Below are 72089 nucleotides of genomic sequence, written 5' to 3'. Positions count from 1 at the left end.
CGTTCAGTTCATTTATAAAAAAACCTATCATGATTCAATGCTGTATTCATTCAGTATAAGGTACCGAAAAAAATAAAACTAAAGCGTTGCTCGTGCTAACTTGCATAAGAAACAGACAAACTGATTCCCAGTAGAACAAAGAATACGGCAGGAAACAGATAATTTCTTCTTTGTTGGCATCAGCTCCAATCTTTTCGACCTCCAACAGAGCATATATTTGTTGACGGACTCTGGTGATGGTTCGATTGAAAAAATAAAATAATGAAACATTTGGTCTTCCGGTGACCTATCTGGTATGTCTTGGCATTCAACGGTAAAATTAAACATTCTCCAATTTCGGTTTGTCACGGTAACAGATCTGTACCACAAACATAAACAGATTGTGTATTAATGGTTTTCTTGTTAATGTCAACAGCTCGAAGGTGCTTGTTGCCTGCTGTCAGTGGACCCTGCCTCGCACTCTTTAGAAACTATTACTACGACAGATACCAGAGAGTGTGTATTGAATTTACTTATGGCGGCTGTGAAGGGAATGACAACAGATTTGATACTTATGATGAATGTCGACGAACATGCATGTTGAAATAATTGTTTTTAATTAAATGTCAAATATTGATAGGATCGCAGTTAATAAAATCATAACAGTTTGTTACTGAAGTATTCTACTGTTATTTATCTTTGAAATGTATTATTTAGAATTATACATGACATACACTGACGTTAATCATTGATACGATTAAGGTCCATTACTATTAAGGTCTATTACCATTAAGGTCTATTAATTTAAAGGTCTAATAATTTAAAGGTCTATTAATTTAAAGGTCTATTAATTTGATGGTCAGTTATTATTTAGGTCTGTTATTGAAGTGTATGATGAAGGTCTATCACTAAAGTTATTCACTATTTCTCCGTATGACGTCTATCATTGTGTTCGACTATTGACATTTTTCACCAAGGCATATCAAATAATGACGACTTGATAAACTTTCTAAGAATGTTATAGCTATGAGAATCGGTAGTCACATATAATGGTATATAATATATTAATCTAAATTTTGCAAAATATTTTTTAAGTGTATCTAGAATGCACATGAAGAAAAATAAATGAAATGTATTTGTGTTTCAACTTACACACGAGTTCCTCTTTGATTCTGACCATGTACGTTCTTGTAATACTTAATATTAATATTTTTTTTATGTACGCAAAATAATATAAACATTATTCTTGCTTTACCAGGCATTCAAATAAAATCGCTTCAATTTTTACATTTGATGTCCCTTGCTGTGTTTGTATAAAATATAAAGAAGACAATTTATGGACAGCATTCAGAGTCCTTGCAGAGGTTATATCTTTATTTCAATAGTGTAAAACTAAACTTATCTTTTTTTTTTATAATATTCTATTTTTATATTGTGAGACTGACGAGGAGTTCATTATGAGTAAACTAAATGTTTCCAATAACCTCCGTAATGATGACTTGTAATGCAAAGACAAACAAAGCTCAAGAGTCAATTTAATTTTAGTTGCATTCGGTCAACAATAGTTGGAAAATATTCACATGTTTATAAAGCAAAGTCATAGTTACAATGAAAAACAAATTGCTGTATGGCTTATTCTTTTTTCTAAATAAAATCGCCTTTCTTAATGTGATATGGATTTCATTAGAGGGCTTATTTTTTCAAAAATAACTAATAAATGATAGATTTAAAAAAAAGGAAAGCTTCTCAGCCAACCCCAAGTCCCTCCACAGTGCTACACTTAGGCGAATATATCAAACTACTCAGTGTACAATTTTAATAATACGACTTTTTCCTCAGACTGACAAGACGGTGTGCTAAATGTTCACATATCTAGGTAGTATAGTGTTTAATGACGCCTCGCTTTCAAGGGAAGTTGATAGCCGTCTGGCATGGGCCAGTAGCGCTTTTGGACGCCTTCAAGTGAGAGTTTGGCGGAACAGATCGCTCAGCCTGCCAACAAAAATCAATGTCTACCAGGCGGTGGTTCTCTCAACCCTTCTGTATGGCTCTGAGACATGCACACTATACAGGAAACATCTAAGACTTCTTGAGCGCTTCCACCAAAGATGCTTGCGCTCTATCATGGACCGAACTACAAACAGCGATGTCCTTGCGAACACCGGTATGGACATTATAGAGGGACTTCTTTTGGTCCGACAGTTACGCTGGGTAGGGCACGTATCCCGTATGGGAGACGAACGTATGCCAAAGGCAGTCTTTTTTGGTGGTCGACGTAACAGAGGCGCCCCACGGAAACGCTTCAAGACCAGCTTAGGCGTCAACTTTCCTTGGCTGATATAGAAAAGAGCACCTAGTTGCAAGCGGTCTCAGAACGAGACAGCAGGAGGTCACTCACGAAGGCCGTGGGATACACATTTGAGACCAAAAGAAAATCTGCTGCCAAGAACAAACGCAGACGGCGAAAAGAAAATCTAAATCGACCACCTGTGGACAATGGTTATGTTTGCCCCTGGGTGTGGCAAAATATGTATGTCTCAGCTGGGGCTGGGCAGCCACGGAAAATACTGCATTCCTCACTAATCTTCGGACTCTAAGACTAGCCTTATTATTATTACTAAGCATAAGTTTGCCATTAATTATAACAGTATAAAGATTGATTTAGATCTAGATTTATTTTTTAATTAAATATTTTTTTTGTAAGCCTTAAGTGTAGTATTTTTAGATCTATGTTATTAAAAATAAACAAAAAGAAACTTACTTTTTCTTTTCAAATCGCAGAAAGTAGAGTTTTATACCCATATTGAGCTGTAAATAAGTTGGATGGTTTGTAATTTCGCGGCTGTTCGTATGTGTTAAAGTTAATTTCTATTTAGTATTGCTAAAGAGCTAATTGTAGCGCATATCTTTCTTTCTTTTTTCTTTTGCTGCGTTATATCAATGTTTTCTAACGTAACCTCTCTCATCCCTCTTTTCGGTTAAATTTCTTTGGAACTATTAAAAGACGGGGGAGGGAAGGAGCAAAACAAAATGGCAGTGCCATCAATGGTCCATGCCAACCAGCAAAATGATTAGGCCAAATACAACTTCGAAGACATCAAAGCAGTCCATGCCGCTCGTGCATAGCAGAAAATGATAATACGTATAGTGTATAGTGTATTTTTTTTTATATTCTAGTTGAATTTCAAACAAAATTAATTGTAATAAGAATTTAAAAATATAAAACAACAACAAGAAAACGTTTCCGGTCCATTGTGCCTTGCTGCTGTCATTTTTTTTTTAAGTTGTCTGCATTGATTTTTTTTCTTTGGTCGCGAACAGACCGGCCCATTTGGTACCGGCCCACCGGGCATTTGCCCGTTTGCCCATATAGCCAGTCCGCCCCTGATTGACGATATATAGAGTCACCTTAAGTTTTCAAACAAGTGGCATAGCTAGGGTATTGGATGGCCAGTGCAGAAACTAATGCTGATGTTCTCAAAAAAAAAAAAAAACATGAAAAAAATAACAAAAAGATTTTTTTTTCACACATTGCTAAAGTATTTCTAATCGCAAAATAAATAATAAAAATAAATAATAAATAAAATAAATATATACAAGTTTAAAAAGATAGTTTCTGTAGAAACACAAACTGAAAATCGTACTCTCAAGTGGTCCACCCAGGCAGGTAAAAAGGCAGTTTTCAATATTTTCAGAAAAAATATTGCTATAACTTAGCAATTAACCTCAACGAATGTGATATAAAACATAACGTTTAATAATCAATTATAAACTACATCTAGAGCCAAACTTAGAATCACATCTCAGGCCTTCTTGTTTACATCTCTAATCATCGGCCATCTTCCTTCCTCTGTTCTCTATCATGTCCTCTGGTACACAATGTCGCGCCAAATGACAGTGCGCAATGTAGAGTCATAACACTGCCCCTTCCTTAGTTATGTTCGTCCCGAACATGACCAGATTTTCGACAGGGCTGAAGAATTGTCAGTGAAGATGAAGTTCTGGCAAAAAAAGTTATAGGCCCACTGGAGGCCAGGTTATAAACACACTGTCATTTTAAGCCATCTCCAGAAGGTAGGCCTGTCTACACATGTCCATTAACCACATTATCAGTGTCCAGTTTCCGCTGAAATCGATTCATCTTTTACTCTGCTTTGGGAAGGCAGACGTACACACGTTTGTCAAGTCCAGACCTGTTGATGGTTTTTCTGGTATTTGCATTGTTCATTCGAGGTGCCGCCCGTACAGTTCTTATTAAATTTCTGTCTGCAGTTAGTACTGGTAGCCAAACAGGAGTATTGAACGCAGACCCAACGTTGTCCGATTTGGTCATGCCCATTGAAGCACTCATATCAAGGACATCAAAAGCAATAGTTTCACTCTGCCTATAGGTCACTATTCTAGTTTTTTCATCTAGCGTTTTCTGTTCGGGTCCGCGCTTATCGTTGAAAAGGTTGCCACTTTCTTTATCTTGAAAGCTAGACGCATCTGATGTGTCATATGATCATCGACGGCGCTGCCACTACCAACACTTTTCTTGCAACTACCCGTATAGCCACAACAATGATTGGTTGATGTTTCAATTTCCGCTCTTCTAGGATGTAGCTGGCTTTCCAGTTTGATCCACTTCATTTTGTCCCTTTTATGATACCTGTTTACTGACAGATTAGACCATTTTTGTATGGTCGTATGTTCGATTCGTTTCACCTGAATGCCTTCCACACCATCATCAAGCAATGGGAACTCTATGTGTCCATATTGTAAAGTTCCACTTCCAATGTTTAGAGATAAACCGAATTCCTGCATAAAATCCAGACCCAGGATGCAATCGTCGACAACATTGGCGATCAGAAAATCATGACTAAATGGTTGACTTCCTATTTCAAAATTAAGCCGTACCTGTCCTAATATAGGTAACAGTTCGCCACCCGCCGTTTCAAGAGTGTAGCCATTCACTCGTATTATTTCCCGATCACCAATCAGACTGGTTCCAACTATCGACCGCGTGGCCCCTGTGTCCAAGAGGAACCTATAAGAACCAGCGCCAATCTTTCCCTGCACTCTCAAGGTTCTGCTTTGTTCTAACACTCTGAAAGGAGTCTTTATTCTCGGAGTTTCGATTTCCTTGGCTGCCAGTTCTTGCTCCCTAAGCCCGTAGAATTGTAGCGGTTGACGTTCCGATGCACAGCCTTGGCCTTGGAACAAAATGTTACAATTCCTCCGTAAATGACCTGGAGTGTTACAATTCCAACAACGAAAAGTCTTTTTGCTACGCCTTGAGATCTGATAATGTTCCCGTTCATTTAAAGCCTTTTCCACCATTCTTCGAATCCACCTCGGCAGATCATCCTCTTCCGCCACATTTAACGTCCGACAATAGTGTATGCTCCTCGCTAAAACTTCGGCCGCCTCGTAGGACAGGGCATAGATGAGGGCTTCGTTGATTTTCCGTTTTCCGATTATTCGGATGGCTTTCTTAAGTTCCGAATCGCGCACTCCATCTATGAAAGCATCTGTGATCAGAACATCCAGAAGTTCCTGTGTTACCGATGGGTAGGCAAGACGGGCGAGACGTTCTACGTCTGCTGCTAATTCCTGTAATGTCTCTCCGTTTTTCTGTTGTTGATTCTTTAATTGCATCCTGAAAACTTCCTGCAGGTGTTCATTGCCGTATCGTAGTTCCATTGTTTTGGCCATGGCATCGTAGTCTGTCCGATCCGTCATAGTCTGTAACAATTCGGCTGCCTTGCCTCTGAGTGCCAACTTGAGACCAGTTGCCCTATCTGCCTTGGTAACCCATCTGTTGACTTGCGCCGCCGCCTCGAATTGTAATCGATACGCCGACCAAGACACAGAGCCGTCAAACACCGGTGGTTTAATATTCCCCGTCATTTCAGTCACAGTGGCCCTCACATCTTGTTTCTTTTCCAGCTCCGCCTTCATTTCATTTCGTAATTGTTGAATTTTAGAATCAACATCTCCCACCATTTGGGACCTTAATTCAGCGACCTCATTTCTTAATTGTTGTTTGAAACTGTCTATGCCATTTTTCAATTCGGTCACAAATGATTTTATAGAGCCCAGTTCATTACACATATCTTTTTTAAGTTCATCCTTTAATGATTACATGTCTTCTTTCATCGAGTTCCCTATGTCAGTGTTGTTTTTGCTTTGTTCTTGTATCATGTTCCAAAGCTCCATCATAGTCGGTTCTATTTCAAACTCATAGGTCTCCGGGTCCTGTTCTTCCTCTATCATGTTTTGCCTAAGACGCTCCATAAGTGCCTCCCTGTTGCCGCTCACCTTCAGCTCTCTACCTCTGAGTTCATGTCTAAGTTCTTGTAATGACAGCTGACTAAGTGTTTTCTTAGACGCCATCCAGTATTCAAACGTTGATCAACTAAAACCGAAACTTATGTTGATTTACCCGAAAATGGAATCGTTCAATGTCTTGTACATAGATCTAGACATTCTTCTCCCCTTTCGTTGAGGATCCCACTTCTGACACCAATTGCTATAACTTAGCAATTAACCTCAACGAAAGTGATATAAAACAGAACGTTTAATAATCAATTATAAACTACAACTAGAGCCAAACTTAGAATCACAGCTCAGGCCTTCTTGTTTACATCGCTAATCATCGGCCATCTTCCTTCCTCTGTTCTCTATCGTGTCGTCTGGTACACAATGTCGCGCCAAATGACAGTGCGCAATGATGAGTCATAACAATATAATGAAATTCTAACAAAGGTTCACAGATGATGTATGGTACCCCAACGGTCCAGCAGACCAAGGGATAGGTAAAAGGGAAGGTTTCGACTCATGTCATATAATGATTATCTAATTGATTTAATTTTTTTTGTAAAGGATCAATCTCTTATTCAAAGTCTCAAGAAACAAGATTACAAAGGGAGTATGTGTTATCACACAAACTCAGTTGCGGCCCCAGTCGGAGTCGGATCTCTGTCAAATCCGCCTATTCGCAAGGAATATTCAAGACGTGATTTTGTTTTGATTGTCAAAAGTAATAATGTTTCAAAGAGTCATTAGACGTTGTAATAATATTGTTGCTTTTTTCTGTAAAATGTTTTACATGTTTTATATGTTCCTTCAAAGTTAAAGATAATTTACTTCCTTATCCAAATCTCCCACATCACAACGAGGGATGGCATCGAGCAGGGTATAAAACTTTACCCTCGAGATAATCTGTCTAGCATGCTAACCGCAAGATCAGGCATTGCTGTTAACTTAATAACAAACTAATACTCTATTATTGATAAAGGGATATATTACACATTACGGCATGACAACTATGTAAAGTATGTCAGACGAGCGATTTTAGATAGTCTTTTGGTATTGATTTGTAATTGAAACCAAAAAAGAAAAGAACAAGGCATCGAGCTTGTACTTCGGAAACGTCTGCTAGATGCTCCAGCACTGTTACCGACAGAGGTACTGGCATTTTCTTTTAAATGGAACTAGAATGAGGATATAGATATACCTAAATTAAACTTCTGATCTGCTAGATCTAGATCTAAAATATAAATTTAAAGTACATCTGTGGAAGCACTACAGTTGCTACATAAAAGAAATCAGTGGATTTGCTGGAATAAATTGGCTAGAATTCAGCTATTCAGAATCCAGGGGATGCATGTGCGCAACCCTGCTGGCGCCAATGACTCCAATTAGGCTACGTAATTGTTCAGAATTATGTCAAAGTTATTAGTCTAGTACTACAAATATAAACTTTAAAAAAAAGCAGAACTCACGGTGAATGCAAGTCAAGGGCGGAAAGCATATTAGTTGCAAATCCATTACAATAAGGTTTCGTGATTCAATTAGTTAAATAGTTTAAAAAAAAATAATAAAAATTACTTCACCATGGTGGAAAACACAAAAGCATATAGCAACTTATTCCACTTTTTGGAGACAGCTAAAAATAATTATGGGAATTTCTGTAGGAGTACTTTCGTAAAAAAAAATAAAATTTAAAATGTGGAATAAAATTATGGGCTATACATAAACTATTGCAAATATTCGGAAAATCCTGATGATAGCTTTTAAAAAGATGTAATTATTTTTATTTCATATACAATGATATTTATTTATAGTATTTTTTCAACATACAATGCTAACTATATCAACATTGTTGAAAATATAAAATTTAGATACTTATGTTTTTTGTTTCCTACCTTTTAACGAATACAAGGTTATAATATGTATCTGCGTTTAGTGATCCGAAAACATAATTTAACGGGGAAATAATAAACAACAAAATAATTTGGCAGCAAAATAATATGTAGTAGTGTTATGACTGTTAATATCTTGAAGATCATATATTCAACAACACATTTAGTGAACAAATAACAAAGAGTTATTTAATGGTAAAGCAATGAATTCCTGGCATTCGCCACATTGCAAGACATCATTGTAAGCATAAAAAAAAACATAAGGGAGACTACTCCAACAAATACATAACATGTTTTAACCACTAGAGTTAATGTTCTTAACATAATAACATCATCTTTTCTTTATCAACACAAAGATACAACTACTGTCCGTAGTTTTACTGCATGAGATAGTCCTTTTGCCATATAGGCTTCTTCCTTTTCTTCTTGATGCGGGTCTTCTATTGTATTTGCCATTGTTGATTGGTTCCGTGTGCGTATATAAAGGGTTGATAGGACTTTCCCTTTAGTATGTGGCTGAGTCAGGTTGAACATTTGATGGAAGGTTGTTTTCGCATACAGGAGGGGTCAATAGGACAGTGGTTTCGGTGTCTTACTCTGGGACTGGATCGACTGTTCTGAAGTCTCTCCACCAATCTTCGTCATCGTCGTAGATGTCTTGCCTTTCAATGTTTCTATATTCCATCTTTGTTGATTGCTGTGGTCTGATGTGTACTTTGTTTTTGTATGTTTGTTCCGCCCTCCTCACTTCTTATCTTATTAGATCTTGGAGTTTCTTGTCCAATATACTTTCTTGGACGCCAACTTATCTTCCCGGGGTCTTGGAAATATACCGATCGGTTTACTGTGTGTGTTGGTAAATCACGGGCTCTATCATTATAGCAACTTTTAACAGTTTGTTTATGTTTCCTTTTTTTTCAAGTATGCCCGGTGGGGCAAGATAAATGTCCTTTGTTCTTAGTATTAGGGTGCGAGGTATCCGGTTTAGCAGGAGTTGGGCTGGGCTCACTCCTGATTCCTGTCTAGGAGTGTTTCCTAGTTCCAAAAGGGCTTCATACTGATCCTCACCTTTTTGTTCGCCCTTTTCATCAGATTTTTGATGATTTAAATGAGATATTTGCCCTTGCCATTTGCACACGATTGTTCCATTTGTTTGATGTCACCAGCCATACCTGGCCAGAAAATGACATTTCTTGCTCTTCTCATCATGCTGTAGTCTCCCAGATGAGTGGCATGTAACTTCTTTTTCATTTCTTGACTCATGCTTTTAAGTATGAGATAATAAGTGAAATTTAAGAGTTTGTATTAGAAAATAAATTCGTCTATGCATTTTTTTCATTCTTTACTACGTACAGAAATACTTTACGAGCCTTGATTGTAGCTAAGTCATACAGTATATCATAATAATTCTGTTTCCCACATAGATCCCGCTCAATAGCAAGAAATACCAAATGTTTCAATCTGTCTTTGAGAATTGTTGACCTCAAGTAATTCTTCATTAGTTTGAGGCGCGAGAAGCCTCTTTCACCTGATTACACAATTACGGCTAATGCATAATGTTTCTATTTATCTCGCGTAGGTTTGGCGTTTTCCATATTGAATGACACCACAAAATGACAACTTTTGTCTATATATTTCCGTATATTTTGCGGACTTTTTTTTTATTTTGCAATGTAGGGAGATTTCCAGGTGCTCTTGGTAAATGGACAAGAGGACGCGGGAAATCTGTTTTAAGTTATAAAATGGTTTAATTTAATAATTTACACATCTTGAATTCCTATGAAAGTGCGGATCCTTTGAAAGTGGGGGCACACTGTGGTCGCATAGGTTGCAGTGGGCTAAAGCCGGCCTTGCAAAATAGCGGCGTATGGTACGCCGCCGGTCAACTAGTCTTATATAATAGAAACGTTGCTTCGAAAAAGAAGAAGATTATGTCCTACGCGTCAGGCATTTAGTCATGCTTCCGCGGTGTCTAGTACTTGAAATACAACCAAGCACAAATATAGGTAACACTGAACTCAATGCTGGAACATCAACACCGACGAAAGGCCAACAATCGATAAAAATGTTCGACGCTAGCGTTGTAACAACAAACACTTTAAATACTCAAAGAGGGAACCATCCAATGTCCTCTAGTACTAGCCGTCTATATAATTCTTCTTATTCCTACTGTGATACGCGGTGTTCAACCATTTCGTTAACAGAAAGGGAAACTTTTAGTATAGATATAGATCTGCGTTCTAAATCAGAACTTTAGTTAGGATAAATCTACACATAGATTCTATTTCCATAGGTAAACTTTGATGACATTTCTTGCAGACGTTGCGATAGTACGAGTTTTATTATTTTTTATTTATATTTGTTATTTTTTGTTATATTATATGTCATTATTTTTTTCTTATAGCAATATGGAAAGAAAATATTTACCTAAAACGTATAACAGTTTATTTATTGGGTGGCGTGTTTTCCGTGTACAAATGTGGTGGGCCTGATGGAAAACAAGGGCACAAGAATGTGCTGAACAACTAACAGAAACTTTCCTAGAGATTTTTTTGCATTTCATTACTGAATTCACGAGATCCCATCTGCGTAGATTTCGTCCATAATTGTACCTGTTTCAAAGGTTTCCGAAACAAGGAAATGAATGACTGAAGACCTGTTTCACTTACTTCCATGGTATCTAATTGCTAAAAAAGCTGGTTAAATTGTTTCTTTTGAATGGTCTTTGTAGTAAGTTGGACCCTTTAAATTTTGCTTACTAAAGGGGTAAACGTGTAGACGATGCCATCCTAAATATTTTAAATTGTGTCTACAATCATCTAAACTTACCGAATGTAACAACATTTTGATGTGACATGTGTTGTTATGCCGGGGATTTTACTTGAATTCAATAGTTAACAAAATTGACGATCTAGACTCACAAATCAACGATTCTTTGATAAAACAAAACTCTGGAACTTTATTTAAATACAACGTAAGTACAGTTATGTACAAATTAATGAGCAAGTAACACAGTACAAAGGCTTTTCAAACAGAGCTCTTAGAAAACGTAACTGTCTACAAGGACATTATTTTATCGACTGACTTTACCTTCTTACTACCGCCAATTCTCTGGCGCTAACTCTTTTCAAAAATGTCTTTGTTTAAATTCAAATCAACCAATAGATTTCAAACATACTAATTACGTCCCTTGGGTAAATCCTGACTTGAATGTCAAGTGTCTAAATTTGAGGATTAAATCCCGAGACTCATGTCGAGGGCTTATATTTCTTTCAAAAGTGAAATGTACAAACAATTCTATAATGTAATCTGTGACATATTACCCCCCCACTCCATTTAGCATTTGTATGGTAATAGAAATGCTCATATGTATTAAAAATATTTAAATATACACAAAATACCATACATGAAATTATAGAAAAATGGTTGAGGTAACATATGACAAAATAAAGTCAACTTGGAGATAATAACATTAATAAAAAAAAATGTAAATGCAGTGAATAAAATTATTGATGATTTTGAACACCTGTCTCACTATTCAAGTGGTTATGAAAATGAGACAATGCTTGTCATGAACAATATCAAAAATTGTACAAAGCATAATACTTGGATAAATTAAATCTTGAATTGAATGAGTTACTTCTCTTTATGGTGCTTCATGATAAAATTAAAATATGACATTATAACTCATTTGGGTAATAGTACTACTGAAAATGTGAACATGGAAAAATATACTGCATATGAAAAATTGACATAGAAAAAAATGATGTATACATGACAATCGTCTGAAAAAATAATACTCAATGTGAAATATATCTCAATATGTGTGAAGCAATGAAAAATTCCAATTATATGTCATGTATCTGTACTATTATAATAGGATATATGCAATAATATTATACCTGAAATAAAATACCTGAAATAAAATGCACAAGATTTAAAAATTAAAATGTCTGATGCATGTCATATGCGAAGATGCTGAAACATAATAAATAAAGTATCTTGAATGAGTGACCTTCTTCAGTGGGTTGCTTGGTGCTGAAAAAAAAATGCAACATATTCTGATATAGAACTCCTGTGAAAAATGAGTAGACAAATTAATTGATTAAGTAACAACTGAATACTGTTCTTCCTTGACGAGTATGAATGATAATGGATCAAGTGGCACTAAATATGCTATAGTACATATGTAGAGTAGAAATGTAAAGTTCGGAACCCTTCTGAATTGCCGACATGGATGTGCATGTGCGTTTTCTAAACTTGAAGAAAAGGTCTTTCAGTTTATGAAGCTGTTGTCTCCATGTCATAATGATCTCACAGATAATGTCTGATTGAACCGCGTTTGAGTTTGGTGAAAATAAGAACTGTCCGAAACCTAAACTCAATTATCTGGTTGATGAACTTTGACGCTGTAGAACAATGGTAGCAGAATGCTTTGCATTAGAATGTTCAATAGAGCAATGACTGAACATGTCTGAGTTCAATCGGTCGATACACCAATGTTGAAGAAGTTCATTTGTTCCTTTCTGAAGAAAAGTTGCCCTTTGAGTGTAGGGAGGATGAAACTTGGTGTTGTCAATGTTATTGCTTTCTGAGTTGCTTTCAAATTGCGGAACCGGAAATGTTTCAGAAACACCGGTAAAGAAATCTGCATGGTCTGTAAACGCTTTAATGTTCTTCACTGTTTGTAGTGCTATGTCATTCAGAGTGATGACCTTGGGAATGTCAATTTGATTTAATGCTGGTAATGAAACATCTATCTCAGGAATGGGTGTTGATGATGTTTCTTCTTCCTCCTCAGGAATAGTTGCTAAGCTTGTAAAATGTTCAACTTCTGCTTTGATGTCTTCATTATCTGTTTCATGGTAATGTTCAAACATATGAACATGAAATACTTTGGTTGACTTGTTGACATTGATTTCATAAAGCAGGTTGGAAATCTTTCTGGTGATGGTAAATGGACCTTGCCATTTGTAAAACAGTTTGTTACTGAAATCTGGTAACAGTAATTTGACTTGATCTCCTTGAGCAAAATGTCTTGATTTCATGTGTTCCTGTAATATTCTTTGACTTTCAATGTTCATGGTTGTAATGGCTTCGTTAGTTGACTCACATTCTTTCAAATGAGGAATACTAGTATGAGTTGTAGAGTCAGATTGAATAGTTTCACTTTTGTCTGGTATAGCCAAAGTTGATTGAATATAAGTATCTGCTTCTGGTTCATGAGACTTGTCTTGATGGACTTCAGTTTGACCAGTTAGAGTTCTTGTATCATTGTTAGAGACTCTGGGCATGTCGTCTTGTTCTTCAAAGTTCAACAATGGACATTCGGGAATTGGAGGTGGACTTATGACCGGTAGGGATGGGCTTGATGTAACTGGGGGTGTCCATGTTGAATGTTCTTGATTATTGCTGGCTACTGGACTAGTAACTGGTTCTGTTGCATTCTGCATAACTTGAGTAACTGAGGTAGCCATGTGATTATTTTGGCTAACTTGTTCAGGTGCCAAATGTTCTTGTTGTCTGGACATGGATCTTGTCATTACTGCCAAACATTTTTGACCTTGCTCTATGGCAGTTGTACATTCAGCAAGTTCTTGAGGAGTGCATTCTTTAACTCCTTCTATGTTTCCAATGATTAGGTCCACTGGTAGATTGGGTGTTACTAATGCTTTTGTTTGACCACTGAAAAATGGTGTAGTAACATAAATGATGGCTTCAGGTAACTTGCTGACAGTTCCGTTGAATGCAGTGACTTGGACGTGGTTGCCTGTGAAACGGTTTGCGTGTACGAAGCGTTCATGTACTAATGTGGACGTGCTTCCGGTGTCACGAAGAACTTCCACCTTCTTGTCTCCTACAAAGCCTGTATAAAATTTGAGACCATTGGACTTTGCAATGACTGTCATAGTTGAGTGCTCATTGTAATAGCTTCTGTTATATGAGCTTCTGTTTGGCATATATTGTGGTCTGGAGTCCTGTGAATGACTTCTGTAGCGAGGTTTGTTGTTATCTGGTTTATTGTTTCCAGGTGCTTTGTTGAGATTGTATTGCTCTCTATTGCTGTATCTTTGAGTTGGTGATGTGGGTCTATCAAAATTTTGATTTTTGGAGACTGCCTGTTTTTTCCAACATTCATGATTTTGGTGACCCTTTTTATGGCAAAATGAACATTCTGTGGTTCTGCTGCGGCATTGAGACGTGAAATGTCCTAGTTTATGACATTTGTTGCATTTGACTTTGTCATCTGACTTATATCTTGCATTTTTGTCTTGAGCAAAGCAGACAAAATTTTCTTCAACAGATGGTTTGACTGACTTGTTTGGATAGGCTGCCTTATATTGTCTGATGATCTTGGTTAATGTCTGTATATCAGTAGGATTTCTCTCTATAATGTAGGATTGAATATCTTCTGAGTGAGCATGGGTGATGTTGTCGATAATAATATGTTGACGAAGAGCTTGGTAACTTTCTTCTATTTTTGCCATGGATACCCATCTATCAAACCACATTGACATATTAGCTACAAAAATTTGAGGATCATCATTTTGCTGTGGCCTTTCATTATAGAATTTCTTTCTATAGTTGGCTGAAGTTGCTCCGTATTGGCGCAGTAGAGCTTCCTTGATATCAGAGTAAGTGCTGCGTTCATTGATGGACAGTTGTGAGCAAATGTTGACAGCTTTGCCAGTCAAAAGGGTAAGGAGTGAGCTCGACCAATGTGCTTCAGGTAGACCAGATGTTGTAGCTATTTCTTCAAATCTTATGTGATACGAGTCCATATTGTCAATGTTTTCGTTGAAAGCCGATATTTTGTTCATTAATCTGTATTTGTCAAACATACTTGAGTGACCTTGAATTGGAATGCTTTCTTTATTTTCTTTATTTTGCCTTTCGAATTCCATTTTTTCTTTTTCATGTTGTCTTTGCTTTTCAGCGTCTTGCCTTTGTTTTTCGGCGTCTTGCAATTTTTTTTCTTCTAATTGCATGCGTTTTTCAGATTCTTGCCTTTGTTTTTCAGATTCTTGCCTTTGTTTTTCAGATTCTTGCCTTTGTTTTTCAGATTCTTGCTCTTGATATTCTTTTTCTTCTTGTTTCTCTGCCCACTGGTCTGGCTTTGGGATTTGCTTTTCTTTGGCTAATTCTATCAATTCGAAGAGTCGTTGTGTTCTGGAACTGGAGGCCATATTTAATTTCTTTGTTAGTTTCTTGTATTGGAGCAAAATGTACAATATCTGGATTTTGGCTTTATCTCAGATATAATAATAATATAATGACAAGGTTCTTGAAGCCTCAATTTGCTAATAAATTCTTGACAGTAGACTTGTAGTTACTGGAGTCGTATGATTGAATATATAAATCTATTGAGCCGATGTACTTTTTACTGGTTTAACAGTTGGTTAAATCTGTTCTTCTGTTTACTTTGTGCTGCTCAAATGATTATTTACTGGTCTTCTTTATAATGCCAGTTATTTGATTTACTGGTCTTCTTTATAATGCCAGTTATTTGCTTTACTGGTCTTTTATATTGCCAGTTATTTGATTTACTGGTCTTTTTTATAATGCCAGTTATTTGCTTTACTGGTCTTTTATATTGCCAGTTATTATAATAGATTTCGTGAGTTAGACGTAACTCTAACGAAAATCTTTATAAAAGAATTATCGATAACCAACTGGCCTGTTAAACACAGAAATTCTGTCCTCCGTTAAATAAGAATGAAGTTCCTTTGAAGAGTTTTAGAAATTGGTCCTAGATCTTGAATAAATTTCGTTAAAAGTTGTCCATGAACTTTTATTCGTCGGAGAGTGCCAGATGTAACAACATTTTGATGTGTGATGTGTTGTTATGCCGGGGATTTTACTTGAATTCAATAGTTAACAAAATTGACGATCTAGACTCACAAATTAACGATTCTTTGATAAAACAAAACTCTGGAACTTTATTTAAATACAACGTAAGTACAGTTATGTACAAATTACAAATTAATGAGCAAGTAACACAGTACAAAGGCTTTTCAAACAGAGCTCTTAGAAAACGTGACTGTCTACAAGGACATTATTTTATCGACTGACTTTACCTTCTTACTACCGCCAATTCTCTGGCGCTAACTCTTTTCAAAAATGTCTTTGTTTAAATTCAAATCAACCAATAGATTTCAAACATACTAATTACGTCCCTTGGGTAAATCCTGACTTGAATGTCAAGTGTCTAAATTTGAGGATTAAATCCCGAGACTCATGTCGAGGGCTTATATTTCTTTCAAAAGTGAAATGTACAAACAATTCTATAATGTAATCTGTGACACCGAACACTTATGGAAGAGTGTTCTTTATTAAATATTTTCATCAAATTTTAATACAAAAGAACATTTATTTATTGAAAAATGAAAGCGTTGAAGATTAGTTTATATATAATATTACGGTCACTTAGTTTTTTTACCTAGACACCTAAAAAGGTTAGGGTAAACAATGTAATATTAAATATATATATTTATTGCTTTTATATAGCGCAACTTTCATGCTTATAGCATGCTCAGAGCGCTTTGGTCCAATCTCATTTGTGGACCAGCGGGGGGTAGGGGTGATCTTGGAAACTAACAAACACTTTCTTGTCTGTTTAAATGCCCCTTTATTCGAGTTAGATCGCCCATATATATAGGCCTAAAAGGCATTCAATTATCCTCTTTATCTGTTAATTAGCACATTCTTTCGACATGCCAGCTATGTGGGATGGGCCTGACAAAACATTAACATTTACTATCATATAAATGAGTATTTCATAGAGATACAACAATTGAAAATTAGTGTAAAGAAATTTTGTATAATTAATGTAAAAAAAAAAAAAAAAGAAATGAAAATCAATTTTCGTAGGGAAAAGAAGGAAAATGATATTGTTTCTGTAGCTGGAGAGACCATTGAATAGTGCAGACTTTTATATGATGCTATCTTAGGTAATAAATTAAATTTTGCTGCAAATACTGATTATATCAGAAAAAAGTACTGCAAAGATTACGATTACTTAGAAAAACGTCCTCATTTAATGTTAGTAAAATGGCTTTTCTATGTTTTATCAGGCTCACATGTACAATATTTTGGGTTTTAGTATCACTATATGGTACGGCAATCTAAACATTAAAAACAAGTTAACAAAGACAGTCCGTTTCGAAACACAAACTCAAAGTCGGCCTCCTAGTGGTCCACTCAGGCAGGTAAAACGGCAGGTTTCAATATTTTCAGAAAGAACATCAAAATAAAATTCTGTCTAAGGGAAATGATAGAGAAGAATGGAGAAAGAAGGTTGACAGATCTTGTGTGGTGCTTCATCGGTCCAGCAGATCAAGGTATAAGTGAAAGTAAGGGTGAAGATAGATGTGAACCTGGCCTAACTGATGTCTTATAATGATTATCTTATTGGTCTAATTGTTTTATAAAGGGTTAATCTCTTATTCAAATCCTTAAGAAAAAAACATTCTCCCCTTTCTTTAGTTCAGTGTTCCATGGCTAATGTACCGCTTAGAAGTTCACGCGATAATATAAAAAATTAATTCATTTTTTATTGAAATGTAGCTGTACTAGTTCAGAGAGACTAGCAGTATTAATTAGGCAGTTCTGTTGTAAGTAGAAGAAAACATTTGTAGTTAGTGTAGCAAAGTGTGTAGTATTGGCGGTTGATGTAGTTAGTCCTTAAACTACTACATAGTTATTTAAAACAATTGTTGTCGAGTTCTTGTGTTAGATGTGTCGTGTGGAGCAGTGTTTACAGAAGGCCAGAAGATCGTAGCAAAACAAATAAGTCATAGCGTTTTGTTTGTACATATTTAATATCTTTTACTTTTTGATTTTTTGCTACAGACTCATTTTATACATTAACACTTTAAACATAAACTTATTTCATAAAAATAATTTTGAACATAATAATTCATTAGTTGTGTCAAAGTTGTCAAGAATTCAAATCAAATGTCATTTTAAGAAATCAATTAATTATAAGACATCAAAATATTTAGAATTTAAGATAATTATATTAATACAATTTTAAACTGTGAGAAACCTGTCAAGACGATACATTTGTTTCTTTATAAAGTGCAATGGAAAAAAATATATAGGAGAGAATATAGATATTTAAGAAATAAATCAAATATTCTGGAATATATATTTTAGAAAAAAAAAGAGGTAAATGTTATTTTAAAGAATATACATATGATTAAAAAAAAAGATTTACTAATGTTTTAAGAATGAATAAATAGAAGAATTTAAATAAAACTTTGTTATATAAAACTGTCAAGCTAACTATCAACAAATCCAACAAAGCATTAGAGTTTATTAGAAGAAATTACTATAAATAAGAACATATAACTAAAATGCTATTTAACCTTGGTTAGGCCAATAATAGAATATGCATCCTCTGTTTGGGACCCTTTAACTCACATTAAGAAACTGAAACAGACACAAAATAGAGCAGTGAGATTCATAACAAACGAATATTCACATTTGACTAGAGTAACACCTGTAGTTAAATCACTAAATTTAGAAAGTCTTTAGGATAGAAGACTTAAAAGTAAAGTAGCAATTATACATAAAATACCCAACCATAATCTTCAAATACAAAAGAAAATTTAATAAAATACTAAGACAGGCACAAAGATAAATGCACATTCCTCGTTCCATATGCTAGGACAAATTTGTACAAAAGCTCCTTCTTCCCTAGGGCTATTAGAACATTGAACGGGTTGCCTGAGCTGGCCAGGAAAACCAGTGACTTGGTGGAGTTTAGGTCATTGGTTAATATGCATGACTAAATGCATGACGCGTAGGACGTAATCATCTTCTTTTTTAAAGTTACGTCTGTAACATATAAGATAAGAAGATAAGATAAGATTTAAGTTAGGCTTATAACAGATTGTTTGCTTAAAATTTGTGTCTTTGTTGTATGAGTTTAAATATAAGATAATAATGGAAGATTGAGATTTTGAAGATAATACATCTGATAAGTAATGTACGCATAGGTGTGTAATTTAGATCATCATTTTATTGTCACATCATTCATGTAATAAAGGAATGTCAATAAAATGTTTTCTCTGCAGCTGTTAGGTCAACATCTAGAATAAAAAAAATATTTCAACCTTCCTGCAGATTTCTAAATTGAAACGCTAATTGTGAGGAATTATAAATTTTTTTTAAGAAGCTGAGTTTGATTACAAAAAATTATTGTTCATTTTATTAGAATACTCAATAAATATATTTAATTATTATTTAGGAAAAAATGCTTATTAAATATATTTGCAAATAATAAAATGAAATGTTCATTACAAGCAAATAAATATCACAATTTTATTCCACAGATGTGAACTTTTTTGATTTATTCAAATGTAACTTTTTTTTTGTTTGTATTAAAATGTTCCTTCGAAACTTTGGTTTTGAGATTACAAAAACATACGAAAAAATATTTCAAAAAATGTTACAAGGTATAAATTGTGTATCTTTGGTATCAAAAGTACAATATTGTAATAACTTATTTGTGGCAACTCAACGAGGCACATCTATATTTATTGACAGGACATCACAAATACATGTAGAACAATCTGTATTGATCACAACATCTCTATCTGGGCTCTCACCTTGGGCGGAAATCGTTTGTCTCCTAATGTCAACATCCTGTTCTAGTTTGGTTACTAGAAGTGCGCATCTCTGCACTAGCCTGGATCGCGGTGCGCATGGCAGAGTCATAACAATACAATCAGTGTACTACCGTATCTAAACAAAATTTTGTCTCGGCAGACCTAAATGTCATGTCAAAATGTGAACTCTTGATTCCCACTGATAAGTAGACCAGAGTGTGAAATACATACAGGAATATCTTTTAGTGTTTTTTTAGCATAGAGATTCGTTATTGTTAATATCATAGAGATATATACAAGCGACATTTTTTTAAAAAAATATATAGTATAGAAAGTAGCAAACGAAGAATTTTAAAGTATACATTTTTTACGCCTGATATCAATATTATGTTTATTGTGCTTATATTTAATTATTTATTAATTAGAAATGAAATATATTTTTATTTTATTGCTTTAATATTATATCAAATGGTGTTACACACATAATTTACATTTTAATAAAGTAGCACACACACAAATAACTGTTTTGAAATCATAAAGGTCGTATGAAAATGAAACCCAAATAATGCCTTTAAAGATCATTGGAAGTTAAATTTACAATAACTTGGAGAACATAAACAGCCATCAACGACTTTAAAAAGCTAAAACTACACTAATAAAAATAGTAATAAGCAAAAGCATACAGATTAAAGAGAAATATTTCGTTCTGGCCTCTTCAAAAGTTGGGAAAAACTGAAAATATAGGGAAAAAAATAAAACACAATAAATATTTGATATTATATAACAGATTTTATTTTAAAGTTAAAAGTTTATTAATTAAATAATTATTAACTATGACTGCAATAATAAAAATAATAAACTTAATAATTGCGCCAGAGCTGTCACATCGTCACCAAAAGTTCTTCACCTGTATGTTGACATTTATGCATTACGCAAGACAGCAGGGTTATTGTCCATGGCTTTTGCAAGAAAATATTTAAGCCCCTCAAGCCCTCACTCAGTTTGATGATGATGATGATGATGATGATCACATCATCAGACAATATCTTAGTGGACACTGGGGCAGAGATGGGCTAACTTTTTAAGGAACGGGCCGAAAAATTACATGAGAAATATTAGCGGTTTACAATTTTTTTCAATTAAGAAAATACATAAAAGCAGAACTAAATTAAGATGACCCGACAAAATAGCGCGGACAAAATAGCGCCGACAAAATAGCGCGAAATTTCCCGACAAAATAATGCAAGACAAAATAGCAAGCCCTTATATATGAAGTGTATAAAGTACCGGATTATTAGTAATTTAATGTTCTGCTTAGCATTTTTTGTTGATGTCTGAATGAGAAAGTGACCTCTATCGAGAGGTTTTCCATATATTACATTATCATTTGATGAACTCGGTTTATTGTTCGTTTTTGTTTGTCTGTTCCCCGCTAGTCCTAACTGGAAGCTGAACAACCCCCCCCCCCCCCATGAGATTACTTTGTTCTCCTCTAATGTGCCTTAAATATCCGTGTGAAAGCCGTTATAGCAGCGTGCATAAGGAAGGGCACGGCGAATGGAACAATGTAACCGATTCTTTACCTCTCCGGTCTCAACCCCTATTCACTAGAAAGTACTGCGGGATTTCACAAAAGAACATAAAACTTCTTTTTATCTTGTATACCATATTCTCTAATTGAACATTTCACGAGAAGGACGTAATCTATTCATTATTTAATTGTTTAAATTGAAATAAAAGATTCGATGTTGAGGCCATGGCGTTCTGTAGAGTCCTTAAAATTCATTGACTCTCGCACTGGCGATACACATTTGAGAGCAACTCATTGTCATTGTTACTGACTCGGAACATGTACTACAGGCTTTGCAAAGCCATTGACTGTGTGCCCATAATATGAACACTGTCCTCAGTACTCTGCATGATAGAAGTCAACTCTACGACACCCTATTTATAATACAGTGGGCACCAAGTCACTTTTATTGTGACTGGTAATACCATTTCAGACTGTTGTTTCCACTAAGCAAGGCATATACCAGGCACTGAACAGGTTGCTATCTTCTTTTACGCTCTGGCAACAATCCAAAAATAGAAATGTAAAAATGGTTTGAGTACTGGGTCCTATGTGAGAGTGTGTGTATGTGTGTTTATTTGTTGTGATCTGTGACTTGTGTTTCTAACACGGGTTTTGAAGAGGAATAATACATGTAGCCAATGGTCAGTTTCTCGGTGTGTAGGTCTGGTCATGGTCAGTACTGTATGACGGGGATGTATTTTCAGGTTTCTATTTGCGATAAAAAGATTATATGCATGCCTGTTGACCACTTACTTATGCTTTAGATTTATGTAACCTATGTTTTGCTGCTTTTATTTGTATTAATCATTGTTCTTAAAAGTATGTTATATTGCAAATGAAAAACAGTCTTGTAAATAAATCCTATGAATTACTTAATCACTGTTGCATTGTAGTATATACTTTATTCATATTACATTACTATAAAATAGTCATCGCAGGCAACATTTTATTCTATTATTACCCCACTGTCTGAACTATACATTAACTTGAGCTTATTGTACTACTGAAGATTCAAGCATAGCATAGCACGTTACACTTGGGGATCCATTTATACCTCATATATCATTGGTAGGAATTCTAAACTAATAGAAATAAGCTCAAAACTAAGTTTCATACACCGTCCATCCAAGTGGTCGAGGCTGTACAGGCCTGAGCAAGCTATTATAGCACAGTCCATCCAAGTGGTCGAGGCTGTACAGGCCTGAGCAAGCTATTATAGCACAGTCCATCCAAGTGGTCGAGGCTGTACAGGCCTGAGCAAGCTATTATAGCACAGTCCATCCAAGTGATCGAGGCTGTACAGGCCTGAGCAAGCTATTATAGCACAGTCCATCCAAGTGATCGAGGCTGTACAGGCCTGAGCAAGCTATTATAGCACAGTCCATCCAAGTGATCGAGGCTGTACAGGCCTGAGCAAGCTATTATAGCACAGTCCATCCAAGTGATCGAGGCTGTACAGGCCTGAGCACGCTATTATAGCACAGTCCATCCAAGTGGTCGAGGCTGTACAGGCCTGAGCACGCTATTATAGCACAGTCCATCCAAGTGATCGAGGCTGTACAGGCCTGAGCAAGCTATTATAGCACAGTCCATCCAAGTGATCGAGGCTGTACAGGCCTGAGCAAGCTATTATAGCACAGTCCATCCAAGTGATCGAGGCTGTACAGGCCTGAGCAAGCTATTATAGCACAGTCCATCCAAGTGATCGAGGCTGTACAGGCCTGAGCAAGCTATTATAGCACAGTCCATCCAAGTGATCGAGGCTGTACAGGCCTGAGCAAGCTATTATAGCACAGTCCATCCAAGTGATCGAAGCTGTACAGGCCTGAGCAAGCTATTATAGCACAGTCCATCCAAGTGGTCGAGGCTGTACAGGCCTGAGCAAGCTATTATAGCACTGTCCATCCAAGTGATCGAGGCTGTACAGGCCTGAGCAAGCTATTATAGCACAGTCCATCCAAGTGATCGAGGCTGTACAGGCCTGAGCAAGCTATTATAGCACTGTCCATCCAAGTGATCGAGGCTGTACAGGCCTGAGCACGCTATTATAGCACAGTCCATCCAAGTGATCGAGGCTGTACAGGCCTGAGCAAGCTATTATAGCACAGTCCATCCAAGTGATCGAGGCTGTACAGGCCTGAGCAAGCTATTATAGCACAGTCCATCCAAGTGATCGAGGCTGTACAGGCCTGAGCAAGCTATTATAGCACAGTCCATCCAAGTGATCGAAGCTGTACAGGCCTGAGCAAGCTATTATAGCACAGTCCATCCAAGTGATCGAGGCTGTACAGGCCTGAGCAAGCTATTATAGCACAGTCCATCCAAGTGATCGAGGCTGTACAGGCCTGAGCAAGCTATTATAGCACAGTCCATCCAAGTGATCGAAGCTGTACAGGCCTGAGCAAGCTATTATAGCACAGTCCATCCAAGTGATCGAGGCTGTACAGGACTGAGTGTGACGAGATGTTAATTAGTTAATATTTGGCGCGTTTATTTGAGTCTAGGGGAAATTTTATTAATTTTATCCCGCTCACATATAAGATTTTGTACAGGCACACCGCAACTAACAGTAAGAACAGACCAATATTATAAGTTCATAAATAAAAATAATTTAATGAATGAAAGTTTACAAAGGAAAGTGATCAAATAAAATTATAATTAAGAATTGAAATAAAGGTGCTAATATCTAAAATAACTGCTCATCATGGATTGCTAATTATTGAGTGATTGGAGGAGAAGAATGTTCCTATGTCTGCTACTTATTTTTCTTAGCTGCTAGCTCCTGGGTCGTCTTCTGGCGGTCGTAGGACTGGCACTCAGAAGGATGAGTCATCCGGCTCTGTCTTAGGACGTCGGCTCGGGATATTCTCTATGCTGTAGGCAAGCTGGCTCTAGGGTGAGGCCGCTGCCTGTTTAGCAATAGAAATGGTTGGTGCTGCAGACTAAGTTGTAGTGGGACGATCTCTCAGCTGTGATCTCTAGCTCGTAGAGAGCCGTGCTAACTCAACACCAGTTTATCTTCTGCTGCGAAGGTTGCTCTAATCTGTCGGCATTAGGCAATAACTATTGGGCAGTGGACAGTTTGGGCCGGGTACTGGGCAGATGATACTGGGCAGTATAGGGCACTGTGGACACTGGGCAATATGTTAGGGCCAAGGACAGTAGGCAATGCCTTCTTGCTAACAGGTATGTAATTGGGGGGAGGGTGTATCTGGTGTGGTCTGCCTCGGTTACAGCTTTCTATGGAGATCTGGTAGTTGTAGCAATCGTGTGTAGTAACCAGGGGTAGCAATCAGGGGTAGCAATCAGGGGTAGCAATCAGGGGTAGCAACCAGGGGTAGCAACCAGGCCGTTTGTCCCTAATGAAACCTCACAACTAAACTTCCTAACAGAGGAGACTGTATGAAATGAATCCTAGCGGGCCTAACTTGGAATGCTTTTGTCTCTCTCTATATATAGATGGGACTTTTCGTTTAACGGGAGGGGAAGAAAGCTAGCTGATTTTCTCACATGTATCGATGTACCGGAGATGTCAGGCGTCAGGTCAGATTTATGGTAAATATTCGTTGCCTACCGTGAGAGTAAAGTCTTAAGCGAATATGTATCTGTCCAGCCCGAGTGCAATGCTATTCTTAGAGCGATGCGTATCTGCGGGGGGGGGGGGATAGGTGTGAAAAGTTATTAGGCCGCGGAGCGACTTGTTGTGTGCTGGTCACCTGTCCAGCGGTCAATAATTAAAAGTTAGCCCTGGAGAGGCTAGTTAATGTTTTACGTCGAGATTCGTCCCGTGAGAAACGTGCGAGGGGGATAAATCCTACAATAAATTAGTTATGGGTGGGCAAGAAAATAATTGTTTTATGTTAAAAATTAAAGTTTCTCACGGTTTGCTGGGAAAAACTCAAATGAACTTTTGCATGCAAGTTTCGTATCGTCACACTGAGCAAGCTATTATAACACCATGCAGGTCGGAATTCTGTTGACTTATATTTAGCACGTCTTGTCCAAAGTTCAGCCAATGGTGCTACGGTGCGCAGGGGACGAGAAAACTGTCTTTTTTTTTGACTGCCCTAGACTTGCTAATTGATTTTTACACCGACAAGTCTGGAAATACACAGGTTTCTGACTTATATATTGACATCTATGCACAACACATAGAAACATGGTTTCTGTCAAGGGCTCTTTGAAGAGAGGATTTGATCCTAACTGCAATGGACTTTAATGCTGATGATGCATCATGAAAAAGTTACAATTTTAATTTTTTGATAAGCCCTTTTGAAAGTCTAGATATTCAGAGGTGATTCACGTAGCTCTTTAAGTGCCTGTTTGTTTATGGCCTACAAAATAAAACACTATTTCAATAAAACATACACATGATGGAAACATTGTTATCGATGAATACCTGTGTAGTACTAAACAATTCACACGTATTCTGTACACTCGATTTGTTTGTAGTAGAGGATATTGAGAGATTTGACTACATTCAGAATGTGGGTAAGGGAGAACCAAAAACTTATTATAAAAACTCAAATAGAGGTCTCCAAATAGCGACATACTTTACAGTCGAGGATTACATCTACACAACAATTGTACACATTAAAATAAATTTGATAGCGCTCTCTCTCCGCCTTGTTTTAAAAGTTACCTGGCTAGAAAAAGGGCGCAGCCTAAGATATTCTTCAGCATATTTCACAAATGCCGCCAGTGTATTTTTTAAAGTGTAAAGTGTAAAGGACAAACGTATGAACAAAGTATTTCTTAAAGAGCAATAGAGATGGGCAGACAGATAGAGTAGTTATAGAAACATTAAATATATGGTTCCAATAAAACAGTATTTTGTCATCGATTCCTGAACTAATTGTGCAAAATTTCAGCTTAATCCGAGATTGTGTGTCGGAGAAATAGCATGTGCCACCTTTTTACAAGACAGACAGACAGAGTTAATATAAGCTTTGTAAACATTTAGCTCTTAAAACCATAGTCGTTCTACCAACAGAATAGTGTAAAGACAGTATATATTTATTTACCTTTATATGACATATGTCTCCAAGAATCCCATGCCACGATTGAGCTAGTGATAAAATTATTAGAAAATTTTTAACAAGACGAATTTCCAAAAAGTAAATATATGCAATTAATTTAAAGTAGATCTTAATTTAGCTTATCAACTGCAGACTGTGATATAATCAAGAAAAACTATCGTTATGTAACATGAAGGCTTTTAAACAGATTATTTGATTTAATTAATTTTGTAAATCCTGAGCCATTATCCTTTTTTTACTCTTTTAATTTTATTCATAATATATGCGTTAGTTAACAGTGAGTGCTCTCTTAAGAACGGGTCAGTTTAACAACGACTCGAAGTTACTACGGGCTATCGTCAATAATCTTCAATTCCGTTTAAGTTTAATTTTTAAAGATACGACAGATGGCCCAGCGTATTTTTTTTTAAATTGCGCACTTTGTGCGGAGCAGTGACATCACAGTGTTGTGTTATGATTGATAAGTTGTGCTGAGACCGCTCATGTCGGCGACGCGGGCATTCTCTAATATTTACCAAGGAAAAGAAAAAAACATTACTTAAAAAAAAACATTTCTAAGATTGGGACCGATAGTTACTGCCCTTATCTCAAGATGACACGGCTTAGCTCTTTTCTCCTATATAAAACAAATTTCATAAATATTTACTAATTAGATAATTAGTTAATATTTTATGGACTTAAGTATTGTCGTCGACATTTATTATGTGTTCAAAATTTAAACTTGCTCCGACAATGGGAAGTTGGAGAATAGACGTGACTTAATTAATGAGAGGATTAAATCCATATATACGTCCATAATAATAGACTGCAACAAAAAGTGATTGCTAACAATTAATGAACTAATTGGTTTATTGTTGTTGTTGTTGTGTTGTTGTTGTTGTTTTTTTGTGTATTCCTGTTTTGTTCGGTACAATATATAATTGTGCAAAGTTTCAAATTGATCCGAGAATGGAAAGTGGGAAGAAAAAATTGTAAATGCTTTTTACGAGAATAACAGAGTGAGTTGATATAAGCTTTGTAAATAGTTAATTGATACTAAAGCCATATCTAGGATTACAATTAATGATAAAACGTGATGTAATTATAACAATAGTGATAGCCTCGATGACTAACCCAGTCGTTAATCACCGGTACTCACTGTATTAATGTTGTAGAAAATTGTGGGCGATAATGTGAAAAGGGAGAACATTTTTAAAAAGTGCATATGTTTAAAAAAAGTGTCGATGCCAACTTGCAATATAATTATTCTGTACTTTTTGCAATTTAGTAAATAACGCATTTAGAGTTTTTCTCAAAAATGAATTTTAAAGCTGGAGGGGGTGTCACATTTTTATGATTATTTAGTAATTATATTGACAGTAATGATTCCACTTTAGTAAGATATATAAGGCTTGGAATATGTATTCAGGATTTATTGTCCTATGCCCTAAGACTTGCTGTGTATTGTGTGACTTGTAGTACTTAAAAGAGATGAGACTTGATTATCTAGAAATTGTTATGCAACGCAGGCGCTAATTCTAAAGTGAAGTCAATTGCAATGAAGATAAAGAACTAACCTCTGTCTGATTTCATTTTTCTCAATGAGTTTTCCAAATCGGCTGTGAAAATGTTAAAAGTTTAAGTTTATTAAAGAATATCTTGAACATTGAAACGAAATAAAATGAATAAAAGCCGTTTCTAATGTTAAATAACATGTTTAAAAAACACTTTCATGCTAATATGTTCGCTATTGTATGCTGTATGCGCTTTGAACAAGAGAAAAAGTTATCGTAAGTTCAAACACTGATACTGCAATACCCTAAAGAAAGCATAGGCTAGAGCATAAAATATTTATTTCTTTCAAAATGTTATAACTTAAGACTAGAGAGACATGGATCTCAAAATATATCGAAGCCTTATAAATTATTTTTTTTTTTACAAATACGATAATGATAACAAAAACATTTTGAATATTAACTACTTATCGACAGGCGGCCTTTGACCACTGCAACCTATGCGACCGCAGTGGGCCCCGCACTTTCAAAAGACCGGCGCTAATTCATTAAATTAAATCATTTTATGCCTTAAAACAGATTTCCCGCCCCCTCCTGTCGAATTACCATGACAACTTGGAAATATCCCGAAATTGCAAAATATACGAAAAAGTCCTTAAAATATACGAAATATATAGACAAAAACTGTCATTTTGGGGTGTCATTCAATATGGAAAACGCCAGTCCTATGCGCGATAAAGAAAAACTGCATTATGTATTATGTAATCTAGTGAAAGAAGCTTCTCGCGCCTCAAAATAATGAAGAATTACTTGAGGTCAACAAAATCTAAAATATAGATTGAAACATGTGGTAATTCTTGTTATTGAGCATGATCTATGTAGGAAATATAATTATTATGATATACTGTATGACTTTGCTACACGCAAGGCTCGTAAAGTAAATCTGTACGTAGTAAAGAATGAATAAAATGCACAGACCAATTTATTTTCTAATACAAACTGTTAAATAAATAAATAACATAGTCAAATATAAAAGATAATAAAACCAGAAAGTACTACCTTTTTCAAAAATCAGTGTTGAAAATTCTGTTTGAGTATTTGCTAGAGATGTTTCTAATTTATCTAAAAAAAAAAATAGAATATCATAAATCCTTAAATTCAAAAACACATTTAAAGACTCACTTGTGTCTTATTTGAAAATTCAAATTTTGTGTTTAATACAGATGTTTTTAATTGATATGAATTAAATGACCTAAACAATCTTTCAATAAGCTAAGCAAAGAAGATAATTTGTAATTATTGACTTTAAAAAACATTCTTTAGTTTGCACATAATACCATATAAAACATGGGTACGTTAACAAAAACAACTTACTTTTTTCAAATGTCACTTCTTTAATTTCATTTTGTAATCTCTCTAACAAAAGAAAAGAATCCATTATATTAGAAAACTATTATGTCAAGCTTCACGACGATACTTTATTTTTAATCATTTTAGTAGACTTAAATCTCATAGCACACAAATAATTTTATTAAATATAAAATATCTAAGCATTTTAGAAGCCAATGTTTTAATAAATTTCAGAAAACTATCTTTGTAAACTTGTTTTTACTTCTTGGTTACAAGGTAACAAAGAAAGTTTTGTGGAAACATAAACCATCGTCCCACAATTGGTTCACTAAGGCAAGCACACAAATTAATTTTATATAAAATATTTAACCATTTCAGAAGCCAATGTTGAAATAAATTCCACAAAACTGTGGAACAAAATAACGAGAAAAAAAAACGAACATTTGCCGTCATCTCTTCCAGTATCTCTGATTCCTTCAATAGATTCTTCATTGGCAAGATTGAGCAGATTAGAAATGATATGCCATCCCTCTCATCACAGCTTGACCACTCTCTAATTTTGTTTTAAAATTCTCCTTTTTGCGAGTTTCAACGTGTAGTTGAGGATTATATCCAGAGTATTATTTTTAAAATGCTAATTAAGTCATGTGACCTTGATCCTATTCCAACTTCCTTGCTCCTTGAATGTTTAGATGTACCTACAATTACTAACATTGTGAACTCTTCACTGACTTCAGGCATTGTACCACAGCAATTTAAGCATGCACTTGTCAGGCCCTTATTAAAGAAATCCAGTCTTGACCCGGAATGTCTAAAAAAACTATCGCCCGGTATCAAATCTTGCCTTCCTGTCTAAGCTTCTGGAGCACATCGTGTTAGCGCTAATTCTTTCTCATCATAAACAGTACTGTCTCTTGGAAGAATTTTAATCTACATATAGGAAGTGCCGTAGCACAGAGACAGCAGTGGTCAGGGTACTAAACGACTTACTTCACAATTCCGACATAGGCCACATAACAATACTTTCCATGTTGGACTTGTCTGCAGCCTTTAATACGCTAGACCATGAAATTATGATGGCCAGATACTTTGCCACATTGACTGAACGCACCCAGAATGTTGTTGTTAACGGGACAGAATCAACAAGCTTACTCTTGAAGTACGGAGTACCCCAACGATCAGTTCTAGGCCCAGTACTGTTCACTATGTACACATACCCACTCAGCAGTGTCATACAGCCAACCGGCATCTTATACCACTTTGCTGATGACTCACAGTTATACGATTCCTCATCAGTATCCTCAGAAATGTCTCATCTGGCAGAGAAAATAAATGAGCGATTGGATGGTTAAAAATAACTTTAAGATGAACAAGACAGAAATAATTAATATCGGCACTCGGAACAGCGTCTCAAAAAACTAAGGCAAAGATTCTCTTTTTATCACGAACTGCAAAACTCCTTATGTCTATGTTGAGCGGAATCCTGGAGTTTTCTTTGACTCGAAACTATCTTTCGACCCACACATAAGTCAGCTCTGCAAGGATCTTTATCTACAGCTGCGTAGATAAGGCCAGATCCGAACATACTTAACAACGCAGTCAAGAAATAAAATAGCTGTGGCATTCATATTATCCCGCCTTGATTACTGCAACACCTTGCTAGCAGGTATATCCAATGACAAAATAGCCAAGCTGCAACATATTCAGAACAACGCCGCACGTAAAGTCCTAATAAAAACAAGACTAGATTCTGCTACTACGCTCTTGCGCACACTCCATTGGCTTCCTGTAAAAGCGAGAATCGACTACAAGATGGTCACACTTTGTCATCAGTGTATATATAACAAAGAAATGCCATTGTACCTTATCGAACTGATTACTCCATATGTCCCTCAGAGAGCACTGCCCTCAATGGACTTAAAGCTTCTAGTGGTGCCACGTTTCTCCCTCAAAAGCTACGGTCTGCGGGCTTTTTTAGTACACGAAGCAAAGGTTACGAACTCACTCCCTATTGATCTCAGACAACAAGCTTTCAAGAAGAACATTTAAACCTACATGGTTAAAACTTGTTTAGATTAGTTTTTCTTTTAATCTCTCGTGTTTGTGTTTGTAATGTTATCCAGGTGCCTTGAGCATACATTTTGTTTGTTATATTTTAGTAAAATAAATACATATATTTTAATGTATTTATATATATATATTAGGGGTGCACAGGATAGTCGCTCCAGCTCCGACCTCTGCCGAATATTCGGCACTTTTTCACTATTCGCCAAAATCCTGCTCCGGTCGTATATCACTATCGGATAGTAAAACGGATAGTAACAACTACAGCGTAGTACCTATATTTCTATTAATATTGTAAGGAACCTCCGCGCTAAGTCTTTTCCAGATACGCCAAACGGAGGTAACACTTAAATATCGAAACAACACAGGCGAAAGGCAAACAATATAAAGGTAGTCGACGCTGATAAACGATGTCGAACAAAAGTTTAAACTAAATCTCCACATCAATAAAAAAATATACCAATATTCATAAAGTGGACATGATTCAATAATGTCAGTTCCGAAATAGATTAACGTTTTTGTTTGTAAAACTATACACTATGACTATGCACCAAATATTTTTTAGTACAAAGACAAGGCGTGCTAATCTTAATTGAAATAATTCACCACATTATAAATTCACATTACATACGTAGCAGCGATGTCTGGCACATTTGTCTTGACCTTTGAGTGGTCTAGTAAACATGTAATATTCCTTAACTACGTCAAGCTGATAATCTGTCTAGATGTGCGGGTATATCTCCAGAGGTAGAGTTGAGCAACCCCCACCTCCTTTTGTTTGGTTAGTCCATAATATTGAGTTCACAGATAGACAGCTGACCACATTATGCCAGATGTCAACGTATTGAACTAAGTTTGTTTACTTGGAGACTAATTTTTATTAGGGGGCGGGACTACAAGTCACAACTTTTATACTATTGGCCGGGTAATAAGTTTGTTTACTTTGAGTTAAGTTTCAATTAAGAGGCTGGACTACAAGCCAAACAGAAACTGACCAGGGGTATCTTTAAAGGGAGGGCTCAAGAGACTCAACACCCCCAACTTCTTAATTGTTTAATCCATGTTAATGTATTGATAGATCTTAAGCCAGAATGGGTTAATAGATTGTTGAGAAATATTGACACTGTCTAGAGGTGACTAGATGATGTGACTAAGTTTGTTTACTTGGAGAGAAATGTCAATTAGGGCGCCGAACACACGTTCGTTGCACAATAAAATAAAACAAATATGTTTATGTGTGCGTGTATGTATTTCCCCCCTTGTATTACAACCTTTAGAAAGAAAGCTAAGTTCATTGTTTAATTCTATTGACTTAATATATAAATGACAATCTTGCAGTAAAATTTAACATCGCAGAAAATAAATTGATCTAAAGCACCACAGTTAGATCTATCAAACAAAGAACAAATATGCTAAAATGTTAAGAAACACTTGACCTCTGTAACAAGTATACGAATATAATTTATCTATATGCTTGACTGACCATGCCAATGTGTTACCTTTTTTTGACTGCACACTAATTACTATTGCGTATGCCCAAGGAAAAAAAAGCGCGTGAAGGTCAACACAATCATCTATACCAACTACACGTGGACCACATGTGTAGGCTCACTACGTCTATCTGACCAGGTTGTTACAATCAGTCAAACACAAAGTCTATTTATTTATTTATTTTTTTTGGTAGGGAGGGTGTGGATGAGTTGTTTTTTTCTTCTATAGTAGACCGGTGGCATAGCATACGCCGCTATTTTGCAGGGCCGGTTTTAGCCCACTGCAACCTATGTGACCGAAGGATCCGCACTTTCATGAAACCCGCGCTAATTCAAGGTGTATAAATTATTAAATTAAACCATTTTATAACTTAAAACAGATTTCCCGCGCACTCCTGTCGATTTACTAGGAGCTCCTGGAAATCTCCCGAAATTGCAAAATATACGAAAAAGTCTTTAAAATATACGGAAACACATAGAAAAAAATTGTCATTTTGGGGTGTCATTCAATCTGGAAAACGTCAATCCTACGCGCTATTAATAAAAAAGGCATTATGCATTAGTCGTAATTGTGTAATCAGGTGAAAGAAGCTTCTCGCGCCTCAAACTAATGAAGAATTACTTGAGGTCAACAATTCTCAAAGATAGATTGAAATATTTGGTAATTCTTGCTATTGAGCGGGATCTATGTGGGAAACAAAATTATTATGATATATTGTATGGCTTTGCTACACGCAAGGCTCGTAAAGTAATTATGTACGTAGTAAAGAATGAATAAAATGCATAGACAAATTTATTTTCTAAAACAAACTCTTAAATTTCACTTATTGTCCGCTTCCCTACCCAAACTTGGCCCCGCGAAATCCGTTTGGAATAGGGCCCTGCTATTTAGTATTTGTAAAATGTTTTACATGTTTCGGATGTTCCTTCAGAGTTGACGATAGTTTACTTCCTAGTCCAAACCTCCCGCATAGGATGGGAGCTGGCAGGGTTTGACAGTTCAGCGCGCAGCCATCCGTAGCGAGCTGTGAAAACGTGTTCTTCCCCCCCCCCTCTTGTTTTTTTTCGTGGGGTGACTATCCGCAGAAATAAGAGAGTGATCTTTCCTTTACTTCTTGTTTGACCTGTTTAGGGAAGAAGAGAATTATATATATAGATAGTTGGTTTTCCTAATGCTCTTAGATATATATAACAGTAGATCTAAACATATATAACAATAATAGGCCTACAGACTACAATTAAATCTATGCTTCGCAACATTTAAGGTACAGGCTAAAAGTAGGTATAATGGATGTTCCTGCTTTAATAAAATATCGTTTGCCGCAAATGGATTAATAAATATATGACATACTACGCTTCATATTCCAACTATTAACTAAAAGCTATCAGTATTATGCCCTTTAAGCCAGAACCAGAAGCAGTATTTGGACTTAAAATTACAAGTCTGATGACCAGTTGTTGGTCAGAAATTCTTGAACACTTACATCCAACCAACATACAAGCCAGATGAGTGATTTACATATTTTACATTGACACTCCAACACACAGCCTATATGGTTGGTGGCCTTGTACATACACACAGACATGCTCATGCTACAAAGATTAATGTCTGTTTATAAATACTGTTAATCTTTAATAAATCAACCAGTAACAGAGTTTAAAACAATAAGGTAAATCAAAGGAAAAAAATAATACCAACAAATATAAGTATATGTTATTTAACAGTTTTGTAAAATGTTCAGCATTACAAGCTATTTACATTTAGGTATAAGTGATATCCGGCTCCGGCCCAAGTACTATGCGGTGCACCCCTAATGTCACCACCTCAAAGTTGGTGCCATAGAGTAGAAACCCTAATTCTGTATTGTGTATGTTAATTCCATATTGTGAATCTTATTCACAACCCATGTTGCACTAAGGTGAACACTTTTGACCTTAGGTGAACCAGGGAGTTAAAGGCAGGCAGTCCACATAGAGATCTTGTAGCAAGCACTTGTATTGAGTCACTTAAGATATAAGCAGTAGAGTTAGATGTTTAAAGTAGTTGGTTATAGAATAAGTACTAAGTTGTGATATTCGTATATTACTGTTGGATTAATACTGACCATTCCTGGGTCGAATTGTATGGTGTATTCACTATGTGGTGTTATATTAAACTTATTGTGTCTGCTACACCCAGCGTCATTTCATTATTCTGTGATTTGTAACAAGAACCCAATGTCACCACCACGCCTACATTGATAACCACAGCCACATTCATAACATATAAAATAACCCAGTGACATCTATGGTGTCAGAAGTGTCCAAAGTGCAAGGCATTCAGTGACATTTATGGTGTCAGAAGTGTCAGAAAATGACATCTTTGGTGTCAGAATAGTGTCAGAAGTGTCAGAAAATGACATCTTTGGTGTCAGAATAGTGTCAGAAGTGTCAGCAAACGATATTTTATGATATCAGAAGTGTCAGATCTACTAACTTAAAGGATTTATGAGCACCAGAGGAACAAGTCAAGAATTTTTTTCCTATTGCTGTCAGAAGTATTTTAATACTACAGTTACTTACAGTAACATTTATACGGATATTTTTGAAGTTGGCAAGTGAACTATTTAGTTAACACATGAAAAAGTAACTCTAAAAAATATTTGTTTACACATGACGCCACTCAACGAGCAAGAAAGCTAAAACCTGATTATTATAGACTCTACTATTTTTCTCATTTGGTCGTTCAGCGACACATTCAACATTATAGAGATGACCTAGATCTACATTTATTGAGACCAGCACACAATTTTTCAAGTGAGATTCACGTGATCCAAGAGTGACATTACTATTATCTTCAGCTAGTCTAACACTACTAACAGAAAACAGAGCTGAAATTGAAAGTTAACTGTGCCTACTATTTTAACTTGTACTTCAAGATTGAACTTTACATGAATTGCAACTAATCCAGAATTTATTAAATTTTTTGACTACACACTTGGTATCTAGATCTACTACTACATGTCATGTTGACCTGCCATGACACAGTTACCGTTAGCGAGCTATTTTTTCATCTGTGATGAACTGAACAATTTGAACTATTCCTGTCTGAGCTGTATTTTCAACTTTTCCAGTTGACTACTGTCCTAAGTGTCATTTATCTGGAAGCCTGATTTATGTGGTTGTATTTTTTTACACCAGTTGAGATAGCTTTAGGAGCACAGCATTGTTCAAAGTTACTTTTTAACATCCTAAGCGAAAGAGATCAAACATGATATGCTGAGACAACCTGGATACTACAGCCTGTGTGGGTGAAACTAGACAACCGTGATACTACAACCGGTGTGGGTGAAAATCTAGTACTACACGTCATTCAAGTCATCGTTTGAAGACAGCTGATATATGGTCAGTCGAAGTAGCTGACATATTCAAGAATCATCTACATCGAGTGCTCGTCATAATTCTAATGACACACTCATATTGTCGCTGTCTAACAGCACAGTTAATAAGAGAGCGCTCTCACTCTTAGACCTCTCTTGTCGTCACTACCTAAGGTCATTTTTAGTTATTTATATTTGTTTCAGCAACTGTACGAAACAGTGGATTACCTATCAAGCACATGAATTATTTATTGGATTACTTGTCAACTATATGAATTGTTTAAGGGATTATCTGTCAAACATATGAAGTATTTATTGGATTACTATTGTTCAAGAACTTGAGTACCGTATCATTTAACATTGTACTGTGGATTTAACAAGTGGATTACTTATGAACTGTAACATTGTACTGTGGATTTAACAAGTGGATTACTTATGAACTGTACCATTGTGCTGTGGATTTAGCAAGTGAATTACTTATGAACTGTACCGTTGTGCTGCGGATTTAGCAAGTGGATTACTTATGAACTGCACTGTGGACATATTTTATGTGGAACATCACCGGAACCTTATGTACAAGTCAAGCATCAAGTGAATATTTAAGGGAAGTAACTTTAATTACCCTTTAGTATTAATGAATATTGATTAGTTCTCTTTGAACTACACCACAATTTTTTTCATTGTTTACATTTGTATTTATATATACACCTGACCTTTAGAGACTAAATTTAATTATCTATTGAGTCTAAGCATTTATATTTTTTTTCAAGTAAGCATCCAGGTATTGGTAGGGACTCTTTAGATAAAGTAAATACTTGATCGTATAGCTGTACTAGTCAAGTTTGTATTTCGTCAAGTATCTATCATATTGTTAAACTCTTGTATTGTCTTGTTTACATTTGTTGAATTTTCATTTTGCGTCATTGTTATTACTCATTGTAATTCTTTTGTCTACTATTTCTACTATCTTGTAATGTCTCTTTAAAGCAGACTGTTTAGTATCTATAGTGTATTTATGTTTGTCTAATTACTTATTAATATATATATTTATTTTACTTCTTATTTCAACCTATTTTTATTATTATCAACACTACACTACACACTTGATACACTATGGGATATATTTTGATTTGAGATTGACAAGATTTATATTGTATATACTCTTCAAACACATTCAACTATTTTGATACTATTGATACATTGATCACTATTTATCAGACTAATAAGGCTCACATAAACTTTTACATTGCAAGTGGAGATACTAGAAATACATAATCACATAATTGATCAGTAAAGTATTACAGTACGAACTAGACAAAGTACCAAGAATAACTTAAGATACCTCATAACCTCAATTGTTTCGCACAAAATATATATCTACTATTACCTGCAATTACTATTTGAGCTATAATAATTATTTATCGTACAATATTCATTTACAACTACCTAGTGTACACATATCTATTAATTAACTATATTACTAATTTGAATCTTTGAAAATGGCTGAGTATGAAAAACTAATAGAGATAGTGGATAAACTAAAGTTAAAAGAAGATGATAGAGCTGCATTCATTAAAATTGAAATAGACAGAATTAGAGTAGAAAAAGACAAGCAACGGGAAGAAAGGCTACATGAAAGAAGACTGAGAGAGAAAGAACAAGAAAACTTAGAGAAAGAAAAAGAACGCCAGCATGAAATAAAATTAAAAGAACATGAAGAAAAAATGGCCAAGCTAGCAAAAGAAAATAAAGACAATTCAGCAAGTCAAACTTCATCTCATCATCAGTATCATAGCAAATTTAGGAACTTTGACCCAAAACAAGACACATTGGAAAATTTCATTATTCAATTTGAATACATCTGTCAAACAGCAAATATGAATAGTGCACAAATGGCTCAACAACTTCTAGCTAACCTAAGAGGTGAACCACTAAACATCATCGACACACTAACTATGGAGCAAAGAAAAGACTACAACACAGTAAAACAAAGACTTATTGAACATTTTGGCAAAACGGAGGAGCACTATCGAAAACTTTTTAGGGAAATAAAACTAGCCAAGAATAGAGATTTAAAAAGAACAATACATGACATGCGCCAGAACATGACAAAGTGGCTACAACTCGCAAACTGTAACTTAGATGACCCCAAACAGATCTTAGATTTCTTTCTCATTGAGAATGTGTTAATAAATGTTACAGATGCAGCATTCTCATTCCTGAAGGAGAGAAAAATAAAAAATGAAGCTGAATTGATATCAAACTTAACAACATACAAGGACTCCCACCCAAACATCACCATTGACAAAAGGGAATTGTACAATGTAGCTGCAACAGTGACAGAAAACCATCCAAGAACTACAAATAAATTTAAATATGCCAAGAGCATACAATGTTTTTTCTGTGGCATATTGGGTCACACCAAAGCAGAGTGCAGAAAGAGAATGGCATCAGAAAAACAGCAACATGTAAATAGAAACCATAAATATGGAAGAGATAACAGAACTTTCCAGAGCTTCAGTCCTAACTATAATAGATCCTATCAACAACAATATAACAGAAGAACATGGCAAAGCTACAGTCCAACTAACAGTAGATCACATCAAACAAACAGAAGATGGTAAAACAACAGAATGTCAAGAAGAGATCAATTTCAAGATAGACAACATACTTACCACAATAACAATTACACTAGACAAAATATAGCAGCTGTAGCAACTGAAAGACCAATAGAATATGAAACAGTAGCATATATACAAACAAAATTAGCCAAATTGAAAGTGTATCCTGCCTATGTGGATGGCATTAAGGTATATGCATTACGTGACAGTGGCTGCACCTCAATCATTGTAAAGAAATCACTAGTAAAACCTGAACATATACTAGAAGACAAGGTCACACTGATTTATGCTATTAAAGATCTATGGGAAGTATGTGAAACAGCATTGGTTTTCATTGAATCACCATGGTTCACTGGTCAATACAAAGCCATAGTAATGAACAACCCAGCTGAAGAACTAATTATAGGGAACATAGAGAATATAGTTGAACTGTCAGAAGAAGCCTTAGTAAAATGGGCTAATAGTGTAAATCAAGAAAATATAGAAGTAGCTGCAGTAACAACAAGAGCTCAAGCTAAATTAGATAAGGAAAGCAGAAACATAGACACAAGTGAAGTGACCAGTGAAAGAAATAAAGGCAAACAGTATATTTCAAACAAAGATACTGTACATATAGAGTGTCAAACGGAGAACACATCAAAAATAAAAAATGACAAGAAAGACAAATCTTTTATGGCCATAATTCCAAACATGAATGTCAACAAAGATGAATTAATTGAGATGCAGCAAAATGATCCAACAATTTCGAACATATGCAAGAATTTATGCAACAGAATTGAAGGACCATACAGCAAAATAAATGGAGTAGCTATAAAGCATAAGAAAATAAGAAATGGAAATGAAGTGCTACAAATAGTAATACCTCAGCAATTGAGAAAAATCATTATTGAAACATGTCATGACAATCCCTTGGCTGGACATATGGCTTACACAAGAACACTAGAAAAAATAAGACACAACTGTTTCTGGCCAAAGATGGAGCAAGAAGTGAAGGCATATACTAAGAGTTGTGTACAGTGCATAAGAAGAAATCCAATCACAGGGAAACACAAAGCACCTCTACAAGAAACAGATACAGTAGAGACACCATTCGAAAAACTAGCCATGGACATAGCTGAACTTCCAACAGTAACAGCTAAAGGAAATAGATACATATTATCATTCATGGATTTTGCCACACGCTGGCCTGAAGCTTTCCCATTAAAACACATTGATGCAAGTACGATATGTCAGACGTTATTACTATTATTTACCATGATAGGCTTTCCTAGAACCATTGTCAGTGATAACGGAACTCAGTTTAAAGCGGCCCTAACAGCCGCATTCGCAAAGTTAACAGAAGTCAATCAAGTCTTTAGTACAGTTTACCATGCACAAGCGAACAGTATTGTAGAACGTTGGAATAAATCTATGAAGATTATGTTGGACAAAGTATGTATGGAAAACCCAAACAACTGGAATGAGATGCTACCATATATATTGTTTGCCTACCGTGAAGCCAAGAACGAATCAACAGGTTTCTCTCCATATGAATTAGTGCATAACAGAAAAATGAGAGGACCATTACATTTATAAAAACAAAACATGCTTGAGATTAAAGAAGAAGATTTCCCACTTATAGTGAAGAACACAAATCAGTTAACATATGCGGTCAAAACGGCACAAGAGAATATTAAAAGAAGCACAAAGAAACACAGAGACATTAAAAACAAAAATAGAGTGTTAAGAGAATTTGAAGAAGGAGATACAGTTTACGTAAAAATGCGAGCTGAGGAAGAATTTTATGATGGTCCATATACTATTGAAAAGAAAGTAGGAAACGTAACATATGAAGTTGAGATGAATGGAATAGTGAGGAAATTACATGTCAACAAACTGAAAGGTAGCCCCAGAAGATAACATGCTATGGTAGTACAAGGCAATGATGCAGAAGAATGTGAGATATTTGAAGATGAGACAGATAGCGAACTAAATTTTTTTCTTCATGCCTGTGCTGTATCCCAACATATTGAAACACCAGCAGCAAATGAAGAGCAAGTAGAAAATGTATTGAGAGAGTACAAGGATGTGATTACAAATCAACTAGGGAGGACAAGCATAATTCAGCATAAAATCAGATTGAAAGACTATTCTGCAATAAAGAAAAAAAACTATACAATACCAACAGCATACTGTGACAAAGTTAAAGAAGAATTAAATAAGTTACTGAAGGATGGAACAATCAGAAGGGTAGATGAACAAAGTGAATATGTGTCCCCAATAGTAATAGTCAAAAAGAAAGATAACACTCTACGTGTGTGCTGTGATTTTAGAGAATTGAATAGCAAAACAGTGATTGATGCAGAACCACTACCTCTACCAGAACAGTTGATAGAAAAAATAGGAAGCTCAGAAATATTTACCACTTGTGATTTGAACCGTGGGTTCTGGCAAATAGAGATGGAGGAGAGATCCAAAAAGTTTGCCGCGTTCAGCTGCAATTTGCCAGGTCTAGTAGGAGTGTACCAATGGAATGTGATGCCATTTGGCTTAGTGAACAGTACGGCAACATTCCAAAAATGTATGGCCAAGTTGCTGGAGGGAATAGAAGATGTAGTTTTCTACGTGGATGATATCTGCATATTTTCAAAAACTTGGGAAAATCACATTAAAACTCTCAAACAAGTATTAAATAGGCTGAGGGAGAACAAGTTGACTATAGCCCCTGATAAACTACATATAGGGAAAACTAAAATAGAATTTTTAGGCTATGAAATAGGAAACAGACAAATAAGGCCTACTAGAATCAACCTAAATAAAATAATGCAAGTTAAACCACCAGAAACTAAAAAAGACATTCAAGCCATTATAGGATTATTTAATTTTTACAAGAAATTTATTAGTAACTATACACATATAATATCTCCTCTTTATGACTTATTAAAAGTAAAGAACAGCAACAAGGACACATATAAGAAAATAATTGCAGCTTCTAAAGAATGTAGAGAAGCAGTAGATAAACTCAAAGAAATATTTAATGATGATAAGAGATTACATATACCCAGTAAAGATAAAGTATTTGAATTATACACAGACGCATCTGACACTGCCATAGGAGCATGTCTTATGCAGAGAGATGATAAGAATAATCTGGTCCCCATTGAATATCTTAGTAGAAGATTATCCAGGGCAGAAATAAGATACAGTACCATAGAAAAAGAATGTTTAGCCATAGTGTGGTGTACACTGCGACTAAAAAGACATCTGTTAGGCAGATTTTTCCTAATATTTACAGATCATAAACCATTAACCACTCTAAATGTTAAAGCAAATACTAATAGTAGAATTACAAGATGGACCATGATCCTAGCTGATTTCCATTTTGAAATAAAACAAATAAAAGGGAAAGATAATGTTATTGCTGATTTTATGTCCAGATATATTCAAGATAATCAGAATGACTTAGATAATGATCTATGTCATGTTAGTCAAAACTTGTATTGCTAAATGTCAAAGATTTAAGATTCACACCTTAAAGTAAACACAATTATTTTTACAACCAACTATGAGCATCATGTTGTGAACATTGAGCATTATTTTGTAAACATTGAGTACTATTTGTAAACATTGAACTAGAAACCATTTTTTTTTAAACTCTATTTGTAAACAAACTTTGGAATTTGATTACTACATTGTAACCAACAATTTTTTTCACATTCTTTTGTCAACAAGAAAAACATTTTTGTACTCAACAATGTAAAAAAACATTGAATTTTTTTCCCAACTTATTCAGTACCTAGCTTAATTTTTTCCATGCAATGTAAACATTATTTTTTCTCATTGTATTGAGAACAACTTTGACAAATTTTTTTTCTACAGCTATTGTAAACAAGATTGCAATTTTTTTTACTATGTCATTTATCACAATTATATAACTTAGTCACATTTTTCAATACTATTGAAAAAAGGAGATTGATTCATAATGTAACTTAGTTATTTAATGTCAATTAGTGTAATCAAATATTGACATACACTTGTATTTTTTTGAAAACATTTTTGTCAAACTATTCTTATGGACTATATTTTTTGTATTGATGTAAACAAGAAGATTGTTGTACAAACTATTTGATATTTCAAGTACTGAAAGAGACACTTGATATTATTCTTTTAAATTGGACTTACACATTTTTTCACAACAGATTAAAATGAATACAACTAAACTAGTAGGATGTTATGCTTGTATATATATGCTTGAACAAATTAATGTAACCTCAAAGATTGTATCACAACTGACACATTTTCTCAGTTGAATCTTTTTTGACAAAAGAGTTTTTTGAACTTTGTACTCAATAATTATTTGATAAACAATGTAACATTAAACTTTTGCCATTACTAGCTACAAATTATTTGAACTGGCATATAGAGAAATACTTAATTGAAACATAAGGTGCTTGTAACAAGAACTATGAAGGATACTTATTACTTTGATTTCATGTTGATACTTTTGAGCAAACAATATTTTGATACTTAAAGTATACATATTTACTTGTGTAATATTAATGCACAACAATTTTTTATGGAGATGTCAAACCTCATATTGAAGTAAACAGATACATTGAATTTGTAACAATGATCATTAATCAATTTGATCTTGAATTTTGACACATATTTTGAATTTTTCTAGACTTATCACTCTCATATTGAGACTTACTTGTAATATTTTCTACATGATTTGTACATATTGTACTATTGGTGTCAAAAACCAGACTTCTAACATTTCTATAGTGTCAAAGATTTTTTTATAAATAGATATTGTGAATAAAAACTTGTATTAATTTTTCACATTGTGACATAGGAGATTGTCATTGAAATTTTTGTCACACTTTGCACATATTATTATGAAGAAGACTTGTAAATATTGAACACACTTGAATATTGATGTATATATTAGAACTACATGTAAAGAAATATTTGAGATGTAAAGTATTTGACTCAGAGAATTATTTGAATTGCCTTACAAGAATATGATGGATTAGAGAATTTTGCCCTTGTATGAATTTTTTGATTCAGCAAATATTTTGTGTAACACTGTCATATTATAGATTTTATTTCAAGTTTGTAGTTCTATTTGAACTCAGCAATTGAACATTTCATAGACCCCAAGAATTCCAATTGATCCTACTTATGATAATTATGTCGTCAAGGTAATGTCACCACCTCAAAGTTGGTGCCATAGAGTAGAAACCCTAATTCTGTATTGTGTATGTTAATTCCATATTGTGAATCTTATTCACAACCCATGTTGCACTAAGGTGAACACTTTTGACCTTAGGTGAACCAGGGAGTTAAAGGCAGGCAGTCCACATAGAGATCTTGTAGCAAGCACTTGTATTGAGTCACTTAAGATATAAGCAGTAGAGTTAGATGTTTAAAGTAGTTGGTTATAGAATAAGTACTAAGTTGTGATATTCGTATATTACTGTTGGATTAATACTGACCATTCCTGGGTCGAATTGTATGGTGTATTCACTATGTGGTGTTATATTAAACTTATTGTGTCTGCTACACCCAGCGTCATTTCATTATTCTGTGATTTGTAACAAGAACCCAATGTCACCACCACGCCTACATTGATAACCACAGCCACATTCATAACATATAAAATAACCGGTGACACCTAATATATATATATATATATATGAGAGAGAGAGAGAGAGAGAGAGAGGGAGAGAGAGAGAGAGAGTAAAGCCTTGTATGACGCACTGCTAAAATGCGGCCCAGGCATTTATATCTATAGATTACAAGCACGCTACAACCTTACATTTATTAATTACGACATTGTTGCAAACAGTAAGATGTAAAGTATTATTAAAAAGTGAAAACAAACTTATTTAGTCTATAAAAACTGATCAAATCGTAAAGAGTCGAAACAAAACAATACGATTTAAATTGTCACGATGTAATCCAAATCAATTAATTATTAAGATAATTTCGTTTAGGCGACGTTAGGTCCACGGCAATGTTACCCAAAGTGGGTTACGCGTATCTCCAGGGGTACGGAAATAATTTAAAGGATGTAATAATAATAATAATAATTTTATTTATAAAGCGCTGTTAACAAACAAAATGTAGGCTCAAGGCGCTGTAATAACATTACAAACACAAACACGACAATTCAAATAAAAGACTAATCTAAAAAAGTTTGAAACAAGTAGGTCTTAATGTTCTTCTTAAAAGTGGTATAGCATGTTGTCTGTCTGAGATCAATAGGAAGTGAGTTCCAAACCTTTGGTCCGTGCACTGAAAAAGCCCGCAGACCGTAGCTTTTGAGGGAGAAACGTGGCACCACTAAAAGCGTTGAATCCAATGAACGTAGGGCTCTCTGGGGGACATATGGAGTAATCAGTTCTCTAAGGTACAGGGGCATCTCATTGTCATATATATACACTGATGACAAAGTGTGGCGACCTTGAAATCGATTCTCGCTTTCACAGGAAGCCAATGGAGCATGCGCAAGAGCGTAGTATTGGAATCTTGTCTTGTTTTTCTAAGTACTATTCGTGCGGCGTTGTTCTGTATACGTTGCAGTTTGGCTATTTTGTCATCAGGTATACCTGCTAGCACGGCGTTACAGTAGTCAAGGCGGGAGAGTATGAATGCCACAGCTAGCGTTTTTGTTGACTCCGTTGTTAAATATGGTCGGATCTGGCCTAATCTACGCAGCTGCAGATAAAGACCCTTGCAGAGCTGACTTATGTGTGGGTCGAAAGATAGTGTTGAGTCGAAGAAAACTCCAAAATTCCGCACTACATGGACATAAGGAAGCTGGCAGTTCGTAATAAAGAGAATCTGTGCTTTCAACTTTCGAGACGTTGTTACGAGTGCCAATCTTAATTATTTCTGTCTTATCTTCGTTCATCTTGAGCTTATTTTCAACCATCCAATTTCTCACCCTTGCAAAGGTACTACTGATTTTCTCTGCCAGATGCGACACCTCTGATGGTACTGAGGAATCGTATAACTGTGAGTCATCGGCAAAGAAATGGTATAGGATGCCGGTTGGCCGTATGACACCGCTAAGTGGATATGTATACATAGTGAACAGTACTGGGCCTAGAACTGATCCCTGGGGTACTCCGTACTTCGAGAGTAAGCTTGTTGATTCTGTTCCGTTAACAACGACACTTTGGGTACGTTCAGTCAGGTAGGATCCAAGCCATTTTAGGACGATTGCTGTTAAACCAAAAGTGGCAGAGAACCTGGCCATCGTAATTTCATAGTCTAGCGTATCAAAGGCTGCGGACAAGTCCAGCACTGAAAGAATTGAGATGTGGCCTATGTCGGAATTGTGAAGTAAGTATATACGTGTTAAAAATTATTTATTATGCTGATTATTTTTTTATATGCACTTTTCCAGAAATAAGTGGAGAAAATGGAAGTATTTATACCCAGCTTCAGTTTTATAAAGATGTTCGTTGGCTATCAAAAGGAAAAATTATAAATCGATTATTTGAACATATACAAGTGCTACAATGTTTTCTTGTGATAGATTTGAGTTAAGAAATTACTTGCAAGACTGAAAATGATACTCTGCTACCTACATTAAAATGAGATACATTAGAAAAACAACAACTATTTGGATTGTCGCAGTATTTCCTTTTCTTCAAAGAGGAGGCGATGTTGTGAGAGTGCATTCATATAAATTTAAGAAATATCTGTATGAATAGAAACATCTTAGAACCAAACCTCTAGCAATAAGTAGACAGACAACTACCGCAACTTTACATACGACTACGAAGTGACAATGCAGACGCTCAAGACAGTAGATTTTACATTGTCCCCTTATAGATAGATGTCTAAAGGTCTTTAAAGCGTTTTCTAGTTAATGAGAGCGTCTTCAAAGCCAAGAAGATGTTGAAAACTTCTGTATGGCTATGTCGTACGAGCACAACAATGAATAGACCATTTTAAGCTCTTATTATCATTTAAACGTAAGGTAGCAGGTTATATGAATAAAAAAAAACTATAAAAAAAAAAACAAGAACATACCTTTTTCCGTTATCAATTTTTCAATCTCAGCTTCGTTGGCTTTAGCTGAAAATTGTATACTGAATTTATACATTTATTAGAGACAATTTTTTTCTTCCCCTTACAAAGTAATATATATATATATATACATGTATAAATATATGTATAGATATAAATATAGATATATATTGCTTATTACGATCAACTCATACAGAGTCGAAACAAACACTAGAAACAAATTGTGTAAATCTAGTCATCGGTTAGGTTGTTGGATTTGATCCAATGAAATGGATTTGATTATTATTAAGTATTTATACATATATTCATATAATACCGTATTTTTTCTATTGCGTAAAAATCTGATGTGAGTTTATTTCATGCCTTTTGTTGCGACTGAATTCTTAGAATTATTTTAGAAATACCACGGTATAGATTCCTGAAAGGTTTCCACAATGATGGGGAACAAATCATAGTCTTGGAGAACTGTCTTCGAATAAATCCAGCCACATTTAGTCTACATATATTAGAATAGAACCTAGATAAACATATTTATATATATATAGGCCTACATGCAAATTTCTTTACAAAAAAAATTATATTTGGGTCAATTAACTATTATAATAGCTCCACTCATACTATTTTTACATTCACGCATTCGTTTTACTTATAACATTATTATTTTGTTTAACTATTTCTAATACACAATGTCAGTGATTATATAAGTGATACGGAAATAAAGATCCGCAGGCAATATACAGCTAGAGTAAAAGTGAATCTTTGGTTCCAATAGTATAGCAGTTGATGTTGTAAGGGCTCTGTCGGAGTCTTCACATTCTTGTGTTGTGTAAGGTGCTTAATTTATTTAAACATTTGGTATTACTATGAATGTAACTAAGATTTGATATCTATATAGTTTATTGTAATTACACATTTTTCATTTCTTTGATATCAATGTTGTTGTATAAATATGAAAGTAATAAAGTCATATTTTAATAAAATTATCATTAAAATTGTTTATTACTTGATATACTACGGTGTGTGCATAAATTATATATAAGTTGAACGCAGAATATTGAGCTTTACATCAAGAAACAGTCTTATACCCAAGTAACGTCTGTATTATATAAGATAAGAAGATAAGAAGACTGTTTCTAATTTTTATAAATGTCCAACCATATTGCATAAGTTCAAAAACAAAATTCAGATTATTTGCAGACGATTGAATTACATTAAAAGCAATCAAAACAACACAAGATAATGAAACTTTACAAAGAGAATTAGAAGAATTACAAATATATCTCTCCACCCAGAAAAATGCCACTTATCAAGAGTAACAAATAAATAAAACCAATAAAACTACAAATTTTTTCCGCGGTAAATCAGACACACGACTAAGAACTCAAAATATCAAAGTGTAATAGTTAATAATAAATTAAAATTAACATTTATAAAATAAATGTAACAATTATATTTCCTGTATACCTATCCTCTTCCAATCGTCTGCTGTATGTTGAATGATCTTTAGAGTATTATGTAAGTCATCTAAAAAGTCAATGAAAAAAATGAATGATAAATTCAAAACATGCATTTTTTATTTCGAGTTACTTAAAATGTGTTATTTCTCAACAATTTGTATTCAAATTTCCTTATTTTAAAATAAATTTATAAAATAATTTTACTTTTCTCGAACTGTTGAAAGATTTTTTGTGTTATTGTGTTCAAATGGAAGTAGCCAGGATGTGTCTGTGTGTGTGTGTGTAATTAGTGTTAGATCCTTATACATTCCAACCCATCATTCTGTTGTAAGGTGTTTATTGTACAATTGAATAGGTTTTTCCTAATCTCACCTAAAGTAAACAAAATCTAAGCTTAAAATCAGTCAAAATATTCCACTCCCTCCCTGCGGGGGAAGATTTCATTTTGGAGCAATGGTTGAACCCTAATCCCCCTGGCTACGCCCACGTTTGTTCCTTATAATTATATAAAGTGACATGAAATTTTGACGATCAATTAGACAAAAAATTAATACAATTTAATAATTTTAATTAATTATATGTAACATTACAACCGAACAAATCGTTGTTTATCTTTAATTTATCTTCTTGATAATGTGTCTACTTTTACAGTTTCTTGATGTAGTACTTTTTAAAAATTTATTCTTATTTTGTCAGGTAAATGAAATATTCGGCTAAATTTCAATCTTTTTTACCAGACGAACAGAGTGATTTAATATAAGATTTTTTAAAAGTATTACAAAAGATAACATGACAGATAGTAACAAACCTTTTTTAGTTAATATTTTTTGAGACTTTCCGTCAGACTCTTGAACTGTAAATGTAAAATGAATTTTGTAACAGTAGTTTGCTTTAGATTTTATATCGAAATGACAAGTTTTATCAACAAATCCATCTGTTGGGAGAGGGGGAGAGAGAAGGGGAGACTAAAATATCTGCATAAGGTTTTTTAAAACAAACTCAAATCCCCCTTAGCTACGCTCATAGAAATTTAATGACACTAGTTTGCTTTACAATAATACTAACGAGGGTGCTTGAACCTAAAAAACTCTCTTAAACTCAAAAACATATGGAGGGGATTTTAAACTTAAAGCCCTCTGGAGGTGAGATAAAACCTAAAACCCCCTTGGCTACGGTCAAATAATTGTGTGACTGAAGATTGCTTAAATTTGCTATTAAAAGGGTAATTTTTAACTTCAAATCCCGCTAAAGGGAGTTATAAGCTTAAAACCCTCTGGAGAAGGTTTTAACTTAAAACCTTCTTAGCTACTTTCATAGAATCAGGTGACTGTTGTATGCTTTAGTCACATGTTGAAAGGGTTTTCTAATTAAATATTACTTTATATTTATGTAACACCTTTTCTGGTTTCTATTAAAGTATCTGCTGATTTTTTTTAAAGTATTACAAAAGATAACATGGCAGGTAATAACAAACCTTTTTCAGTTAATAACTTTTGAAACTTTTTGTCAGACTCTTGAGCTGGAAGTGTAAAATACGATATATAATAGAATAATAAATACAAAAATAAACAGATACATTGACTGTTCAAATATGAATTGTACACATTAATTATTTAGATAAAAGATAGAATTATAGAATGATAGAAGAAAAGAAAAAAAAGATAGATAGATAGATAGATATATAAGATAGAAAGAATGATACACTGATCGATGGGCAGACTAATCTAATCAATCGATATGCAAAACGCACATTCTTTTGTTGTCATTTTTTTTCTATTTTAAAAGTACTAGTCCTCGTATACACATCTCAAAGAAATTTTAATTTACAAATTTACAAAAATATAAATTTGAACCAAACCTTTTTCTTTCCATTTATTCTTTTTATCTTGAGAAATCTTGAGAAATTCTTGTAATTCTTCTAGATAGAAAAGATTTATTGTAAAGTAAAAATCTATAACATATAAACTGTAAAACATTTTATAGGGCTAATTATAAATAGCAAATTAAAGTCTAATTTAAAAACAAATTATGCAACAAACATTACTAAGTTACATTTTATTCTCCAAATCTAGGATAACATCGTTGATTAGAAACTGGAAAACAGGAACTTGGAACGCTGATTAAAAAAAAGGGTCTAATGATTTTTCTACAAATTCAACAGTTGATGTATATCGCTCAGTAAAGAAGTATTAGCTCTTTAGCAACTCTAGTTTGAAAATTATAAGTTTTCAAAGTAAAAAATAAATAAATGTAAATTTGGTTTGAATACTAGACTTGTTCTAGAGCAAATATCGGATTTGAAAGTACTATCATGTTCGTGAATTTCCGAATGTAAGGCACTATGGATTCATGTGTTTAATAAATTAATTTTTAGAAAAATTGTGCTCAAGGTCTTTAAGTTTAGCTGGAAACTCCTACCATTGGAAATATTCAATAATAATAATACAAAAACAACATGGCGTAGTCAGCCGTAGTGATCCGATAATATGCGATAACAGAGTCAATTTAAATGTTCTGGTTGAAAGAGTTGCTTAAATTTTACGCAATTCTAATATAAGTTACATCAGGATTATAGATCTTTTTCAAAGGATCTAGACTACATCTATAGGTTATAAGTGTAAGTTAGAAGTCTAGGTCTTGTGCTAGATATAGATGTCTAATTAATGAACATAGATAATTTCACAACTATGCACTGCCCGATGGGCCAATCAGTAACATCGGACGTTCAAGCAGCTGACGGTGTTATAGACAAATTTTTTTTTTAAATTTAATCTTTTAAAAAGTTTAATTATATTTCAAGTTTTATTATGGAGGTATTGTCTTTTTAAAAAGATTATTTAAAAATGTTTTTTCTAGTTTAACCACAATTGCCTTTTTACAGAACAAATAACTTCATTCAAATCTTAGTCTTCACTACTTAACTAAAACTTTCATTGTGATTTAATGCGGATTTAATTTTTTTTTAATGACAAATAAACAAGAATTATTTGTGCTATAAAACATTCAAATTACATTTAGCAGCTTGGGTGCACAGCCTATCTCTTCTGCCTAGATCGAAGGCTTTGGTCAAGTTAATGAACAAAATGTAAAAAATGCATCCATTTTTTATGCACTTTTCCTGGAGTAAACGGGTGGAGAAACTAGTGTAAATTGTCGATCTCCCTGAGCGTAAGTCACACTGTGATTCAGGAATATATATATATATATATATATGAAGTACGTGAACCTTTTAGACCTTGTGATGATGATGTAACGGTCATCTGTTTATATGGTCCGACTGGATACAAGGTTATGGTATGACCAGCACTACGACATTACGTTTTACTTTCCTTTACTGGTGTCATGTACTAATAGGCTAGGGTGGACTCAGGAGCGCCCTTTAAATCCAGAAATTAACTATCCCAGTCTTTACCAAGATTCAAACACGGAGCCCCTCGGTTCGGAAGTCAAGTTCTTTACCATTCGGTCACCACGCCCCCATCATCTTTGTGAACCTGCAAAGTCCCTGGTGTAAAAGATTTTACACAATTATTTATTTTTTTTTTGTACCTGACAAGCGGTGGGAACCGTAGTCGAGAGTACGTTTGAACTTGGCTTGGCTACCTATGAAGGGGGCTCGAGGATTGACACCCGACTCGGGCAGAGTTGTGTTTACTGAGCGCCTAAAGGCAGCACGGAAAACCTTCTCCTAGATACCCCCTTCCCCCCTCCCCCCAACTAGTCCAAAAATGAGATCGGAGCATGCTATAAGCCTATAAAAGCTATAACAATAATATTAAGAAGAAGAAGAAGAAGAATGATAATAATAATAATAATAATAATTGATCGGTAAGGACACTCCCCCTTATTATAAATACTCTCCGCAAGAGGTTCTCGAGTCTACTGAACATCTGCTGTACTGGGATAGGGCTATTCTGACCGACAAAACGGTAGATTTCAATCGCCCGGATCTACTGTTCATCGATAAAAAAGAAAAAACCGCTACCATTATCGATATCGCCGTACCACTGTCTCATAATTTAAGAAAAATTGAGATAGAAAAACAAAGAAAATATGGGAACCTAGGCTTGGAGATTAAGCGTCTATGGAAATTGTCCAAAATAACAATATACCCCATTGTTATATCAACCGAGACCTCACAGACACCTTCAAGGCCCTTAACATTCCTAGGAACATCTTCGTTGCCTGTCAGAGGGCGGTACTGCTGCAGACCTGCCACATCATCAGAAAATTCCTCAGTGGAAACTGTTAAAGGGACTACGATGAATTTTGTTTCTCTTTAGCGAAACTCGACCCTGGCAGCGCCAGAGAATGACTACCCGTTCATTTCTAACATAATAATAATAACATGCAAAAGCGTAGAGAAAAAAAGCGTGTGGCAGTAGAGATTTTATATTTTTAAAAAGAAAAATCAAGAAATTTGAGGATTTTTTTTTTTATTGTTTGACAATTCGTTAAAATTGTTCCAGTTTATTTCAGGAACTAAGGGACTATTTCGTACATCAATACTGAATAGCGCTTCTCGTAAAAAAAAATATTTATAGATAGATAGAGAGCCAATTATTTATGTGTTAAGTAAACCATAGCAACATACTCGCACGTACACACACACACACATAAACACACACACACACACATATAGACATATTCAGTATAAAATATAGGACTTTCTACAACATTTAATTTTAACATATGTAACTTTATAATCATTTAATATCAAATTAAAGCATTCAGCCTAAAATATTCCACTTATTAAAGTACTCAATATATAATACAGTTATAATATATTAGAAAAATAGAAAACGACATTAGCAATAGAAAATTTGGCACTTCTTCAACTAATATTAAGTTGAGAATAAAATAAATACGGTATTAAGGGTAACATCTCTTAGTTAAGCTACATTCCGTGGTATTTAGGTTTTCTAAAAAAAAAAAACAACATTTGATGAAAGCCTTATATTTAAGAATAAAATATTGTTAACATTTTAGCGAAATAAAACTTTTTAAAATAATTACCGATTTTCTGTGTAAACATATCACATTCTTTACTATGACTTTCTGAAATAAAAAATTTAATGCATTTGACTTCCTATAATTAGTTTCTTTATGATGCGTTCCAAAATACAAATGTGTGGAGAAAGAAAGTGAATTAGATAACAACATTTCATTTTTAAACAAGATTACAAAGAGAGTTTGTGTTGCCACACAGACTCAGAGGCGGCCCCCGTGGGAGACGGATCCCTGTCGGTCCGCATATTCGCAAGGAATATTCAAGACGTGATTTTGTTTTGACTGTTAAAAAGTAGATTAGTTTTAGTATTTTATAACATTGCAATATTGACATATTGACAATCTAGACTTTAGAAATAAAAATCTACACTTTAAGTCTAGAAATTAAAATTATAGATCTTGATATAGTCTAAATCATGGCTGTCTGGTAGTGCGGTTCCCGCGCTGCACTGTCATTTGGATTGATCGATGGTCCCAGGTTCAAACTCTGCCCGCTCCCATCCCCCGTCGTCCAGCAATAGGTTCGGACTACAACTCTAAAGGAACATCCGAAACATGTAAAACAACAAACATAAAAAATAAAAAAAACATAACCTCGTCAAAACTATCTCAATTCAGTTTAAAAATTCAGAACATTTTAGGTCGCATCAAACTCATTACAAGGCTTTGAAAACACTAGATTTGCCAGAAGTGAAAAAAAAAACATCGTTGTTGTTGTTGTTTATTAATTACTTGTAAATCTTGTGAAAATTAGTCATATTCGTCGATACAGTGAGTTCCAAAGACTTAACACATTATGTCTACAGCAGGGAGGAGCCATTTTAAACATGTTGAAACCAAGAACAGCTAGCTAGCCAGGAAAACCAGTGACTTGGCAGAATTTAATTCATTGATTAATATGCATGACTAAATGCATGACGCTTAGGACGTAATCATCTTCTTTTTTGAAGTAACGTCTGTATTATATAAGATAAGATAAGATAAGATAAGAACAATATCCAAGCATACTTGGAGCAGAAGAGTTTGGAAAATATTCTTCCAAGAAATTTTAAACTTTACCAAAAATGAATACATCTTGTCAAATACATCAGGTGCTCTAATAGTTGTTAGAGAAAAAAAAAACACTTTAAAATCGCCATCATTTAGCTTGTAAATATTGGTTTTCTTTTCTCCGTCTTAAGCCAATTTGACCACCGGCGTACAATGGTTATGCTTAAGCTGGGTTTGGCTAAATATATATAGGTCACTTCCAGGGTTGCTTAACTATGGGAAAAATTGCATTCCTCATTCGGACTCAAAGACCAATCTTTTTCATAACTGGCTTTCTAGACGTATTTTGCTTCATTTAAAACAAATGTCGGCAACGTTCAAATGGTGGATATTAAATGACGTTTTATTTCCTTTAGCTTCAGAAATTCTGATAATAAAATTTCGTTTCAAATGAAGCATTGTGGTTTTTCTATTCCTGGTGTAGCTATGGAAATAAAATATAGTCAAAAACCCTTATTATACTTTATTTTCCAGAGATCCATTATCATATTTTTTTAAATAATAAAAAAATAGTACCTTGTATAAATAGATGACATATTACTACTTAAAAATGAATGTGCTTTTCAGTTAGTTACGTAAATCTTCACCATAGTATCTATGAATCTGCAATGGAGTAACATTGTATTTCTCCAGGCCATTAGATAGTTGTAATTTAAACCTGTTACAAATATTTAGGCTACAACAAATAAATTGCTTCAAAAGATTTTGATTCATCAGTTTGTAAGATCTATCTTTGAATGGCAATTCTAGAAAAAGAAATAGAAACTACCAATAACACATTTTGAACAGTGACAAGTCTTTTAGACAAAAAAATCTATTTATTGGTGGTCTTAGGTGACCCCTGGAAAATCATGATTTGGCCCCCAAGATTGTCGCTACCACAGGTTGAGAGCGCCTGGTTATAATTTCATGATGTAAAAGTAGCCCATACCTTCAAATAACAGACAACAAAGAGACAAACCTTGAATATGCTTGAGCGTGATCTGTTCAAAGTTCTTTTCAATTTTCTTCATCTAAAATAAATTGTAAACGAATTTAATGTTAAGAATCAAATTATCTTACGTCAGAAAACAAAAAATATATATCTTTATTCTGCATAATAATTTATACTAGCAAAACAACATCTAAATCAGATTCATAGAAATAATCTCAAAAATTTGGTGAGTGTTAGGAATTTTAGAGAATAAATACTTATAGGAGTTAATGGAGACTGAGATCGCTTATTTGTTTGTGGATTGGTTTCTTGGCGTTATTTTTCTCTTGGTTTCGCCCTTCACCTATTGGCGTTTATAATTGTTTCTGTTTAGCACAACTTTCATGATTACAGCATACTAAACTTGCTAGGGTCCAGTGACTATTAAGAACAAGAAAGAGGGTGAAATGGTGTGTTTCTATGGTGACGGGGAGAAGAAGTTAGCGATTAGTTGGTGACTACGTAGTGTGAATAATGCAGATAAGTGGCACTGTCATGAGCTGTCCTATGTACGACAGACCTGTCCAGAATGCCACTGTATAAAGACGTATTTTATGTATTAATTTAGATTATGATCAAAATACCATTTGATATTATTTCCTAAAGTCTACTACATTTCTTTCATTTCCACTCAAGTTAAACGTGTCTATATTGTAATCAAAGTTGTATTGAGTATAGTTCACAAAAAAGTTCATTCAAGTTTTTCAAGTTTTATAATTTAAACTATAACACGCCTATATTGGTTTATATGTCTACCAGCAGTTTGGTGCTACAAGTCAACTACCATCCAGAACAGGTGATGCTGTAAAGAAAGATGTACAATTAGAGATTTTCACAGGATCCCAGAAACACCAAAAAGCATGTTATTTATACATTTGCCTTCATGTATCATTTTTAGGGAGTTATAAAAAAGCTCAGGATTGTTTTAAATTAATAAAGATGAAACATGGCGATGATTTTCATAAGCTGTGGCTCTGTCATGGTAAATGCATGATATGGGAATACCAAATGCAGCCTTTCCATAAGTTCATCAGCAGAGATTTTTAATTTTTAATTAATTTTTAATTTGGATTTTTAATTTAATTTTTAATTTTTTAGGTATACAGATTACTCATTAAATAGATAGAATAAAGGTCCTTATGCAGGCTTGAACATGCAGAAATAAGTTCTAATAAATGTTACCTGTGCAAGTTTTCGTTTGTGAAGTTTTGTATTTTCACTTGCTAATTTTTCCCAATTACATTTTAATGATAGTGCAAATTCTGCTAACAATTCAATTTTTTCACAATGTTCTTCCTTTCCCTGTAGAAGTATTTCTAAGCATTCCTCTATCTTACTTTGATCTTTTAGTTTATGTTGCAGGGAAATCATTATTTTCCGTTGATCTTTCACTTCAGTCTCCGGATAGTAAAACTTTTCTAGTGCATTCGTTTTATCTGTAGAATTAATAATTTATTTTAGGATTGTGTTGAAATGTAAAATTTGGCTTCTAGAATATCAATATTATTTTTGTTTCAATTAATTAATAATGAAAAAAAAATTGTACAATCCGAAAAACGGCCAGCTCCTCTACCACCGAAGCAAAAGCCACCCTAACCTGCGTTATCTGTGGACGGGTGTGTCTCTCTAAAATAGGTCTCCACAGCCACATGAGGAAGTGTGCTCTGAGATGAACCATAGCCGTTCTACGAATGAAGGAGGCCAATATAATATATAATAATATTAATATGTCATAATCACAGCTATGATTTTCAACATTTTGAACATTCTTTTCTTTTAACTGATTATCTTTCAAGTTATGTATGTATGAATATCTGTATGCATGTATGTATTTATGTATGCATGTATGTAGGAGTGTATGTATCAAAGTATGTACTCAATATTAAAGTATAAAACATTTAAATGCATTTCATAAGTATTTATCTTTTATATTTTGTACTCTAATAATGCACAGACTTTTACATACTCTTACTTAGATTGATTTATGGAAGAAAAATAAATAAATTAAACTTGCTGATGTGTTTTAAGTGCTCAGTAAATTGTTTACACTTTAATTGGGAAGAGCCGTGTAGGTAGCTTTTATTTTTTGACAAGGCTAATAAAACCAGGTGCGCAAATGTTTAATTAGGCCTATTAAAACTTGTTAATGTTTGCAAAGAAATGTTTTAGTGTACAGCAGTACGCCTGTGACGTCATATGGAAAAATTCATTCATAAAACATTCTAGCCAAAATTAATTTTTCGATAATGAAAGATTTTCAAACCCATATAACGATCGACCACGAGTTTTTCCCATGTGGCCAATGAGTTGCGAATACATACATACATACATGCTTGATTAAGAGTAAAGGATATCTGATCTAGGCTAGTTGATTTATTCTATTGTGTATGTCTTGAACTGTAAGTCTGTTAATAAGAAATCAGAGTAATATTACGCGTACAAAAACACTTAAGTCATCTTCTGATCAGCGCAAACAATACAGAACCAGGCTAGACAAATTACATTGGCGATCCAACACTAAACATGAACGGGTTGTATCACAGTAATGAATCAGATCGAAGTCAATCAAGTACTTCAAGTCAACGACCAAGCCAGAGCGCGACAAAAATTGATTGCCTGATCAGCAAAGAAGTAAGTAAATTGACGCCTAATTAACTGATCGTGAATTTTATCAGTCGTAATCGCCATCGAAGCCTGATTCAGAAGAGTTATCGTGCCGAGAAGCTTCTGTTTATCGTCGTAAGAAGGTTTGTACTAGACTAAAACAACATGAGGTTCAATAAACACAATGATCTTATTAGTCTCTATTTATGTTCTTTACTCCAGCCATTTGTTCTCTAAACTGACTTCCTTTTACACACAGTCCTGACACACTGCTGTTCACTCAAGCATGTACACTCAAGGTCCACTGGTCATTTCATACACACTGCACTACCAGCCACGCAAAACACATACACTTACTATCACATCTCCCTTCTTGAAAGCTTTGAGATATCAATTGACTATACAAATGATTTCTGTCTCACTATAAACTAGGGGTGCACCGGATAGTCGCTCCGGCTCCGGCTTCTGCTGAATATCTGGCATTTTTTACTATCCGGTGATATTCGGCTCCGGTCAAATATCATTACCGGATAGTAAACCGGATAGTAAAAAGTACACCTATTTAATATGTATAAAGTGGACCTCGTTCCATTAATGTCTGTTGTAGAATGTATTAATGTTTATATTAAAACAAAATAATGTGCTTAAGAATAGAGCCATTATGAAAATGCACTAAACATCGTTTATTATAAAGACAAGGCGTGTTAATAACTTAATATAAATAGAAATGAAACTTTACATCATAAATGCGCTTTACATACAGAGCAGCAATGGCTGGCACTTTTTTTCAATTTGTCTTGACCTTTGAGTAGGTTAGTTAACATGTTAAAATGCTACATTCCTTGACTACGTCATGCTGACCAGACGTCTGTCTAACTGTGTGCGGGTATATCTCCAGATGTAGAGATGAACAACTCCCACCCCTTTTATTTGTTTTGTCCATCACATTGAGTTTTTTTATAGGCAGGTGACCACAAGTTCAATACGATGGACGTAGGTTTAACGTCAGCGTATTGACACTCTCTAGAGATCACACCTTTCGAGGGAACTGAGTTTGTTTACTTAGTAGTTAATCTTTATTACGAGGGCTGGACTACAAGAGCCACACCTCTAAGGTAACTAGGTATATTTCCAGATGAACAACTCCCCCCCCCCCTTTTATTTGTTTAGTCCATCACATTGAGTTCATTGATTGGCAGGTGACCCTAAGTCAGATACGATGGACGTAAGCACTCTCTAGAGGTCACACGAGGGAAGTAGGTTTGTTTATTTAGTAGTTAATCTTTATTAGGGAGGCTGGACTACAAGAGCCACACCTCTAAGGTAACTAGGTATATTTCCAGATGAACAACTCCCCCCCCCCCCTTTTATTTGTTTAGTTCATCACATTGAGTTCATTGATTGACAGGTGACCCCAAGTCAGATACGATGGACGTAAGCACACTCTAGATGTCACACTAGTGAACTAGGTTTGTTTACTTAGTAGTTAATCTTAATTTGGGGGGGGGGGGGAAGGGTGGAATGGACTTCAAGCCAAACATCTACACGGGTATCCGGACAAAGAGTTTGCTTATTTGGAGAAAAATCTTAATCACTTGGTTGGGCTAGAGGCCACAAATTTTCAAGTGTGCCGAGTTACTTGAATATATAAATCTCTATTAGTAAGCTGAACTAAAGATCACACGCACCTAAACGAGTGACCTTTAGCTACACAGAACACAAACCGCGAGATTATATAGCCCAGTAAGCCAGTAACTAATTATTTTGTAGAAGACACGATCAGGGCTTTCTTTAAATGGAGAGCTAAACACCCCCTACTCTTTATTTTATTTCTTTGGTCCTTGACACCCAATTTATTGATAGACATTGACCATTTTAAAGCCAGAATGAAAAAAACACAACGTGCTAACAAAGGATATTACACTGTCAATAAATATTACGGTTAAATAATTTTTCTAACGTGTTAACTTGAATATTACTCCTGCACTTAAGTGTCTTCATATGATAACATATTCTTAATAATTTGTGACAGTAACAATAAGGTATAAAAAGGTAAAAAAATAAAACCAACCAATATAGGTATGTGATTTAAAGTTTCGTAAAATGTTCAGCAACACAAGACACTTAGGTATCCGGCTCCGGCCCCGGACGAATATCAAATTTTACTATCCGGTCATATCCGGCCCCGGCCGGATATCAAAAAGTACTATCCGATGCACCCCTACTATAAACAAACTAGTAAATTGAATACATGTTTAACACAACAGAATGTTCAATTGATAATATTATAAATAGTAACAATGTATTCTATATATGTATTGGCCTCCTTCAGTCGTAGAACGACTATGGATCATCTTAGAGCACACTTCCTCATGGGCTGTGGAGCCATATTTTGGAGAGACACTCCCGTCCACAGATAGCGCAGGCTAGGGTGGCTTTTGCTTCGGTGGTAGAAGAAAACGGCGTTGTCTGAGGGCTGTAAAGATGCTGGGAATACCTGATCGCGCAAGGATCTCAGTATTGCACACTATTTCATGTGACTTTCAAGATCCTACTGAGACATCTCAAATGGAATGAGTTTAATTTTCTCTTTTGCTTTGCGTAGGTGGTCCATGATTCACTGCCATTCAGTGGTGTACGCATAACGCATGCCTTGCAGACTTCCATTTTGGTCACCGTAGTTAGCTTCTGGTTCTCCCAAACTGATTCTAGCGAAGGTCGAGGCAGCCTTCCCTGTGCGTTTTTTTTTAATCCTCTCTTCTAGAGACAGGTCATCTTGAATTGTGGATCCCAGATAGAAGAATTAATTTAATGTATCCAGCTTGTTATCGTCTATGAGGATGGAGGGTGGTGCTGTAGCAGGTGGTCCAATAGCATTTGTTTTCAAGCCATATGTAATAATATATTATAATTTAATATATAATATTATTATATTATAAATTTAATATTATTAAAGTTTAAATAATAACAGTGTCCAATTCTTGATCGATTATATATTGCGTGGCCTCTAAAGAAAACAAGAAAAAAAACTAAACATACATTTTTTGTTAAAAAAGAATCACACAACTTAAAAATAATAAAATAATTTTAAAACAATATTTGGTTCAAACTGGGTATCGAAGAATCGAAGATGTGATTTTGACACAGTCAGATGCGTAAACGTATTTTATATATGCGTAGTTACCAATGTAGCCTCCGGGAATTCACTCATGTGATTATTTATTGATACTATCATTATATGAACCTTTATATCTAATACTAGATCTAGAATCTAGGAGTAATCTATAGTAGATTTACGTATGTATATATACATATATACTTCGGTGGAAGGGGCATGTAACCTTAAAACCTCCATTAGGTTTGCTCATGGAATTATTTATCTGTTGTTCTCTTTGTTTTTTATTTTTTTAATTTTACAAGGTTATGTTTGTAATGTTAGGCCAGCTGCTTTTTTATTTTGGTTTGTTAGGGTGGAACCTCAAACCTCCTTGCACTAGGCAAGTGTGATAACTTTACCACCCCCTTTTCTAACCATCCTAGAATTCGATTACAGTATATCAATTTTTTTCATTATTCTTATTGATTCGCTTTATTATAGAAGGCTATCTACTGATAAGAAACAAGATCATTGTTGATTTTTTTAACAACTCCCCCGCCAACGACCATGACTTATCTATGTATTTAGTTATCTACGTATCCACTTATCGTTCTTGATTCTACAGAACTAATTATTATTTCAGCCAAATGTCCCATTCAGATTGTTTGAACTATTTTTCACATTTATAAATTTCAACAAATTTTTTATTAGGATAACTTTAAAACCAAGCCTGTACTTAAAGTATTAGTACAAGCAAAAACAAAAGTAAAACTAAAGCAACATACACTTTCTATATTCTAGTCTTTTGACTTACCATTACTTGAAGGCAAATCTGTGTATTCATTTGCTTCTGTTTCTTCATCGTCATCAGCATAAACACCATAGCCTAGAATTACAATTCGTAAAGTTAAATGGCTCAGAGCATTTAGACTAGCTCAATACCACACGCACGTAGTGTGAATGTGGAAAGGTGCGAATGAATGTTGAAAGAAAAGGACAGAAAGAATGGGGTACAGTCAACGAGGAGATGAATAACAATGTTATAACTATTCGTTAAACAGAATTTAAAGTTCTCATAATCTACGTTTGGTAGTTCTGTGTTGGTGTATGGTTAAAAGAGTCCAATCTGCTCGTAACACTAAGATACTTTTGTAGCTTCACTGTGTTATTTAGCGTCATAGTAGAGTTTTAAAAATTCTAAAGATTAGCCTATAGTCCTAGACTCCAAGACAGTTTCAAAAATTTCCTGAAAGTCTATTAATTTATTAAATTCTTTAATTAATTTTACACGAAGAAATACCCGAAGATTTAGACTCATTTTGTATACTAAACAAATGCAAATTATATTTTATTTTATTTGAAAATTTTTACATATATACTTTAGTTTTTTTCAGTGTGGCCAAATAGCTAGTAATTTCTTTCCAAAAGATATCAACTTTATAATGACTAAGAAAATTGTAACAGCCGTTTGGAGAACCACGTCAAACAACCCACTAAGAATTTTTAGTCCATGAACATGCAAGCGGAACAGAAGAATCGTAGAAAAGGTTGTGATCATTTCAATGTCAATATAACAAAATGTCTTAAAATGTCTTAAAAAAATATCTTAAAACTATATTTACAGTTTCAAAGTTTGAACAAATACCTGCCATATTGACTCGTGGAAGTATAATTTGGAATCTTCGTATTCTTACCCCATTAACAGCAGATGTGTAACTAGAGAAACAAAAACAAAATATTTTTTAAGATAAAATGTCCATTATTTAAATAAAATAAAATCAGTTCTTTACAAAAAATGTTTACTGAAACTGGGTATAGAACCCGTGAAATGGACCCTTGTTAGTTGATTGTACTAACCATGTTACCCATGAGGCAGGCGGGTGAAGCATAATTGTGCAATTATTTATTAGTATTTTCAGAAAGTAACCAAGACTACTTGAGCGCCATAGATGCTTGCGCTCCATCAAGAAAATACAGTGGAGGAAAGATCGCACTACAAACAGCGATGTCCTTGCGATAAAATCGCTTGCATAATTGATTTAATAAACTAAACTTTTCTTTGCTTCGTTTGCTTTTGGAAAACAAAAAGTAGTCTTTGCACCTAAACTTTGCAAGCCACAACGCATGGTAAAAAAAAACTTTTCATTTCTCTTCTAGGTTTTGAGATATGAGTGTCACAGACGGACAGACAGACATTTTGCACAAAGCTAATAGCAGCTTTCCCCCTTATAGGACCGCTAAAACAAATGACTTCTCGTGTTTTGATAATAAAAAAAACAAGATTACAGAGAGAGGCTGCCTCTGTCGGAGTCGGATCCCTGTCGGAGTCGGATCCCTGTCTGATCCGCCTGTTCGCAAGGAATATTCAAGACGTGATCTTGTTATGATTGTCAAAAGCTTTTTTTGTCGTTTATTTTCTGCCAAATGTTTTACATGTTTCGGATACTCCTTCAAAGTTAAAGATAATTTACTTCCCTTTCCGAATCTCCCTCTGGACGACAGAGGATGGTATCAAGCAGTGTATGAAAAAGGAACTGTCGAGATAATCAGTCCTGCGCGCTAACCGTACGACCAGGCATTGCTGTTAACCTAATAACAAACTGGTTACACTTACAGATTCAAACCTTCTTTGCAGTCTTTAGAAAGATTGCAAAACAAAAGGAAATAAAAGTTTAAATAATTGAAGCAAAGTACAAATTCATTGTGTCGAAAAGGTTGTCTTTCGGCTCAGCTAAGCTCAGCTTTCGAAATAAGTTCTTGGTCTTTTTTATTTAGCAGTACTTTGGGTAACTTTGAAAACATCAGAAAAATACTTTGTAAGGCTTGAAAATAATGAAGATAAAATAAAGCTCTCAAGCTCTTAGTAGTGTTTATATTTAGTGTTTATGGATCATCAATGCAAAACATTAATTATGAAAACATAATAGTTCATTGTTATTAACTTTACTATAAGGCTGGACAATTTTTTTTATTCTATAAGATACATTATAAAATTATAAAAAAAAATATTCAAAAATTAGAAAATGTAATCTAATACTTCAATAGCAATTATATTTGCCTACATTCCTGCAAAATTTCAAAAGAAAATAATAAGAAATGCACAAGTAGATAGCTTTTATATAAGAGTATGTTTACAAAACAAAATGGCCGCCGTTGCCATAGCAACAACATTTTCAAACTTTTTTTTCTAGATTTTTGATAGGGTACTCCTATATAACATTCCTGTATAATATCATTAGATTTGAAGCACAAACAAAAAATTTGGTCTCTAAGTGTTTCCCCTACCCTTAATAGCCTATTGTTCAAAAAGAAATATATTACACATTACGGCATGACAACTACCGGATATGTACAATACGTCAGAAGGGCGATTTTAGATAATCTTTTGGTATTGAGCATTTTCATTTAAATGGAACTAGTAAAGGATGTAGATCCACCTATATTAAACTTCTGATTTAGCACTCTCAATATCTATATCATCTAGATCTAAAATATAAATTTGTGTCAATATAGATGCAAGTTACATAAGATTGTAGTAAAAAAAACAACTAGATAATCTATTAATAGACTGAATGCAATATTAAATTTAAAAATAGTTTTATTGTTTTATAACATTTCAATATTGATCTACATATTTGGAAATAGAAATCTACACTTTAAGCCTAAAACATGGCTGCCTGGTCGTGTTGTTTGCGCGCTGGACTGTGGTTTGGATTTATCGATGGTCTCAGGTTCAAACCCTGCCCGCTTCCATCCCCCGTCGTTTAGCAGGAGGTTTGGACTTCAACTCTGAAGAAACATTCGAAACATGTAAAACAACAAACATTCTAAACTAGAACAAGAAATTCTAAATCTAGGATCTACAAAAATTTTTTTTTTGAATATAAATCTACATTTATTTTTTAAAATCTAGCTTTGTTTAAAAAAAAATATAGATCTAATGTAAAAAATCTAGATCTAGTGGTTAAAAAAATCTAGATCTAGTGTAAAAAATCTAGATTAAATATAAATCTAGCTATTATGTCTTATAAATTACGAGTCAGATTACGAGGTCTAATAACCGAGTTGTTTTAGCATTTCATTGGAAGAATTTATTCCATATGACGTCAAAGGAAAAAAAATTCAATACGTCACACGGCCTAGTTAGACAAAAAATGTCTTCTATACAAGCAGCTTGTCGAGAGCTCATACGCATAGGTGCACCGAGTAAGTTCTTTTAGCATTTCATTTAAAGAATTAACTCCATAATATGTCAAAGGAAAAAAATCCACAACGTATTACGGCCTAGTTAAACTAAAAAATGCCATGTATACAAGCAGCTTGTCGAGGGTTCATAGACATTGGTGCACCAAGTGAATTTTTGTAGCGTTTCATTTAAATAATTATCTACATATTACGTCAAAGGAAAAAAATCCACTACGTAACACGGCCTAGTTAGACTAAAAATGTCATCTATACGAGCATCTTGTCGAAAGTTAATAGACATTGGTGCACCGAATGAGTTTCTTTAGAATTTCATTTAAATAATTAAATACACATTAAGTGAAAGGAAAAAAATTCATAACGTCACTATATATATATATATATATATATATATATATATATATATTAAATAATAATTAATGACGCATTTTTGTTTTGTTTTGTCTGTCAGTCTGTCTGTCCGTCATGTTAATATCGAAAAAACAAAACAAAACCAAAAGATATTGAAAATCTGATTAAAATCTAATTTCCCTTCCGAAACTTTGCAATAGTTTAAGTTTCTATAAAAAAACTGTTCCGGATGTTTATCTATTTTTAGTAAGAGAAAATAAGAATTATAGATTAATTAATTACCTTTAATTAAATTTTCGGGATGGTCTTGTATAAATATTAGATGTACCATAGCCTTGTGGAGAGATCATCAAACCATACATTGGTGTTAGGAAATTGTTTTCCTTAAAAATCGGAATATAACATTATCGATAATTAGATTTTCTAACGTTTTAGCTAGCAAATTAAATGAAGTGTAATAGAGAAGTGCAATGTTGCATAAATAGAGTTAAAATATTTTTTTTAATAAAAATTCCGGAACACCTAATTTCCGTAAATGAGAAGATTATTTTTTTTTTATTAGAACAGGGAGTTTCAACAGTTATTTGGCGTTAGTACATTTTTTATATAAAATTCGGAACATTTTTGGCGACGTTTTGTAAGAAAATAAAAGTAATGTAGGTCGATTTATTTTTCAAAACAAATTTTGGAACAGTCTTTACCGATTAAACAACTTTTGTTATGTTTCGGCCAGAAAATTAACTGTAAAATAAGTCTAAAAAAAGATTTTCAGTAATCGTTTCTAGTAAATTACTTTCTTATTTTAAAATCCTGAACAAACTATTGTCAATAGTCATTTGACACTAATTTGTTTTAAGGATATGTGGGACACTAAATTTAGGTAAAAAGGTAAAAAATTTCGATTTTCAGTTTTAACATAATTTAAATAGCCCAACCATTTCTGGACATAAAAATATCATTTTCATGATTGGCAAATAATTACTTATTTTTATATTTTATTTTCGTAAGGTACATACAGCTGTCTCTTTTCCAATTTTGTTTCGTTTTTTTTTCGATTTTCTCAAAATACTATTTGTATTCACTTTTTATACTACTCCTTCACTAATTCTGCAAAGAAATCAATCAAACTTGTTCAGCTTATTATTTATACCATGTACAACAACTTCTATAAAACATTTTCTAAGTTTCAATTAATATTTTATCTTTATTGCAATAAAATATTAGAAAAAAAATATGATTTTCTTTAGCAAGGTTAGAAAAAAATTTCTAAAAAAAGGTTTTACTATATTTTAAAACTAATTTATAGTAAATGTTCTGGAATAATTGGTCTACACATTGTATATTTTTGTTTGGATGACAACCATAATTAGAAAAAAAATTTTAACCACATTTTTTTAATGGCTATTCATAGGGAGTATACATATAAACTTTGGAGAAATGTGATTAATAAATAAAAAAAAAAAGGTTTCAAGTGTCCCATATAACCTTAAGTTAAAAATACGAAACAATTAATATCGATAAATAAACTATAGTGACGTACTGCCAAAGAATATAAGTGTAATATTAGTCAATTATGCGATTTCAAACAATCATTTAACATAATTTATTTTTTCTAAAACAATATCCGGAACAACTTTATAGTTAATGAAATATAAGTCAGTACAGAGATTTTCATTTAGCATTTATATGCTATTTACATAAAAAAAAACGGAACAATATAATAAAGATCATGTGTTTTTATTTGCAACGTTTAAGCATGGAAATAGAATTAAATAATTATAAGAGCAAACAAACATTCGTTGGCATTGATTTGTTTTTCACAAACATCCGGAACAATCTATTAAAGATACTTAAAACTATTGCAATATTTCTAAAGGAACATTAAAAGTTTAATCAGATTTTCAATAGCCTTTAGTGTTGTTTTTTTTTAAATATAACCGTGACGGACAGACCGATCAACAGACAAAACGCACAAAAATAAGCTTCTTTTATTCTGATGGGGGCACTAAACAAAAAATAAATAAAATCTGGTTTTAAGGAATTAGTTTAGCCATGGGCGTAGCCAAGATTTTTTTTTATATATAATTAATATTTATTACATTCTGACCCTTTCGGAAGACGTTTATTGTAGACTCCCCGCCCTTGCTAGCAAGGGGGTCTGGGGGAGTTCGCAGCTCTCCCCCAGCGCGGGGCGGAGCCCCGCCGCCGAGCACTATTTCTGGTATTGAAAGCCAACAAAATGCATATTCTGAGGTATCTACAGTGCATTATCTTGCTATTAAAAAGTTTTATTTCACAAACCTAATGTGCTATTCTTACTGACTTAGACCCTCTCGCGTTGTTCGGCGCAAAACCTCATGCGACGCTCTGTCACAACCTTACTAAGGATTCGATTCCCAGTTCGGCATATGATTTCTTTGATTTAGACCCGTTCTCTATGACTGACTCCTAAAATCTGTCTTAGCCATCTTTGTTGAGCCACATTCAATGTTTTTCTATTTCGGTAGAAGACTATTCACACTTTATTAATGGAGCCCAAGCCACTGGTAGAAATTTGTAACCTTTCTTGACTACGCTCTTGGAATTACATGACTGTATTTCGCTTTAGATTTTGTATCGAAAAGGAAATTTTTTTCGTCAAATCATCTGTTGAGGGGTTATAAACTAAAAAATCTCTGGAGTTTTTTTTTTTTCATTTTAATTCAAAACCCCATTTAGCTACGATCATAGAATTTGGTGACTGTAGTTTGCTTTAAAATAATATTGAAGAGAGAGGTTTTCAACTCTAAACGCTCTGTAGGGGAATTTAAACTCAAAACCATCAGGAGGGGTTTTAAACTTTAAAGAAAAAGCCTTCTGGAGGAGGGGGATTTAAACTCAAAACCCCTTTGGCTAAGCTCATAGATTTTATAGTGAGTAATTTGCTTTTTTTTTATATTGAAGAGGTACTTTTTAGCTTCAAACCTCAACTGGAGGGGGGGGGGGTTAAACTCAAAACCTTTTTGGCTACGCTCATAGAATTTTGAGTGTGTAATTTGCTTTTTTTATATTGAAGAGGGGGATTATCGTACATTTTGGAGGGGGTTTTAAAATCAAAATCTTCCTTAACTGTGCTGTTGGAATTTGGGGATTGTTGTTTGCATTTTTTTGTTTGTTTTATAATAATAATAATAATAATCTTTATTATCCGTAAGGAAATTTGTCTTACAATTTGTGCATTACACCAAACAAAAAACATTATAACTATAAGAAACCAAAGTGTACATTCACACAAGACGCACTCATAATTTACATGTGACAAAGTTTATACCAGATTGTTCTTATTTAATGATTTGATTGCCAGGGGAACAAAAGAGTATTTGTGTCTGTTTGTCTTTGCTATCGGTGTCTTGTATCTCTTTTGTGATGGTAAAATCACTAAATCCTGACACAAAGGGTGATTCTTTATTTCGAGGATCTTGTTAGCTTTTTTATAGATGTTTGTCTCAAACAACTGCCCAAATGGGGTTTGTTTTTTGCCAATGATTTTGCCAGCAGCATTTAGGATTCTATTAAGTTTATTTTTATTTTTAATGCTCAGATTGCCATACCAGGCAGTGATATTGAAACTGAAAATATTGCAGATGTGAGCGTGATAAAACATAGCCAAGGCCTTTTCGCTAACATTAAACGAGGACAGTTTTCTTAGTAGTCGTAATCTTTGCTGCCCTTTTTTGGGGAATTTAACTGTAAAAACCTCTGGTAGGGGGTTTAAAATTCAAAACCCCCTATAGGGGGTTTTAAACTCAAAGCCCTCTGGTAGAGGGATTTGTATCTTAAAACCCCCTGATAGGGGTTTTTCAAATCTCAAAACCCCCTGGTTGAGGGTTTTTAACTCAAACCCCCCTCGGCTGTGCTGTGGTAAGTGATGATTTAGTATTAAAATCTCACTTTAAATAAACAAAATGAAAGCGAAAATCAGTCAATTAATTCATTTCGAGGGGGGGGGGTGAATTCCAAGAAACCCCCCCCCCTCTGGCTACGCCCATGAGTTTAGCACTACATCATGTTACGCTACTACACGAAAGTCGCTGAATAAAAAGTCCATTTTTAAAAATGTGCGTGATATTTAAATACAAAGTGTGTTCTTAGCCTTTATAAACAAACATAAACGTTTTCTTTTAATTTTAGCAGCTAATTGACCAGAAAAAATATCTTTAACTAATAATTATATTTGTTGTAAACATTTTTTTTGACATTTTTAAACATATAAATCTTCTTTAATTCTGATTGGGGGGGGGGTACTTAACAAAAAATAAATAAAATCTGATTTTTAAAAAAAAGTTAGAAATTAGTTTAGCACAATATCATGTCGCGGCGTTACACTACTACATGTATTTTTATGAAAACAAGAGTTTGCATAATTAATTTTATAAATTAAACGGTTTGCTTTTAGAAAACCAAAAGTAGCCGTTGCACCTAAACTTTTCGCATGTTGAAATAATATTTTTCATATCTCTTTTTGATTTCGAGATCTGAGTGGGACAGACGGACAGACGGACATTTTGCACAAACCTAATAGCGGCTTTTCCCCTTACCTGGGCCGCTAACACAAACATAATAGCTGCCTTTCCCAATACGTAGGCCGTTAAAAATACACATTTGGGTATTCCCGATATTATGTAATAGAGCAGTATGTCACTTTGGATTTTTTAGGTTAACAAAAATAGAAAAGAACTACAGAAAAAAAAGTTTAATTTTTTAGGTTTCTAAAAAAAATATCTACAAAAAATATATTATGGGGACATTTTAAATAAATCAATTACATTTGTTTCCTGAGTAAAAATATGTATAAAATAACTAGCATAATCTATGTAGATTTTTGTTAATTTCCACATTGTTTTTCTTGTTAAAATGTGTTTTCTAAATTTATTCCAAACAATAATTAGTTTTCTTAGGAAATATTTTTTTTTCTAGAAACTCTGTTGATAAATAAATTCACATTTTTAAATAGTTAACAAACACTTTGAAGTCAACGCTACAAACATTTTCACATTCAAATTTGTCAAGACTTATCTATTATTATAAAATAATAAGATAAGAAAGTATATATTATAAAATAGATCGAACAGCACCCTGGTTACCCATTATTCTTTTCTTACCTTGATTACTTCGTGGAATTGAGAAACGCTTGCATCACTTCCAATAGACTGACACTGAGCTGACCACTGCGTTGCAATCAAGACTTTTTTTTTAAAGTGGTTTCCCCGAAAAAGCTGAATAATGCTTGGCATAGCTTGTATACATATATACACAGGTAAAAATGAAAGGGTCGTTCATTTAAGACAAATTTTATTATCCCATCCCAGTTGAACTATCTATATACATCAAAACTAGGAGAGAAATACTATATTTTAGGTACTTCAATTATAAATTAATTTATCTTATCTTGAATAGAGATATCTTATGGTAAAAGAAAATTACATCCTATGTGTTTATCTGTCGTCATCATGTCCGTCCTGTCACAACAACTTTAAATTTAAAAAAAAATTGAAGGCCTATAACTTTTGAGGAAGCACTAGGATTCGATCCCTGGTAAAGAAAGAAACTGGTAATCACTTGATCACGTTTCTTTTATGTAAATTGTCACTATGTAAATAGATCATTAAAAAAATGAAAATGATATCCCATCAGTGGCGTCACTAGAATAGGTGTCACCCGGAGAGGGAAGCCCGGGGTGTCACCCCCCTACCCAGGAAAATAAAATCTCCCCCTAAAAAATAAACTTTTTTTTCTTTATGTTAAACAATAACACTGTAAGCTAATTCATTGATTGGTTATACCCGAAAATGATTTTTGATTCTATTTTACAATAGTTCTTTTTATAGTTTATCTGGAGTTTCACTGAAACCTGGCTCAATGAGCCGACTCTTCTGTTTATCTCGATAAATTTTACGTTTATAGAGCAGACAGAACAATTAATAGTGGGAAGTCAAAAGGAGTAGGACTCGCAATCTATATAAACAAGGAATACTACAACGCCAATAATGTGAACATCAGGAATAAAATTTGTGACATTAACATTGAACTTATGTATGTCACACTTAGGCCTTACTACTTGCTTAGAGAATTCACCCAGGTGTGTGTTGTTGTTGTGTACATATCACCGACGGCTGACACAGCGACTGCGTCGGAAATAATTTTTGATGTGCTTCACAATGTACAATCAAAACACCCGGACTCTGTTTGTATCGTAACTGGAGATTTCAACAACCTAAATATTGACAACACGCTGCCAAACTATTGCCAGTATGTCTCCCTCCCCACAAGGCAGGGCAGAACGCTCCACAAATGCTACGTAAACAGGCTTACAAATGTAAAAGTTTGTTCCCACTTGGAGAATCTGACGAAGTATTTGTCTGACTTATACCAAATTACAAACCTACTCTTAAAACTACAAAGAGAGTTTTAAAAACGGTCAAGATGTGGTCTGAAGAGGCTGTAGAAAACTACGAGGATGCATTGAGAAAACTAACTGGGAAATCTTTATTGAGAACTGTCCAGACAT

At 34.2% G+C, this 72089-nt stretch overlaps 1 protein-coding gene across 5 annotated transcripts; it reads right to left on the bottom strand.

Annotated features, from left to right (window-relative positions):
- Positions 1-17976: 17976 nt before the first annotated feature.
- On the bottom strand, positions 17977-70790 carry LOC106065314 (uncharacterized). 5 transcript variants are annotated; one of them, XM_056004161.1, is made up of 17 exons: positions 70684-70790; positions 65825-65925; positions 62634-62704; positions 61803-61874; positions 56470-56723; positions 55276-55327; positions 53271-53312; positions 50113-50172; positions 49729-49773; positions 49063-49107; positions 48262-48321; positions 46801-46845; positions 29263-29304; positions 28948-29010; positions 27952-27993; positions 26381-26424; positions 17977-20515 (listed from the first exon to the last, which is right to left on the bottom strand). In XM_056004161.1, exons 3-17 carry the CDS (start codon positions 62638-62640, stop codon positions 20417-20419), a joined length of 972 nt encoding a protein of 323 aa, XP_055860136.1. In that variant the 5' UTR covers positions 62641-62704; positions 65825-65925; positions 70684-70790; the 3' UTR covers positions 17977-20416. The 5 variants fall into 5 exon arrangements, 4 of the variants coding, with proteins under 4 accessions (XP_055860136.1, XP_055860137.1, XP_055860134.1 ...); XM_056004162.1 differs by lacking the exon at positions 65825-65925 and having other exon boundaries at positions 70684-70789; XM_056004159.1 differs by lacking the exons at positions 62634-62704; positions 65825-65925; positions 70684-70790 and adding an exon at positions 56885-56972.
- Between the last annotated feature and the right edge of the window lie 1299 nt (positions 70791-72089).

This window comes from Biomphalaria glabrata, chromosome 11, assembly GCF_947242115.1.
Source record: "Biomphalaria glabrata chromosome 11, xgBioGlab47.1, whole genome shotgun sequence".
Lineage (NCBI taxonomy): Eukaryota > Metazoa > Mollusca > Gastropoda > Planorbidae > Biomphalaria > Biomphalaria glabrata.
The sequence above is the reverse complement of the archived record's forward strand: the minus strand, read 5'-3'. Positions and strand labels throughout refer to the sequence as shown.

Bases quoted from the DNA above. Each gene is read 5' to 3' on its own strand.
- LOC106065314 (XM_056004159.1), bottom strand. From the start codon at position 61,871: ATGGTGTTTATGCTGATGACGATGAAGAAACAGAAGCAAATGAATACA. The intron at 53,313-55,275 runs GTTTGTCTCTTT...TTTTTATTTCAG, and splicing joins CACGCTCAAGCATATTCAAG to AAAGTCATAGTAAAGAATGT. The intron at 49,108-49,728 runs GTTTGTTATTAC...TTACATTTACAG, and splicing joins AAAGTTATTAACTGAAAAAG to TTCAAGAGTCTGACGGAAAG.